General features: G+C 36.4%; 1 protein-coding gene across 4 annotated transcripts; it reads right to left on the bottom strand.

Moving 5' to 3' along the window:
* Nucleotides 1-17969: 17969 nt before the first annotated feature.
* On the bottom strand, nucleotides 17970-63389 carry SPATA7 (spermatogenesis associated 7). 4 transcript variants are annotated; one of them, XM_064375117.1, is made up of 12 exons: nucleotides 63313-63389; nucleotides 63010-63180; nucleotides 61288-61383; nucleotides 57206-57253; nucleotides 39526-39659; nucleotides 30452-30924; nucleotides 27508-27574; nucleotides 25174-25289; nucleotides 23397-23450; nucleotides 21353-21430; nucleotides 18831-18885; nucleotides 17970-18592 (listed from the first exon to the last, which is right to left on the bottom strand). In XM_064375117.1, the coding sequence occupies exons 3-12, from the start codon at nucleotides 61322-61324 to the stop codon at nucleotides 18008-18010; spliced, it is 1647 nt and encodes a 548-aa protein (XP_064231187.1). In that variant the 5' UTR covers nucleotides 61325-61383; nucleotides 63010-63180; nucleotides 63313-63389; the 3' UTR covers nucleotides 17970-18007. The 4 variants fall into 4 exon arrangements, with proteins under 4 accessions (XP_064231187.1, XP_064231189.1, XP_064231188.1 ...); XM_064375119.1 differs by lacking the exon at nucleotides 61288-61383; XM_064375118.1 differs by lacking the exon at nucleotides 63010-63180 and having other exon boundaries at nucleotides 63313-63387.
* Between the last annotated feature and the right edge of the window lie 520 nt (nucleotides 63390-63909).

Here is a 63909-nt window from a genome sequence, read left to right as displayed (position 1 = left end):
TTTTTTTAAAAAAGAACCTAAATTGAAGTGGGCTCTCTTTTGAGCTGAGGGATGGACATATTAAAAGTAGAGGAATAGCTGCATTAGAAATTTGCCTGGGAAAACATTTATCAAAAAATATGAGCTTTTCAAATTCCTGTAGATAAGCGCTCCATTTACCCTATTATCTAAAATTACTTATAGAAAAATGAGGAAGGCTGGTTGTGGTGGCTCACGCCTGTAATGCATGGTGGTGCATGTCTGTAATCCCAGCTACTTGAAAGGAAGGAGAATCTTGAACCTGGGAGGTGGAGGTTGCAGTGAGCTGATCCAGCCTGGGTGACAGAGCGGGACTTTGTCTCAAACAAAGCAAAACAAAACAAAAATGAGGAAAAACATCAGGAAATTCGGATCACAGTTTGCATGTTTTGGGGATAGTTGGGTAGAGGGGACTTTAGAAAACATTTGAATTCCTTGGATTGTTAAAATGGTGGCATAGTTTTCTGTGTTTTTCAGGTAGTTCCCAAATAAAATATATGCTCTAAAAGTTCACTTGCATGTTGACTTTTCGTAATATTTACCCATGCAAACAATACTCTTGGTGTTAACTCTCTTAGTTTGGGCCCCCCACAGCTTACTCAAACCATAGGGGCCCTGAAAGGTAAGCGGTGGTACAGAACCAAGGCACAACATGTGTTCTGTACTCCCAAGAAATAGGGCAACTTCTCTCCCTACTGCACCCTGCTGGTGAGATCAGAGAATAAATTCTCACTGCTCCTGCCAGGCAGTGGCAACCTGGACTCAGAAACCAACAGAAGTCAAACTAGTCAAGTGTTTTATGGGGAAACTTTACAGAAAGTATGCCAGCATTTGTTGCAGAAACTTGAGCTGTGCATGGGTAAGGAGCAGAATGGGGCTTATAACATGAGCAGGGATGCTACTAATGAAACTGTCTGAAGTGGGGCAGGGGGTGAAGGAGGGCGAATTGGCAAAACTTACCCCTTCCTTTCTTGTTGCCACTTATAGGTCCTCCTTAGCATTCCTGGCTTGAAAAGGGAAGTAAGGGACGGCTTGAGAAGGAAGTTGAAGGTCTTCAGCACCCAGCTAGGGAGCAGCAGTTCAAGGCAAATGTTATTATATAGAGGATATCCCTAGGTCACATACAAGTCAAATTAAGATCTGTCTGCAGACTGTATTTCCAAAAATGTTTACATTACTCATGTGTATTTTAAAAAATACTTAGTTTTCAAAAATCTAAAGAACATCTGAACATCTTCCAACATTTTATAGGTTACCAAAGGGATAGTAACCATATACTTTTGAGTTATGCTTTAATATTATAAATAAGTACAAACGGATGGAACCATTGCATTTGAACTTCCGTAGAACTTCGGTAACAGTATGGCTCGCATACTGTTCCAAATTTCTGAAAATTACTTATTAACTAGTAAGTGTTTTGATCATTATTCCTTAAAACTTCCATTAAATGACTTTGTGGTGTGTCAAATAAAAGGACTTTAAAATCTATAACACCCCTTGGCTCTGAATCAACAATGTGGTGTACCTGCACTGGCTATGGCAGGACACGAGTGCCACAATTTCAGTGTTAACAGACCTACAATTTTAACTGAACTGGTAGGTGGTTTTTAAAGTGTGTAAAAAGAATACATACTTAATTTCAGATGTCAAATTCAATACTATTGACATTTAAGTGTTCATGTGTATTTTAAATTCATTCTAAAAACTTGGTGAAATACTAATACTGAACTAGAGTTCCTTATTCACCCTAAAAGCAGATGTCCATTGCAAAGAAATTCAGAAGGTTGGATGATTATCTGGGTTAGACAGGATATGAGTCTGTCAGGCCTCAATTTATTGGGTAGGTGGATGAGACTAGTACAGATTTAATAACTAGTTTTCATTTCTGTCTGCTCATCAGCTGAGAAAAACGGAACAAATGAACGGGGAATATAAATGTATTCATTTCATAAGACACAGGCATTACAGGTCAGACTGCTACCATATGCTGATATAGTCCAAATTTTTTTATCCTGGAAGTTTATTAGAAATCACGTGAAATTAATAGACCATTGAATGAGACAAATATTTTGTTACAGTAATTAATATTAATTGAAATGTAATTTAATCTTAAGAGGAAAGTGTCCTGAAAGGATTTTGGTAAGGTTTTATAGTTTTACTGAAATAACATCAGTGCAACTGGTTCAGACCAACAGACAGCTTGAAAAAACTGAATATTCTCCAGAGATGACAAATTTATTTCTAGAACAGGTTTAGTAAAAATATAATAATACAGAATACTTAAACCCCTGTGAGTCAAACAAAAAGGTAAATGAAAAAAAAGTAAGAAAAAATACTATTTAGGCCGGGTGCGGTGGCTCACGCCTGTAATCCCAGCACTTTGGGAGGCCGAGGTGGGTGGATCACGAGGTCAAGAGATCGAGACCATCCTGGTCAACACAGTGAAACCCCGTCTCTACTAAAAATATAAAAAATTAGCTGGACATGGTGGCGCGTGGCTGTAATCCCAGCTACTCAGGAGGCTGAGGCAGGAGAATTGCCTGAACCCAGGAGGCGGAGGTTGCGGTGAGCCGAGATCATGCCATTGCACTCCAGCCTGGGTAACAAGAGCGAAACTCAGTCTCCAAAAAAAAAAAAAAGAAAAAATACTATTTAATTTTCAACCTCTTATTTTTCTTTGAGACAGGGTCTCACTGTCAGGCTGGAGTGTAGTGGCACAGTCACAGCTCACTGCAAATCCTTGAATGACAGGTGCACATCAGCATGCCCAGCTAATTAATTTTTCTTTGTAGAGATCTTTGTTTCTCAGGCTTGTCTCAAACTCCTGAGCTCAAAAGATCCTCCTGCCTCAGGATTACAGGCGTGAGCCACTGTGACCAGCCTACAACCACTTTTAGATTGGGAGAGCTCCAATGGGTTTTATTTGACTAGTTTGGTTTTTGTGGCACAACAGAGAAATTAAAGTAGTTGTGTAGGGATGATTCTTAATGTTTCTGAAAAATTTCTGTTAATATGATCAGTGTAGACCCTCTCTATATGAGATGTTTTAGAATTCTGTATTAAATGTAAGCAGCTTAATTTCTAGTAGAATTAAACTATTACCTATTTATCAGTATACTCGATTTCTAAACAACACATTGAAAATGGGAGAAAAATTTAAAAATTGTCAATGTATCAAGCCTTTAAAAAAAACAACTCAGATATATAGTCACACCTTACTCAAAAGACCGGCACTGGGATAATATATTTTTGCTTTTTAACTGTGTTCTCCAGTAATTTTTTTACATTCTAAAACATTTTTATCATGCCAATGTTAATGTTACATGTTAATTGAGTATTTTCTATGCAGTCACCACAATGTTTTAATCTATTGTGCTTAATAGAGGGAAATATTCTGATTTATAACAAAGCTCTTTAGTTCACATAAAGAACTGCACTATAATCAGAAATTCAATTTATATTTTTGTGTTGTACTATCTGGTTAAAAATGGAAGCAATCCAAACCCTAATCATAACACATTTAGCAAAGCATAGTTTTGAAATTTTGCTATTTAAATAAAAATTCCAAGAGAGGTCATTATGATTTAATATGTCTGACAAACCTAAAACCAAAATTTGGATAAAACTTGTATGAAATACATTTTCATAGAGCAAATTTAGAAATTCGCTCTGTAACTCAAGCAATGCACTGGGAATTAATTCTACCTTTTCAAAATGGCAGTATAAATAATTGTCTAATATTTTCTAGTTTAAAAACAAATTTTATGTGCTACTGTCTGATCGATAATGTAAAAATGTATAATCAGAAGAGCTTAATTCTTCTAAACTTATTGGTTTGTAAAGGTGTGTACATTTAATGGGCAAAAAGGCTTGAATGGCTAAATGTGATATATGTGAAATAAATGTATGATCTATTTTTGCCATAAAAAATAAATGTTTGAAGCAAGATATGATTTGTGTGTGAATATTATAGTGCAATTAAAGCAATTTTGCCTCTGTTTTTCCACTGTAGATCTTACTGCATAAAGGCATGTAATTAAATTAGTCCTATTTCCCCACTGGATTATTTTTAATAATGTACCAGACAAGAGATGTTTCTTTTAGTACATGCCAATCTGTCATCACACATCTCCACAGTAATCAATCACTTTAAGAGTTAGAATGTATCTTGCCAAGCTAGCCAGCTTCATTAATCAGGGTATTTGTGGGTCAATTAATACACTCGAATAAAGATTTGATACCAATTTCACAGTGGGCTGGCAGAGCTCCTCATGTGGCCATCCCTGTAGTAGAACATATGCTATTTGTTGTGTCCACTTTATTCATCTTCCAGTGGGGTTGCTTTTGGACCAGTAGCAGCAGGGTCTGGAATCTGTTAGAAATGCAAATTCTTGCGCCTTGCCCCAGATCTAAAACTTCTGAGTCAGAAGCTATGGGGATGGGGCCCAGAAAGCACTTTAGTTTTCCAGGTGATTTTGATGCACATTAAAGTTTGAGAATCATCATGCTTTAGTAATTAAAAATCGATGGACATTTAATATAGATCCTAATTTGGGACTCATTATATGGCCAAGCTATAACTAAAACAACCTAAAGTCTATTTAGGCTTTTTTTTTTTTTTTCTTTTTGAGATAGGGTCTTGCTCTGTCACCAAGGGTGGAGTGCAGTGGCCTGATCATAACCCACTGCAGCCTCCATCTCCTGGACTCAGGTGATTCTCTTGCCTTAGCCTCCCAGTTAGCTAGGACTACAGGTGCGCACCACCACTCCTGGCTAAGTTTTTGATTTTTTTTTTTTTTGGTAGAGATGGGGGTCTCACTCTGTAGACCAGGCTGGTCTTGAACTCTTGAGCTCAAGCGATCATCCCATTTTGGCCTCCCAAAGTGCTGGGATTATAGGCGAGCCACCACACCCAGCCAACTTAGGCCATTCTTTTTAGGTTAATGATATTTATAGTTGTGGTAGGTTGATTAGTGGCTCACCAGATAGGTCCATGTCCTAATTCCCTGAAGTTATACATTTTACATGGCAAAAGGGACTGTTCAGATGTGATTAAACTAAGCATTTTCAGTTGAGGGATTACCTGGATTATCCAGGTGGACACAAAGTAATGACCAAGGTCTTCAATAGAGAGATTTAAAGATGCTTCACAGTTGGCCTGGAATATGGAGGAAGATGCCACAAGTGAAGGAATGCAGGCAGCCTGTGCAAGCTGGTAAATGCAAGGAAACGGATTCTCTCCTAGAACCTCCAGGAGGAATGCAGCCCCAGCAATAGCTTGATTTTAGGACTTGAGTTCCAGAACTGTAAGACAATGAGTTAATGTTTGTGGTAACTTGTTACAGCAGTAACAGGAAACTAATAACAATGATACATTCTTTCTCTCGGGAGAAACTTGACAGTCTGCTGGGTTGGAAAAACTAGGTGAGTACGGAGGCCTCATGTCCAGAACGAGGTGTTTTTGCCCGAAAACTTATGAATATGAGTACAAAACAGAATGCACAAGGCAACAAGCTTCGCCTTGGTGCAAAAGTTTCCTTATTCCAGCCCAAAAAATCTTCCTCCCAGTCTTTAATATCGATTGGTTCCGTTAGGATACGCTATTCATTACTGGTTCGATCTGGCTACTGGGGAAAGTCACTCAGGGTGGCATCTTCTATCACTGAGGTATGACTCAGTTTAGCAGACTGATTTCTAATACTACACCAGCACATGAAGAGTGAATAGATGTTTCTACTTCAAATATAAATTATTTCCATTTTAATTTCTACAGACCTTAAGAATTAAACTAATTTTGGTAACAAAAAGAAATCTTTGGATCAGCTAGTCCAAGCTCTTTAAAACTAAAGCCCTTCATCCCTGTGAGGTCTGAGAAAACAAAAACATACCAAGGTTTAGGATAAAGTAATTCATTGACGACCATACAGCGAATCAGTTCACTTGGGAAAGTACAGTCTTGCCCACAAAAGCTGTTCTGATCTTTACTTATTGACTTTATTGAGAATATGTGACTTTTTAAAGACTTCTAATGATGATGTTAATTTATATATTACACCATTTAAAACGTGAGAAAATACATTTTCATGTAGCCTTACAGTCTGCTACATTCTTCTTTCTACACTGCAGAACTAGAATTTTCCAAGTATAAAGAGAAGAGGAAAATCTTGTTTTCCCTATAGCTTGTCTTAAGCTAAACCTCCCATTAAGTTCAAATTATCTTCCTCCATAAACAAATGCATTAATTGTCAAGCTGGGTATCCAAAGAGAAACAGGTTCTTCCTCTTGAGAATCTTACAGTCTAGGGACAAACTGGGCAAACAATATTATACAACTCACGTAATAAGACAGATTCCAGATCACAGAGCTGGGGTATGAGGGACAAATATTAGGGCAATCACTCAAGGATTCACAGGAGGTGTTTATATTTGGTCTGTGCTATAAATGAAGACTCCAGGGTGCCAAAGAGGGGAAATGATACTCTGAGCAGATACATGGAGAGGACCTCTATGTGTGAAGAACAAGCGAGTAGGTGTGATTGACACAGGGAGCTTGGGAGAGGATGGCAAGAGATGAACTGGGAAGGAAAACGTAACATAGAAAATGCAAAAGGGCCTGAACTTTATTGTGTTAGCAAGTGCAAACTCTCAAAGGTGTTTTAAAGAAGACAGTGGCATGGTTTGTTTAAAAACAGTAGCAGCAATGGTATACTGGAGGGAAGACAGTGGATAGGAGGCAGGACTGACTTGCAGCTTCCACTCAGATGGGACCCACATTGTGAACCTTTGCTCCAAGAACTACCACAGGAGCAAACCAGGAAAGCCAAGAGGATTCAGCAGAGAGAAGGAGGTGAATTGCCGATGCAGGCTCTGTGGGACAGCCAAGAAACTCTAAAGACAAAGGACATAATCTCTTGGGAGCTCTACAGCCCCGCTCACAGGGTGATTCTCCCTATAATACCACAGCTGATGCACTCTTGAAAGCGCCACCTCCTGGCTGGAGGCCAACCAACACAAAACTAGTGCCCTTAACAAAAATACAACCAAGGACCCTCATAGGGTCCACTTCACTCTCCTGCTGCCTCCACCTGGGCAGGTGCTGGTATCCATGACTGAAAGACCTGAAGATGAATCACATCTCAGGACTCTTTGCAGAACTCCCCAGTACTAGCCTAGAGTCTGGTAGCTTTCCTGGGTGACTAGATCCAGAAGAGAAATAACAATCACTGCAGTTTGGCTCTTAGGAAACCCCACCCCTAGGGGAAAGGGGAGAGTACTGCATCAAAGAGCATCCTGTGGGTCAAAAGAATCTGAACACAGCCCTTGAGTCCCAGATCTTCACTCTGACACAGTCTACCCAAATGAGGAGGAGCCAGAAAAACAATTCTGGTAATATGACAAAACAAGGCTTTTAACACCCCCAAAAGATCACACTAGCTCACCAGCAATGGATCCAAACCAAGACAAAATCTCTGAATTGCCAGAAAAAGAATTCAGAAGGTTGACTATTAAGTCAATCAAGGAGACACCAGAGAATGGTGAAGTCTAACTTAAAGAAATAAAAAATGATATAGGGTCAGGTGTAGTGGCTCACACCTATAATCCCAACACTTTGGGAGGCTGATGCAGGTGGATCGCTTGAAGCCAGGAGATAGAGACTAGCCTGGCCAACATGGCAAAACTCTGTCTCTACTAAAAATGTAAAAATTAGCTGGGCGTGGTGGTGGGCACCTATAATTTCAGCTACTGGGGAGGCTAAGGCACAAGAATTGCTTGAACCCAGAGGGAGCAGTTGCAGTGAGCCCTGATTGTGCTACTGTACTCCAGCCTGGGTGACAGAGCAAGACTCTCTCTCAATGAAAAAAGGAAAAAAGATATAGGATACAAATGGCAAAATGTCCAGTGAAATAGCATAAGTAAAAAACAATCACAGCTGGGCACCGTGTGGCTCATGCCTGCAATCCTAGCAGTTTGGGAGGCCAAGGCACGTGTATCACCTGAGGTTAAAACCAGCCTAGCCAACATTGTGAACCCTGTCTCTACTAAAAATACAAAAATTAGCTGGGTGTGGTGGCAGGTGCCTGTAATCCCAGCTACTCAGGAGGCTGAGACAGGAGAATCACTTGAACCCAGGAGGCAGAGGTTGCAGGTAGCCAACACTGTGTCATTGCACTCCAGCCTGGGCAACAAGAGTGAAACGTCATCTCAAAACAAAACAAAACAAAACACACAACTTCTAGAAATGAAGAACACATTTAGAGAAATGCAAAATGCACCGGAAAGTCTCAGCAATAGAATTGAACAAGTGGAAGAAAGAAACCTCATAGCTCAAAGACAAGGCTTTCAAATTAACCCAATCTGACAAAGACAAAGAAAACAGAATTTAAGAAAATGATCAAAACCTCCAAGAAGTTTGGGATTATGTTAAATAGCCAAACCTAAGAATAACTGGTGTTCCTGAGGAAGAACAGAAATCTAAAAGTTTAGAAAACACATTTGAGGGAATAATTGAAGAAAACTTCCTTGGCCTTGCTAGAGATCTAGACATCTAAATACAAAAAGTTTGAAGAACACCTGGGAAATTCAGCGCAAAAAGATCATTGCCTAGGCACATAGTCATCAGGTTACCTAAGTCAAGAAAAATGAAAGACAATCTTAAGAGCTATGAGGCAAAAGCTTCAGGTAACCAAAAAAAAAAAAAAAAAAACTTATCAGATTAACAGCAGATTTCTCAGCAGAAACCCTACAAGCTCGAAGGGATTGGGGTCCTATCTTTAGCTTCCTTAAACAAAACAATTATTAGCCAAGAATTTTGTATCCAGCAAAACTAAGCTTCGAAGGAAAGATACAGTCTTTTTCAGGAAAACAAACACTGAGAGAATTTACCATTATCAAGTCAGTACTACAAGAACTGCTAAAAGGGGCTCTAAATCTTAAATCTTTAAAATCACCAAAACAGAATATCCCTAAAGCATAAATCTCACAGGACCTACGAAACAAAAACACAATGAAAAAAAAAACAAAGGTATTCAGGTAACAAATAGTACGATGAATAGAATAGTACCTTATTCTAGTCTACATATCAATACTGACATTGAATGTAAATGGCCTAAATGCTCCACTTAAAAGATACAAAATGGCAGAATGGGTAATAATTCATTAACCAAGTATCTTCTATCTTCAAGAGACTCACCTGACACATAAAGACTCACATAAACTTAAGTAAAGGGGTAGAACGGTAAAAGGGTAGAATAGCTACTCCTGCTTGCTTTTGGTGTCCATTTGTGTGGAATGTCTTGAATGGAATAACTAGAAAACCTAGAGATGGATAAATTCCTGGAAATATACAACCTTCCTAGATTAACCCAGGGAGAAATAAAAACTCTGAACAGACCAGTAACAGCAGTAAGATTGAAATGATAATTAAAAAATTACCAACAAAATACCAATGGGATATTTGTTACCAATGGAATATCTTTCTATGCAAATAGACACCAAGAGTAAGCAGGAGTAGCTATTCTTCTATCACACAAAGGAAACTTTAAGGCAACAGCAGTTAAAAATGACAAAGAGGGGCATTATATAATAATAAAAGGACTAGTCCAGCAGGAAAATATCACAATCCTAAATGTATATATATGCACCTCACACTGGAGCTCCCAAATCTATAAAACAATTACTACTAGACCTAAGAAATGAGAAAAGATGGCAACACAGTAATAGTGAAGGGACTTCAATACTCCACTGACAGCAGTAGACAGGTCATCCAGACGGAAAATCAACAAAGAAACAATGAACTTAAACTATACCCTAGAACAAATGGACTTAACAGATATTTATGGAATATTCTACTCCACAATTGCAAACATTCTATTAATCATCACAAGAAACATTCTCCAAGATAGACTATATATGATAGGCCACAAAACAAATCTCAACACATTTAAAAAAATAAAAATCTTATCAAGTACTATCACAGACCACAGTAAGTACTATCACAGACCACAGTATAATAAAATTAGAAATCAACTCCAAAAGGAACCCTCAAAGCCATGCCAATAAATGGAAATTAAATAACCTGCTCCTGAATGATCACTGGGTCAACAATGAAATCAAGAGGAAAATTAAAAAATTCTTTGAACTGAATGATAATAGTGACACAACCTATCAAAACTTCTGAAATATAACAGAGGCAGAACTAAGACAAAAGTTCATAGCCTTAAATGCCTACATCAAAAAGTTAGAAATCACAAGCATTTCTATACACCAACAACAGACAAACAGCCAAATCAAAAGTGAACTCCCATTCACAATTGCTACAAAGAGAATAAAATACCTAGGAATACAACTAACAGAGGATGTAAAGGACCTCTTCAAGGAGAACTACAAACCACTGCTTAATGAAACAGGAGAGGACACAAACAGATGGAAAAACATCCCATGCTCATGGTTAGGAAGAATCAACATCGTGAAAATGGCCATACTGCCCAAAGTAATTTATAGATTCAATGCAATCCCCATCAAGCTACCAATGACCTTCTTCACAGAACTGGAAAAAACCACTTCAAACTTCATACGGAACCAAAAGAGAGCCCGCATAGCCAAAACAATCCTAAGCAAAAAGTACAAAGCTGGAGGCATCACACTGCCTAACTTCAAACTATACTACAAGGCCACAGTAATCAAAACAGCATGGTACTGGGACCAAAACAGAGATATAGACCAATGGAACAGAACAAAGGCCTCAGAAGCAACACCACACATCTACAACCATCTGATCTTTGACAAATCTCACAAAAGCAATGGGGAAAGGATTCTCTGTTTAATAAATGGTGTTGGGAAAACTGGCTAGCACGTGCAGAAAGCAGAAACTGGACCCCTTCCTGACACCTTACACTAAAATTAACTCCAGATGGATTAAAGATCTAAACATAAGACCTAACACCATAAAAACCCTAGAAGAAAACCTAGGCAAAACCATTCAGGACACAGGCATAGGCAAGGACTTCAGGGCTAAAACACCAAAAGCAATGGCAACAAAAGCCAAAATAGACAAATGGGATCTAATTAAACAGCAGAGCTTCTATACAGCAAAGGAAATAATCATAAGAGTGAATCGGCAACCAACAGAATGGGAAAAAATTTTTGCAATCTACCCATCTGACAAAGGGCTAATATCTAGAATCTACAAAGAACTAAAACAGATTTACAAGAAAAAAAAAACCCATTCAAAAGTGGGTGAAGGATATGAACAGATACTTTATAAAAGAAGACATATATGAGGCCAATAATGAATATGAAAAAATTGCTCATCATATGAAAAAATGCTCATCATCACTGGTCATTAGAGAAATGCAAATCAAAGCCACATTGAGATACCATCTCACACCAGTTAGAATGGTGATCATTAAAAAACCTGGAGACAACAGATGCTGAAGAGGATGTGGAGAAATAGGAACACTTTTACACTGTTGGTGGGAGTGTAAATTAGTTCAACCATTGTGGAAGACAGTGTGGTGATTCCTCAAGGACCTAGAAATAGAAATACCATTTGACCCAGCAATCCCATTACTGGGTCTATACCCAAAGAATTATAAATTGTTCTATAACAAAGACACATGCACATACATGTTCATTGTGTCACTGTTTACAATAGCAAAGACTTGGAACCAACCCAAATGTCCATCATCGATAGACTGGATAAAGAAACTGTGGCACATATACACCATGGAATACTATGCAGCCATAAAAAATGATAAGTTCATGTCCTTCATAGGGACATGGATGAATCTGGAAACCATCATTCTCAGCAAACTGACACAAGAACAGAAAACCAAAAACCGTATGTTATCACTTATAGGCGGGTGTTGAACAATTAGAACATGTGGACACAGGGAGGGGAGCATCACACACTGTGGTCAGTAAGCGGGGACTAGGGGAGGGACAGTGGGAGTGGGGAGGGTGGGGAAGGATAATGAAGGGTGAAATACCAGATACAGGTGATGGGGGTGGTGAAGGCAACAAACCACCTTGCCATGTGTGTACCTATGTAATAATCCTGCATGATTTGCACATGTGCCCTAGAACCTAAAGTACAATTAAAAAAAAGTCTGACAGAGCACAAATAGACAATCTAAGGTCACACCTCAAGGAGCTAGAAAAACAAGAACCAACCACACCCAAACCCAGCAGAAGTAAAGAAATAACCAAGATCAGAGCAGAATTAAATGAAATTGATATCAAAGAAAACCACAATATAAAAGATAAATGAAACAAAAAGCTGGTTCTTTGAAAATATAAATAAAATTGATACACCATTAGTGAGATTAACCAAGAAAAGGAGAGGATTCAAAGAAGCCCAATTAGAAACAAATGGAACATATTACAACCTATATCACGGAAATAAAAAGATAATGTTTTAGACTTTTCAAGACTACTTTGAACAGCTTTACATGCATAAACTAGAAAACCTAGAGGAGATGGATAAATTCCTGGAAATATACAACTCTCTTAGATTAAGCAGGAAGAAACAAAAACTCTGAAAGGACCAATAACAAGCCATGAGATTGAAATGGTAATTTAAAAATTACCAAAAAAAAAAAAAAAAGTCCAGGACCAGATGAATTCACAGCTGAATTCTATCAGATATTCAAAGAAGAATTGGTACCGATCCTATTGACATTATTCCAAAAGGTAAAGAGAGAATCCTCCTAAATCATTCTATGAAGCCAGTATCACCCTAATATCAAAACCAGGAAAGGATATATTATATTAAAATAAGAAAACTACAGACCAACATCCCTGATGAACACAGATGCCGAAATCCTCAACAAAATCCTAGCTAACTGAATGCAATAGCATATCAAAAAGATAATCCATCATGATCAAGTGGGTTTCATACCAGGACTGCGGGGATGGTTTATTGTCAACAAGTCAATAAATACGATATACCACATAAACAGAATTAAAAACAAAAATCACATGATCATCTGAATAGACCAGAAAAAGCATTTGACAAAATCCAGTAACCCTTTATGACTAAAACCCTCAGCAAAATCAGCATAGAACAGACATACCTTAAGGCAACGAAAGCCATTTAAGACAAACCCACAGCTAACATCATACTGAATGGGGAAAAGTTGAAAGCATCCCCTCTGAGAAATGGAACAAGACAAGGATGCCAACTTTCACCACTTCTATTCAATACACTACTGGAAGTCCTAGCCAGAGCAATCAGACAAGAGAAAAAAGGGCATCCAAAGTGGTAAAGAAGAAGTCAAACTGTTGCTGTTTGCTGATGACAATTCCTAGAAAATACCTGTTTTCTATACCTAGAAAACCCCAAGACTCATCCAAAAAGCTCCTAGATCGATAAATTCGGCAAAATTTCAGGAAACAAAAGTAATGTATGCAAATCAGTAGCACTGCTATACATCAACAGTGATCAAGTTGAGAATCAAATCAAGAACTCAGCCCCTTTTATAATAGCTGCAAAAAACAAACAAACAAACAAACAAACTTAGAAATATACTTAACCAAGGAGGTGGAAGACCTCTACAAGGAAAACTAAAAAACACTGCTGAAAGAAATCACAGATGACACAAACAAATGGAAATACCACGCTAATGGATAGATACAATCAATATTGTGAAAATGACAATAGTGCCAAAAGCAATCTACAAATTTAATGCAATTCCCATCAAAATACCCCCATCATTCTTCACAGAACTAGAAAAAAAATCCTAAAATTCATATAATACCAAAAGACAGCCCACATAGCTAAAGCAAGACTAAACAAAAAGAACAAATCTGGAGGCATCACACTACCTGACTTCAAACTATACTATAAGGCCACAGTGACCAAAATAGCATGGTGCTGGTATAAAAATTGGCATATAGGCCAGATGCGGTGGCTCCTGCCTGTAATTCCAGCACTTTGGGAGGCTGAGGTGGGTGGATCACCTGAGGTCAAGAGTTTGAGACCAGCCTGGCCAACATGGTGAAACCCCATCTCTACTAAAAATACAAAAATTAGCTGGATATGGTGGTGAGCTACTTGGGAGGCTGAGGTAGGAGAATCACTTGAATTCCAGAGAGGGAGGTTGCAGTGAGCTGAGATCACACCACTGCGCTCCAGCCTGGATGACAGAGTGAGACTCCATCTCAAAAAAAGAAAAAAAAAAAGCATATAGACCAAAGGAATAGAATAGAGAACCCAGAAATAAAGTCGAAGACTTGACTTGCAGTGAACTAATCTTCAACAAAGCTATTCAACAAATGGTGCTGGTACAATTGGCAAGCCACATGTAGAATGAAACTTGATCCTCATCTCTCACCTTACAGAAAAATCAACTCAAGATGGATTGAAGACTTAAATCTTAAGAGCTGAAACCACAAAAATTCTAGAAGATAACATCCAAAAAAACTTTCTAGACACTAGCTTAGGCAAAGTATTCATAACCAAGATCCCAAAAGCAAATGCAACAAAAACAAAGATAAATAGATGAGACTTAATTAAATGAAAAAGCTTCTGTACAGCAAAAGAAATAATTGGTAAACAAACAACCCACAGAGTGGGAGAAAATCTTTGCAATCTATATATCTGACAAAGGACTAATATCCAGAATCTATAAGGAACTCAAACAAATCAGCAAGAAAAACAAACAATCCCATCAACAATGGGCTAAGGACATGAACAGACAATTCGTAAAAGAAGATACATAAATGGCCAACAAACATATGAAAAAATGCTCATCATCACTAATGATCAGCGACATGCAAATCAAAACCACAATGTGATATCACCTTACTCTTCCAAGAATGGCCATAATCAAAAAATCAAAAAATAGTAGATATTGGTGTGGATGTGGAGAAAAGGGAACACTTTTACACTGTTAGTAGGAATGTAAACTAATGCAACTACTATGGAAAACAGTGTGGAGATTCCTTAAATAACTAAGGGTAGATCTACCATTTGATCCAGCAATCCCACTCCTGAGTACCTAAAGGAAAAGAAGTCATTACACAAAAAAGATACTTGCACATGCATGTTTATAGCAGCACAATTCACAATTGTAAAAATATGGAACCAGCCCAAATGCTTACCCATCAATAAGTGAGTAAATGTGGTGTGTGTATGTATGTATGTGTGTGTGTGTGTGTGTATATATGTATACAACTAAATACTACTCAGCCATAAAAAGGAATGAAATAATGGTATTTGCCACAACCTAGATGGAATTGGAGACCATTATTCTAAGTGAAGTAACCCAGGAATGGAAAACCAAACATCTTATGTTCTCATTCATAAGTAGGGGTTAAGCTATGACGATGCAAAGGCATAATAATAATACAATGGACTTTGGAGACTCAGGGAAAGGGTAGGAGGGGAGTGAGGGATAAAAGACTACACGTTGGGTACAGTGTACACTGCTCAAGTGCTGGGTGCACGAAAATCTCAGAAGTTACCACTGAAGAATTTATTCATGTAACTAAACATCGCCTGTTCCCAAAAACCTACTGAAATAAAAAATAAATAGCAAAAAAAAAAAAAAAAAAAAAAAAAAAAAAAATAGTAGTAGCAGCCTGTATTTAATTCTCATGCAAGCTCATTTAATTCTTGTACTTGATGATAAAGGCTCTATAATTACCTCCACACTCAGGCTCAGTAACCCAGCTCAAACTCACAGCTCAAAAGGAATCAAATCCATGCAACCTGGCTTAGAAGGCACACTCGCATTCATCATGCCTCTCAGCCTCAGTTGATGGGCTGTGTGAGAAGGAAGAGGGAAATATATAAACTAAGATGTTGCTTGATGCTATAACAAGATGTCTTACAAGTAAAAAAAAAAAAAAAAAAAAAGATGCTGCTTGAAGAGTTTAAGTGCTGTTTCCCAAACTTACCACTCATATCCTACTTTCATATTATAATACTTTTGCCACATTCAAGAAACATTTTTAATATTTCTTTAAATCAACTCATCTTTTAAAACCTAAAGGGGAAATAAAGGATAACAACAGATTGTCCTAAAAGGTATCCAAGTTAGAATGGGTCATGGCTCCAGAGACAAGAAGCTGTACCCAGAGTTATAGGATGGAGACATGCCCTGTGGACATATCAAATAAGGCAGGTCTGGGGTGTGGACCAAAGTGTGGAGAACAGCAGCCAGGAGATAGTTTCTGAGAACGTCTCCAGAAAGACAGAGGTAGCTCCAGCCAATAAAGGAAAATTTGGGCCAGGCCAGTAGGTCTGAAGTAGTTACATGGGAATGGGATGAGGAGGGTTGTGGAAGAGTGAGGCTGGGACTGAAAACAGGAACCCCGGGGCTGAGGAATGGTAGGACCCAAGAAGCAAATAGAGGGGTAAAGGCTGATAGATGGGGAGACCCAGGCTGGGAACCAAGAATAGAGTTGAGGTTATTTCAGGAGGTTTAAGAGGACTGCAAGAGGGGAGAGATGGTGTTGCTTAGAGGGTTAAAGGGAAGAAGTCCAGAAGTGAGAGTTGAGGGGCAGGTGGGCCAAGGAAGGGTTGCAGCAGGATGAGTTGGGGATTCTGACAGTGGCAGGGGCGGGGGGCGGTGGGGAGAAGTGGGTCAGATGCTCAGTCCCACCATATTGTGCTTTGCAGGTTGTGCCTGAGTCTGAATCCTGAAGACAGTGGTGATGGTCAGCATCCCATGAATAAGATGGACCTGTCATCCATATACCACTAAAAATCAACTCTCAGATCTCTAGAGGTATGTACCACCCTTTGGGAAACACTGCTACGGCCAAAGGATAATAAAAGCCCAAGTTAAAGAACAGGGTACTTGGAAGTCATTGTTAACTTTTTAGAAGGATATTTGGGTTGTATTTTTTAAAATATAAAATTAAAATATAGCTTACAAACACAAAATGGGCTGTTTTTATCCTCCACAGTATCTAAGCATGAAACTTTGTGCATAATGGGCACACAAATATTCAATTAAATTATTGTAAATAATTGAAAAGATATAATTAGAGATGAATCTTCTGGGCCATGTTCTAATAGTTAGGGTCTCATTCATGAGCTACAAAGGTAGGGGAGGGCTTCAGACAGGTCTGATGGAATGTTTGTGCTCTTAAGAAGAGACAATATCTCAGCTAGCTGACAGATTTCCCTGGGTCACTGACAACTGGAAGGTCCTCGAGGCTTTAGATATTGCAAGAAAGTGAGAAAAAAGAAATTAAAGACATTGCAGACAAGGACCAATGCTTCAAGACCCACACCAGATCATAGACCATTTCCCATAGCCTACAAAAGCATTTTATGTCTGGGTAAAATATGTTCCTCTGAAAATATGGGTAAAATATGTTTCCTCTGATAAGCAATTTTAGAAATTGTGGCCAGCAGATCCTCAGATGACCCCAGTGATTCCTGTGATCTGGCATTCACACCCTTGTATATATCCCCAACCCTTAAGTGTGGGCAAGACCTGTGACTGGCTTCTAACCAAAAGAACATGGCAAAGGTGATAGAAAGTCACTATTGTCATTATGTTACATTACATAAGACTCCATCTTGTTAGCAGAATCTCTCTGGTTTTCCTGATACCCTTAAAAAAAAAGCAAGCAGGCATATTGTAACTTCTCTAAGGAAAGGGCCAAGTGGCAAAGAACTATAGGCAACCTCTAGCCATTGTCCAGCAAGACAACGAAGCCCTCAAATCTATAGCTGCAAGGAAAATAATTCTGCCAACAAGCCACTAGTTGAGAACACAGCCCAACCACTGCCTTGATTGTGGGGTAGCCTTGTGAGACCCAGAGCAGAGGACCCAACTAAACTGTGCTTAGACTCCTGATCCACAGAAACTGTGGGATAAATAATAAATGTGTGGCACATTAGGCTGCTAAGTTTCTGGTAACTTATTACTGCAGCACAGAAACCTAATACAGAAATCTTAATACATACATTTAAAAAAAGGAAGAAAAGTAATATTGAGTTACTGGCCATTTGAGGTGTTTATTAGTGAAGATTAAACATCCAAAGGGCAGTCCTCAATGCTCATTTCCATGATTTTAAGAGCTGATAATTCCATGTCATGATTATTGTCACCTTTGACACTGGAGAACTGAACAGACTGGGAGAGTGATGTGTTAAGACAGCATAATCCATTTGAACTCTCAACCTTTTCAGTGTCACTATCACCTTCAATGATATTCACAGAAGTTTGCTGATCCGTTAAACTGTCTGAAATACTTGGATTATTTTCATCCAAAGTTGCAGGTTCAAGACGCGTTTCGTCATTCATCTGTTGAATTGTAACCCCTTCTGAATCCTTCGATTTATAAATAGGCATGAAAAATTCAGTTGGTGAAGAGAATATTTCACTCTCATCCTTTGGTACAGACAAGAACATATCCAAAGCCTTTTGGTATTCTTGACGTTCCTGCAGAATTGTTACTTCACTTTCATTTTTGAATTTTTTTGGTTTTGAATTCCCAGCCTTTTCAAAATCAAATAAATCCAACCTATCAATACCATTTTGCTTTACCAAGTTTTTCTCCGACGTGCAGCCTAAGTCTACCTTCAGGACATGCAGCAGGTGGCGCATTTTTTCCTAGCATTAAGAAAAGATTAGAATAATTACATTAATTAAGTCAAATTAAATTTTGACTGCAATGTTGCAAATCTCACAGGATTAATACTTTCCCTTTCACTTCTCTCACCACCACCCTCAAAAAAATTCAAGGGAAAAAAAAGCACTTGCTTTTAAGGTATTGTTTGAGGGTATGAAAAAGCTGTAAAATTATTTCTATATTAGATTTTTTCTAATGAAGTTATAAGGAAAGACAAACCTCTTCCAAATGTTTATTTTGTTTTATATGTCGCTCGAACAGTCGTTCTAAAAACCTACAAATGATAAACAAAAATGTTAATGTCTCAAAATCAGAAAATCATCTAAATATAAAATAGCCATGTATTACTGAAACTACTAAAGGTTGAAAAATATTTTTTAGATTATTCTTTTTCTCTGTAAATCTGAAGACTAATCCTTTCCCGGTTCTTTCACTATGCATTTGCTTCATGTTAAATGTTTCTGAAAGACTGTATGCTACTTTTATTTATTTGAATAAAATTCTGCTTTCTCTCACCCCACCTCCAAAAAGCTGTTTTTCTCTCACAGACATATGCAAACACCAAAAGCCTCTCCTCCCCTCTCCATCTTTACACACACACACACACACACACACACACACACACCCCTACCCCCAAAGCCAAACCCTAAAGCAAAGCCTCTTACAGAGATATTTTATAATGCTTCCTAAATTATACTTTAAAAAATTCCTATAATGAAAAGTATAAAACACCAATGAACAAAATGGAAAATGACACCAAAAAAAGGGAAAAATATTCCATGTTCATGGATTGGAAGAATTAATATCATTAAACTGACCATACTACCCAAAGCAATCTACAGAGTCAATGCAATCCCTATCAAAAGACCAGTGACATTCTTCACAGATACAGAAAAAAAAATCCTAAAATGTATATGAAATCACAAAAGACCTAGAACAGCCAAAGTTATCCTAAGTAAAAAGAACAAAACTGGAGGAATCATATTACCTGACTTCAAATTATACTACAGAGCTATAGTAACCAAAACAGTATGGTCAGGCATAAAACCAGACCAATGGAACAGAATAGAAAACTCAGAAACAAATCCACAAACCTACAGTGAACTCATTTTTGCCAAAGTTGCCAAGAACATATACTTGGGAAAAGGTAGTTTCTTCACTAAATGATACTGGGAAAACTGAATACCCATATGCAAAAGAATGAAACTAGACCCCTATCTCTCACCACATACAAAAATCAAATCAAAATGGATTAAAGACTTAAATGTAAGTCCTCAAACTATGAAACTACTACAAGAAAACACTGTGGGAAAGTCTCTAGGACACTGGTTTGGCAAAAACTTCTTGAGCAATATCCCACAAGCATAGGCAACCAAAGCAGACATGGACAAATGGGATCACATCAAGTTAACAAATTTCTGTACAGCAAAGGATATAACTAACAAAGTGAAGAGACAACCCACAGAATGGGAGAAAATATTTGCAAACTACCCCTCTGACAAGGAATTAATAACCAGAATATATAAGGAGCTCAAACAACTATTTACTATTAGCTTTATAGGACAAAATCTAATAATCTGATAAAAATGGACAAAATTTTTAAAAAATTAAAAAACTCCCACTAATGGTAAATCCACATAACTTAAAAGTTATCACCTATAAAGTTCCATTAAGTACTACTGTGCTAGCCATAACAATCATTTTACCTCTAATTCTGACCAATGTAGGGAGAAAAAGATAGTATAAAAACCATTTTAAAGATGAGAAAGTCACATCTCTAAGATGATAATTTCCTCTCCCCTGAGGTCAAAAGCCATTAGGAGAATTTAACCCAGATGTGTTTGGCTCCACAGAATTTATTCATTCTAAAATACCATGCTCACCTCTCTATCACAGAAATGTATCAACAGTTTCTTAAAAAATGACTAATTTCTTTTGTTATCATTTGTTAGCATCAGTGAAGTTATGAGCCAACCTTAGGCTTAGTAGTTCTGAATTATTTCACAATTTTTTTTTAGAACCCAAGAAATCTGTATTCTACTTTAAACAGTTATCATTAACATTTTAGAATGTTCACTACTAAGCATTTTTTCTTCTCATTTGTATTTCTTTACCAAATTGGAATTAAACAATACATACTATTTGGGTATACATTTTTTCTTTTTCTTTTTTTTGAGACAGAGTCTCACTCTGTTGCCCAGGCTGGAGTGCAGTGGCGAGATCTTGGCTCACTGTAACCTCTGCCTCCCAAATTCAAGACACACAGTTTCCTTAAGCTATGCAATAGCTAATCTGGTTTTGCAAACTTTCCATTTCACTGACAGTGTGCAAATCTAACTCTTAATTTCTCATTTTACTAGATCTAATACTAGTAACAGTTGTACCAAAAATGCTGATTTTGATTTTCATTGACAGTTTCAAATAGTAAAATGGGATTACGGAGCTTTGCAAATAAGTGGTAAAGATCTTCTTTTACTAGTTACTTATAACCAAGGGATATAATATTAAAATGAGTAAAATGTCTATTCTATAATTCTCCCAAGCGGTGAACTTCCCCTAATGTATGAATTAAACATTCTTTACAACTTGCTATCAATTATAATAATATGTTTCCAAGAAAGCAATATATTTTTTCATTTCCTAATATGGGAAAATAACTTTAAACTTTTAACATCATGTGAAGAAATATGAAGAATATTTAATGTAGACCTTAATTCCATAACACAGTTAAAAAAACTAACCTGTCTGAAAATAAACCAAGTTTCAAAATTTCATCTGTTACATCTTCAATGAAACTCAGATACAGTAGTTCTTCTTCACTGCAAAGGAAAGGCAATATATAGCATAAAAATTATTGCTTACTCTGAAAACTTTAAGAAACACTAGTACCTAATTAGAAATATCTATCTCTACCATTACCAATGTACTTCTATCTTATATTACTAAGGGGAATATTATAAAACAAACATATCTACCTTCTCAAATTATGCAAAGATAAATGTTTACTAAAGATGATGACCTAATAGAGTAAAATTTCACAGATATCTGCAACATCCATAGCAGTAAAAATAAAAAGTTTTTAAAAATAAAAAAAACAAAAAGAGAGCAATGAAAGGCAAGAGGCAATCAAATGCAATCCGCTGGGAGCAAGCACTCCCAAGGAGTGTTTTAAATTTCCTCTGGCTCCTGACCAGGTCCAGCAGCAGAGGTGCAAGCCCCTCTGCAAAGCACTTGCAAGGAGGAAAAGGAAAGTTGTCCAGAGAAGCGAGAGCTTCAACTAAGAAGTCCTCTCCTAGTTCTAGGCCAGCATCTTGTTTTAAGGTTGAGAAATGTACAAACAGAAAAATTTATTTTTTCTCTCAAAATGTTCAGAGAAGAAAAATTCTCACAGGAAAATTTATGAACATAAATATTGTGGTAATTTTTAACTACTTGTACGTACTTCTCTATTATAACTATATTTTAGTAGCTACTACAAGAAAATTAGGATAGGATTGTACATTTGATTTTAATTAGCTAAAATTAGTGAATTTATACAAAATGTAAGTAGCAAGCAACTAAATTAATGAATAAGCAAATATAAGGGAAGAGATAATAAGCAAATCAAATAATAGATTTAAATGTTTAATAAAAAGTTTCAAACTGATTCAGTGTCTTGCTTGCTTAAAAACAGCACATTCAGCTGCATCAGATATGAATGTGAAGGACATGTATAACTATATAACACTCCTTGTATATTTCAATAAATCTTTCTAAATTAGCTTTTAAAAAAAACAGCACATTTGAAAATAAATAAAATTTTATAAAGTATTTTCCCTAAAAAAGTAACTTAATTAAAACAACATTAAAATCTACAAGTAAAATGTCTGCAAAAAACTGCTGAGGTTAGAACCCTCTGGAAAGAGTATCTCGAGCTACTAAAAGTCTGCATTTCTCTAAAACTCTTCTTTATTATTTTTACTTATACAATAAATAAGAATTACAGATACTAATTATTTAAAAGTATCAGGTATTAGGGACAAATTTCAACTGGAGATAAAAAAATGAAGTGGTTGATAATTATTCCAGAAAGTTACTATTTCTCAAATAAATTTGAGAAAATTATTTGGGTTTAGCATGTATTATACGTTTGCTATCCCAAAGCTGGTTGTAAGAAAGATTAGTGTTCAGAGATGAATGGATAAAGAAAATATATATATACACCATGAAATACTATTCAGCCATAAAAACAAATAAAATATCATTTGTGGCAACATGGATGGAACTGGAGGACACTGTGTTAAGTGAAATAAGCCAGCAACAGAAAGTTAAACACCACATGTTCTCACTCATATGTGGAAGCTAAAAACAGTTGATTTCATAGAAGTAGAAAGTAGAACAGAAGGTACTGGAGGCTGGGAAGGGTAGAGAGGATCAAGGGACAAGGTGAGATTTGTTAAAAGGTACAAAATTACTGCTAGATAGGAGGAGCAAGTTCTAGTGTTCTATACCACTATAGGATGACTACTACAGTTAACAATAGTTTCACATAGCTAGAAGAAGGAAACAATGTTTCCAACACAAAGAAAGAAAATGTTTGAGATGATGGATATGCTAATTCAACTGTTCTAATCACTGTACAGTATATGTATCAAATGTACTCCACGAATATGTACATTTATTACTTGCCAGTTTTTTTAAAAAAGAGAGATTATTGTTCAATCCGGACTTATTTAATAATGGTTTCTATGATTCTTAACTCTTGATTTCCACTATGCAAAATGAAGAGGTAAAAAAAGGTCTTACTCAGAGTAGATTTTACTAGTTGACGGGAGCTTCAGGGAATACTGACTTATTGCCCTAGAAAGAGGAAGTCAAAGTAGTTGAGCAAAACAATGGTTGGCACACAATAAGTACTCAATAATATTGTATATTAGTACAGATTGAATATCCCTTATCTGAGATGCTTGGAACCAGAATTATTTCAGATTTTGGATTTTGGAATATTTCCATTATATACTTACTAGTTGAGCATCTCAAATCCAAAAATCTGAAATCCAAAATGCTCCAGTGAGCATTTCCTTTGGGTACCATGTCAGATTTTAAAGTATTTTGAATTATAGATTTTCAAATTTGGGATGTCCTACCTGTAATAACATGTTTTAGCAATTTTTAATGCATGCTCATATCCATATCTAATTTAATCTTCTAAACAACCCAGTCAGGTATGTTGGCTATGCATTATTTTTCCCATTTACTGATGAGTTCATTAAGGGTCAGAAAGGCTAATAATTAACTTTCCAAGGTTAATGTTAGTAAGTAGCAAAGACAGGCTTTTAAACTACTTTTCCAGTTATAAATTCACAATTATATCTACGGCACATAAATTCAAAACTATACTATGGCAAAATGCCGTTTTAAAGAGAATTGTGAACTTATAACTAGAAAAAAAGACAATTTGACTAAGGTTAATGTATAAATAATGCTTCTGGATACATTACTAAGAAAAAATGTTTAAAGATGGTCATCATGATAAATTTTGTTATTATTCAGTAATATTACCAATAGTTAATTCAAAGCTTTTTATTCAGGTATATTCAATTATAACATTTTGCTTTACTTCTTTTAGAAAGTATTAGAAAAGATAAACATTCCTTTCCTTAAGCCACTCTTTTTATTCAATGAAGACTGGCTCAAAAACAGCTTATATTAATAAATAGTTTTATGTACTGAAGCACCAGAAATTTCAAAGATAGGGAAGTTAACAATGAACTCTCTATGGCCTTAGCAGGTAAGATCTGTAGCAAAGGCATGAGGGAGAAGCTGGAGCCTGAGGGGACTGTATGTACTTTACTAGTGGTCTGCTACATAACACCTTACTCTTGCCCTCTTTTTAATCTCTACTCCTTCCTTTCTTCTATCCCTGCCCCTGATTTCCTAACCATTCTCTGACACTGGAAATATATTTGATAGCTGAAACTATCAAGGCATCTTTTAGGTTTTCTACTACCTGCTAATTAACATATAATATTCCTTAATTAGCACGATGAGCAGTTTTTAAAGAGTGTCTCCATTGCAGTGAGCCAAGACTGCACCACTATACTCCAGCCTGGACAACAGAGACAGACTCTGTCTCAAATAAATAAATAAATACATAGTGTCTTCACATAGCACAGATAGGTCAAGCACCAGCATATGATGAATATTTAAAAGCACAAATTATGACTCCTCAAATGGTAAAGCTCTTCAGTACTATTTGTGTCATGTAAACTGATTAGCATCACTGCCAGAAGACTTGTCTTGGGGAAAATCATTTTTTTAATGAATAGTGATGACAAATAATACCAGTTGGTATGCCTTTTTCCTTTACTAAGGAATTAGCAAAATTAACTCATTTAAACTTTTACTGAGCACTTAACTTTGTAAATTTCCTTGGTAAAACTAAAATTGTTATTGAATTACATAACACCAAAATAGATTGGAGCATGTGATCAAATAGTACTTATGCTACAAATACTATATATCTGTTATACAAGAAGGCAATTAAAGACAGTTGAAATTATTTCTCTTGTAAACTGTTTACCGTGGTGAAGAATGCTGAAGAGCATCATCCTTAATCCCATCCCACGTTAAGTCATGCCCTTGTAAAGGTAAAGGGATTATTTTTTCTTTGGTATCATATGTCATACAATTAGATGCCTGGGGATGCAATAAAAAATATTTTTGCTTAAAAACACATTATGAAAGCAGAAATATAGCAAATTTTAAGTGAGCAGAGATATCCAGTAGATAAAAATTATACAACAAAGAATATTTTAGAATAATTTTTCTATCAGTTCAGAACTTTTTTCTTAAAGATAAAATGACTTATTTATTGTATTTTAATGACATTTAAATGACATTAAGAAATTGCCACAAACAAACATATAAAGGGAAATTGAAGCAAATTTTCAACTTTTAAATAAATTTGAAGGGAAAAAAATCCCATCAATCAGAAATTCAAACAGCTCATCTGTTTTAAATGCCAACATGTCAAATATGCAGAAGCAGTGGTAGCACTAGGAGCATGGACAATAATATTAACAAACAAACAAAAATAATGGCAGCTTACTTTTTTTTTTTTTTTTTAGTATGGAGTCTCTCTGTCACCAGGCTGGAGTGCAGTGGCGCGTTCTCGGCTCACTGCAACCTTCGACTCCCTGGTTCAAGTGATTCTCCTGCCTCAGCCTCCTGAGTAGCTGAGATTACAGGCAGGCACCACCATGCCCAGCTAATTTTTTGTATTTTTAGTAAAGATGAGGTTTCACCATGTTGGCCAGGATGGTCTTGATCTCCCGACCTTGTGATCCACCCGCCTCGCCCTCCCAAAGTGCTGGGGTTACAGGTGTGAGCCACGGCACCCGGCTTGTTTTTGTTTTTTTGAGATGGAGTCTTGCTCTGTTGCCAGATTGGAGTGCAGTGGTGTGATCTTGGCTGACAGCAACCTCCGCCTCCAGGGTTCAAGCGATTCCCTTGCCTCAGCCTCCCAAGTAGCTGGGACTACAGGCGCATGCCACCACGCCCGGATAATTTTTTTTTTTTGTATTTTAGTAGAGACGGGGTTTCACCATGTTGATGATCTTGATCTCCTGACCTCATGATCCACCCGCCTCGGCCTCCCAAAGTGCTGGGATTACAGGTGTAAGCCACCACGCCCGGCCATGGCACCACACCCGGCCAAGTCTTACTTTTTATAGACTCCTTCCTATGCACCGTGAACTGTGCCAAGCATTTACTCGCATCATTAGATTTAATCTTTACAATAACAATTTAGGAATGGTTTTAAAGGTACTGTTAAAATGTGGATCTATTGCAGTTAATATTCTACTGGCTTCTTCAAGTCAGGTACTGATGGCAACTGACTATGGAATATGGGGACACCCATTTTCTTGCAGGATTATTTTCGTATTCATTTAGTTATCTGCAGAGCTAACTCTTTCCAAAAATTTTAAGCTAGCAATAGCTATCATTGATTAAGCGCTTACCAGGCTAGGCACTTTACCTACATCATTTACTGCTCCTAATAATCCTGAAAGTTAAGTACAGTTTTTCTAGATGAGGAAATTCAGCTCTCAGAGGATAAGTGATTTATCCTAGGGCCTTAAGTGGCAGGGCCCTATGTCAAACAGCTATTAATGGCTGAGATGGAAAACTACCACCCTCTATCCAATTTTAGAAGGCAAGGGGGAAGTTGAGTATGATTAAATTTTATTCTTCTATCTCTGGATCTGTGTTTGACATTTTAATAGACAAACCATTTTTATAAACAATAAATTTAAGCCAGGACACAAGTGTAAGACTGATACTGCAAAAATAAAAATTCCATTTGTTTCAAAATTAGACTCAAAGTTGCAATATTTTAAAAGAAATGATGCTCAGAATTCAAAATATAAACCCTGTAATAAAGAGCTTTATGGTCTAGAAAAAGTAAAGGCAAACATAAGAGAATAATATCTACCTATTCCTATAAAATGTATAATTTCCAATCATATAATCTGTGGCAATTTGTTACAAAAAAAGATACAAAAACTCAACTTCTGCACTACTTTGCTGGCTCCTCTAGTAATCCAGGTCTGCATCTTTGGAAATAACACTTAAGGTATTTTACTGATCCTTCCATCTGTCCCACCAGCCAACCAACCATCCAGGAAAGATGCTAGCAACAAATGACTTCCCAGATTTGGCAGGATCCACCTGGCTATTCAGAGAGTTATAACCATTTATAAGTAGGCAGACCTTCTGTATAATGGCTGTATCACGTATGGTAAGTGTCACCAAGAGATGGTTATTCACAGTCTAAATAGCAGTACATATTCTATTTACAGTAAAACATCTGTAATTCAAATGTAGCAATACAACAATATTTCATACTTATTACCTGCTTTATGTTCATTTCTGAATCTGTCACATTTTTGGCCTCAGCTGCCCCCAACTCAGATTTAAAGCTGTAATAATTTAAAATAAATAATTGTTAATCCTTCAAAATATAAGCACTGTGGTAACAAGGTTTACTGGCTAGAAAAACCCAAACATAAAAGAATGAGATCCATCTATTCTTATAAAATACCTAATTTTGAATTATTTGATTTCATTTGATTAAATATCTGCAGACTCATCTGATATTGCCGTATCTCTTACCTATATCCAAAGAAAAAAATACTAGTCTTAAATTGTTTTTACTTTCTAAAACAACTAAACCCTAGGATCAGATAAATTGTTTATGTAAGAATAGAAAAACAATCACAGTCACAAATCTGCTGTAACTCAAAACTTGACAAGATTCGTTTTTTTCTTTAGTCATTTGGCAAACTTTTATTCAACATTCATCTTGTGCCAGGCACTATTGTATCTGAAAACATTATTGAGGCAAATTACACTTAATTTCCAGAAATTATCCCAATTTAAAATTATTCTTGGCAGGTGTTGCTATGAAGACTGGCTTGAATATCTGCAGGGAATGGAGCAGAGGGGTAGATGGATAAAGGGTTGGTTTCTTCCCCTCTATAGCCCATTGTTTTGCCACTTTTAACATGAATCAATATGCCTATTTATACAAACGCTGTCTGATGACATATTTTAAGAATTCTCATGATTGTATATTTATAAGACCCTATCATCTCAGCCCAAAATCTCCTTAAACTGATAAGCAACTTCAGCAAAGTCTCAGGATACAAAATCAATGTGCAGAAATCACAAGCATTCCTATACACCAATAACAGACTAACAGAGAGCCAAATCATGAGCAAACTCCCATTCACAATTGCTACAAAGAGAGTAAAATACCTAGGAATACAACTAACAAAGGATGTAAAGGATCTCTTCAAGAACTACAAACCACTCCTCAAGGAAATAGGAGAGGACACAAACAAATGGAGAAACATTCCATGCTCATGGTTAGGAAGAATCAATATCGTGAAAATGGCCATACTGCCCAAAGTAATTTATAGATTCAATGCAATCCCCATCAAGCTACCAATGACCTTCTTCACAGAACTGGAAAAAAACCACTTCAAACTTCATATGGAACCAAAAGAGAGCCCGCATAGCCAAGACAATCCTAAGCAAAAAGAACAAAGCTGGAGGCATCATGCTACCTGATTTCAAACTATACTACAAAGCTATAGTAATCAAAACAGCATGGTACTGGTACCAAAATAGAGACATAGACCAATGGAACAGACAGAGGCCTTGGTGGCAACGCTACACATCTACAACCATCTGATTTTGACAAACCTCACAAAAACCAGCAATGGGGAAAGGATTCCCTGTTTAATAAATGGTGTTGGGAAAACTGGCTAGCAGTGTGTAGAAAGCAGAAACTGGACCCCTTCCTGACACCTTACACTGAAATTAATTCCAGATGGATTAAAGACTTAAACATAAGACCTAACACCATAAACACCCTAGAAGAAAACCTAGGCAAAACCATTCGGGACATAGGCATAGGCAAGGACTTCATGACTAAAACACCAAAAGCATTGGCAACAAAAGCCAAAATAGACAAAAGTGACCTAATTAAACTCCAGAGCTTCTGTACAGCACAAGAAACAATCATCAGAGTGAACCAGCAACCAACAGAATGGGAAAAAATTTTTGCAATCTACCCATCTGACAAAGGGCTAATATCCAGAATCCACAAAGAACTAAAACAGATTTACAAGAAAAAAACAAACAAACCCATCCAAAAGTGAGGGAAGGATATATGAACAGACACTTTTCAAAAGAAGACATATCGAGGCAACAAACATGAAAAAATGCTCATCATCACTGACTATTAGAGAAATGCAAATCAAAACCACATTGAGATACCACCTCATCCCAGTTAGAATGGCGATCATTAAAAAATCTGGAGACAACAGAAGCTGGAGAGGATGTGGAGAAATAGGAACACTTTTACACTGTTGATGGGAGTGTAAACTAGTTCAACCATTGTGGAAGACAGTGTGGTGCTTCCTCAAGGACCTGGAAATAGAAATTCCATTTGACCCAGCAATCCCATTACTGGGTATATATCCAAAGGATTATAAATCATTCTATTATAAAGACACAAGCACACGTATGTTCATAGCAGCACTGTTTACAATAGCAAAGACCTGGAACCAACCCAAATGCCCACTGATGATAGACTGGACAGGGAAAATGTGGCACATATACACCATGGAATATTATGCAGCCATAAAATACAATGAGTTAGTATCCTTTGTAGGGACATGGATGAACCTGGAAACCAACATTCTCAGCAAACTGACACAAGAACAGAAAATCAAACACCACGTGTTCTCACTCATAGGCAGATGCTGAACAATGAGAACACATGGACACAGGGAGGGAAGCATCACACACTGGGGTCTGTCGGGGGGAGCAAGGGAGGTACAGCAGGGGAGGGGTGGTCAGGGAGGGATAACATGGGGAGAAATGCCAGATGTAGGTGACGGGGGGATGGAGGCAGCAAACCATATTGCCATGTGTGTACCTATGCAACAACCCTGCATGATCTACACATGTACCCCAAAACCTGAAGCACAATTAAAAAAAAAAAAGAATTCTCTGGAAGTATATTTAAAAACATACATAATTCTTGAACCATGCTTGAAATAAAATATGTAATTCATACTTATAAGAAGCTTGATCAGTTTAATAGCTATTTTTCAGTTATTTTGATAGTCCTAGTGATACACCGAAAAGGAAAAGTCACAATCATCTCATTCCAATCAAAGGGCACTATCAGATCTTAAGGCTGGCAGAAGAAAACAGGAATATTAATTCATTAATTTTCATTTAATTTCCTGAAGGATTTACTATTGATTGTTGATATATCATACCTTAATTCAGTCTGGGTTTCAGCTTCTATCCGTTGATCTGTAAAATCCTTTTTTCTTTTGGCAGGTGTATAATAGCGATACTGTGACAGGAAAGATTTTGCTTCTGTTTTTAAAGTGCGGGGAGTGAATGGCAATTGTTTGTTAGAAAAGAGTTCAGAATGTTTATCCAAAAGATCCCCACTGGGTGCCTTTGAAATGACTAACTGAAACCGGTGGGAATTTGGGAATGTGCTCCTGGGCCTTCTGCCATACAGGGTTCCAGAGCCTGGTTTTCGGGGCCCAGAGCCTGCATAATCCACGCTGGACGGGGAGGAACTGGAGTTCTTCTCAGGACCATTTGTGATGACTTTATCAGATTTATTTAGACTTAGGTGTAGTCTCTCTGAAGAGGGTACTAGTGACCTTGCTAAGGATGAAAATCCATTCATTTCTTCTTTTAACACATCATCCTCAATTTGCAGTTCACCTGAAGGCTGAGAACATTTGATATGACAGTCATCAACTGCATTACAAATTCATGTAATTGGGGACCTTGAGATTATACATTAAAAAATGATAGCTTCAAGGGTTTACAAAATTAACTGATATGTTACTGAAGATGTTAGTATCTTATTTGAAGTTTTAGTCAAGTATTTGAATTAGCATATTAAAATAAAATTCTAAATATAAGTCTAGTAGAGCAATCAATTTCCTTTCTGAAACTAAAAAAAAAAAAAAGATGAATATTTGAGATCTTAAACTTGCACATTAAGATCTACTGGGAGATTTCAGTTTTATCTGAGTTTCCACACAAATTGTGAGTGCCAATACCCTTCTCAACCACTGTCAGTGGCATCATCCTCACCGTCCCGTCTTGTCATTATTGGAGGCTGCAGTGTAAGCCACCCCTCTGTGATGTCCAGGTTTTAAAGAAACGAAAAGGAACTTCTCCTCATAATGTATGGAGCCCTGATTTAGGTAACTGATAATTTAAATATAATTAATAAATATTTAGTTCATAAAAATTTCATATACATTTCTCAACTTTTCATTGGGGTGGGGGTAAAACTTTGAAAAGGGAGGCATTTTGACCTGCTCCATTTCTTTTTGGTTTAACTTCAGGAAAACCATTTCTGCTGGTTATCTGTAAAGTCTAAAAGCACAGATAATATTTTATTCTTTTATAAACTTTTATAAAATGTCTAAGAAGCTTTGCCTATGACTTCAGTCTTTATGGACACATCTGCATATCCTCTGCAAAACTCTGAGGAACTTTCATTAGGTAGAGGGCAAATTACATGGAAGTTACAGAAATTGAGGTAAAAATCACTAGGGTTTAGTCAGCTATATCTGTCTTATAACCTCGTTGGGAGGAATAACAAGGGGAAGATGGATGAGCTGAGTAAGGAAAAAGCCAAGTGCTTCCTGTGTGCAAGGTACTGCTCTTGAAATTGAATAGAAGAAGAAGAATAAGAACTTCTATCACTGCTATTAATATGTATGGTGTGTTTATTATGTGCAAGGTACTGTACTAGTTAATTTTCATGTATAGCTCATTTAATCCTAACATCAACTTCTGCATGGTAGTACAGTTATTACCCTATTTTGTAGATAAAAATACTGCTCTGAGGTGCATAATCTCACAGATTTGAACCGAGGCAGAGCCCATGTTCTTTACTACTTCAAAATATTATTTTAAAACTTATTTAAAAATTATATGATTTTAGATTTTTTACAGCATTAAAAATCTTAAACTGATTTAAACTATTTTTCTGGGACCAAATAAGTCAGGTAACCTAAAGTGCTGAATTATTAAAGCAAAGAAATTGCAGATAAGTGGATATTGTGCTACTACTACATAAAATATGTCAAATCGCCTTTCCTTTCCAACTCCTTTATAACTTTAGTCCAAATACAAGACAAAATTACTCAAATTAAGTAGGTATGCTAGCATTAAATTTTGAGTCCCTAGGGTACTATTGGTAAACGACTTTAAGACATTAGTTTTTACAAGTAGTTCTAAATGATACTCACACTACAGCTTATGTACCAGAAGAGTTTCATTCCCAAAGAAATTTCTTAGCCTAAAAATATCCCATAGGGCAATTAATTAATAAGCACAAGAATTATTTACACTTAGAAGAACAGCACAAACTGAGATCAGAGGAAGGAAAAAGAAATGCACAAGGTATTACGATTGCCTGTAAAGAAATTTTATCAGTAATGGTTATTTAATAAACAAAATGAAACACCAAAGAAAGTCTTTTAAAGGGGTACAAGTATATGTTAATCCATCTCTCTGAAATGGGATGGAAAAATTGCTTCTGAACTTACTGAAAGCATGAAACTTTTCTCATTTTTGTGTCTTATAATCTCTACCTTCTATCCTATTTTTTCTTTCCTTGGAAACCAGTAGACCACAGTATAAAATCCACTGTACCAATCTGCATCTTAAGATTATATAGTTGTTTCCTTTAGCTATGACTATCAGAAAGCTTGGATAAAGACATTTGCGCAGAATATATGTACACACTGGTAGAATTCCAAAACATAAATAGCAAATCACTGTAAAGTTCTGAAATCAGAAAAGTGTTCATCAATTATATGCCAGTAGAGCAAAAAGTTGATGGTACCCTGAACACTTACTTTCTTACATCATTCTTAGTCTTGTGAGGTTTGTTGTACACTGTTTCTGTGATTTCAGGATTTATGTAAAGTAATAACCATACCCCATAGTTGATATACTCATCATGCTTTCATGTCAAGAATTTTACAACACAGAACTCAGTACTAAATCAATCTTTGTTTAGGATGTTAGAAGACATAATGCACAATAATTTTCTAATTATCAGAGTTTTAAACAGTTGAAGAGCCAATTCAATTGCAGAATTGGATGGGTATGAATTATTTTAAAATCTGACTTTTGTTTTCAAAAAAGTTTCAAATTATATTTTATGAAAGAAAATAGCTCTTGATTTTCACTATTTTATACTGTTTTTAAAAAGTTTCCTAGATTTTTTTTTTTTAATCTCACTTTGTTGCCCAGGCTGGAATGCAGTGGCCTGATCATGGCTCACTGTAGCCTCAACCTCCTGGGCTCAATCAATCTGCCCGCCTCAGGCTCCTGAGTAGCTGGGAACACCATCATGCCTGGCTTTTTTTTGGCAGGGGGGTGGGTATTTTTTTTGTAGAGACGGAGTTTTGCCATGTTACCAAGGCTGGTCTGAGCCTCCTGGGCTCAAGTGATCTGCCTGCCTCAGTCTCCCAAAGTGTTGGGATCACAGGGGTGAGCCACTGCTCCCGATCTCTTTTCTAAATTTATTCAGAAATACAGATCATACCCACATATTCACTTAATCTTAAAAGCACACAGTAAGTGCTATGCCAGTGAAGCAAGTGAGTAGTATGGGAGCACTGACCAAGTAGTGAATGACTCGGAGTTACAGGGTGAAATCTGGAAGGACTTAGGAGGGTTCTGAGGATGATAGCATGTGAGTTAGAGTATGAGAGAAGAAAAGTGGCACGAGATATGGGCAATTATCATAAAAGGTTTTTGATATATGACCTTTATATATGTACATAAAGGGCTAATACACTCAGAGGTTAAAGCCAGCATTTTAACTACAGCAACCTTTTCAGTGAATACAAATTATAACCATAACAGGTATCTGTTAACTATAAATACCCATTCAATTATCAAAATATACTGCCCAAAATAAGGCTTTTAAGACAATCTGAGTGTATCTAAAATATTTATTATCAAAAATGTAGGCAAAGTGCAAGTTACTATGAATTCTAAATGGAGTCAATAAAAATATAGATAAAAAATAAATTAACAACTTTATGGAGGCAAAAGTTATAGGGTTATACTTGGTATTGGAAAAATGAAAACATCTAACATTTACAGAAATATATTAAAAATATATAACATGTAAATAATATCTATTTATATTTTTACTTTATTATAGATATATAAAACACATTAAAAAGATGTATTAACATATATGATTTGTATTTTCAAGAAGCCCCATTCTTATCTCAAAATATAATTAGTAATTTACACTCATGCTGAATAACAGAAACATATTTAAAATTTTCAGTTAAAAAGTACAATCACTAAAAATGAAAAGACACCTGTGAGTCAAACATTGAGGAACATATTCCCAGATAGTAAAGTATAATACAGAGCAGATAACAGATTTATTCTAAAGGAAGCAGCTCTACTCCTGGTCCTTTTATCTACATAATAGCCCTGGGGCTCTCAATCATGTTCACTGCTTCCCCTGATGACTCCCAAATCTATTTTCAGCCCAGACCTCTTTGCTGACATAGATCCTTATATCCAAATGTCTATTAAATATACTAGATGTTCCAGAAGCACCTCAAATCAAACATAGCCAAACAATAAACTCCTATGTTTTATTACCTCCAGCCCCAAAGAAAACCTGCACTTCATCCTCCTATATTTCTGTGAATGCTATATTGCTATCCTCCCAGTTGTCCAAGCCAGAAACTTAGGAATCTTTTTAACTCCTGCCTCTTGCTCTTCGCATCATCCACTCAGTCACCAAGTCCTGGAGATTCTACTTTCTTTTCTTTCTTTTTTTTTTTTTTTTTGAGATGAAGTTTTACTCCATTGCCAGGATCGAGTGCAGTGGCATGATCTTGGATCACTGCAATCTCCGCCTCCTGGGTTCAAGTGATTCTCCTGCCTCAGCCTCCCAAGCAAAAATAAAAACAGGTGTACACCACCATAGCCAGCTAATTTTTGTAGTTAGTAAGGACAAGGTTTCACCATGTTGGCCAGGATAGTCTCAATCTCCCGACCTTGTGATCTGCCCACCTCGGCCTCCCAGGCATGAGCCACCGCACCTGGCCTCTACTTTCTAAATATCTCTTAAATGTACTCCTTATGCTCTCTCCGCTGTCTTAGAATCATGTCTTAATTACTGCTTCCCAGATTACTGCAATTGCCTCATAATTAGTCTGTCCTCCACTGTTGTCAGTGTAAAGTGTCAGTATGATGACATCAACTAAAAACTGGTCTATGGCTCCTAGCATTTCTGAAGAGAAAACATCCAGACTTCTTGTTACGGCATTGGTATTTGGTAAGCAGAGCAGTGAATCTGGCTTTTGCCCAACAGTCCATAGTTTTGTTCTAAACCACATAATGGGTGCTGGGGGCAGAAAACAAAGCTCTATGAGATCATGCTTGAGAATCTGGGATGCTCTCAATGGCTACTCTTCAACTAGATGACTTGTAAGGAAACTTCCCCATCCTGAACCCTGGCACTGAGCTGAAGTAGACTGCTGGCCTTCTTATACCAATTCAAACAAACTCAAAAAGGAGACAATGGGGAAATCTAAATATTAGATATTTGTTATTAAAGAACTGTTAATAATTTTTAAGGCATAATAGTATTGTTGTGGTTTTAAAAGTCTATCTTTTAGATATACACTCAAATATTTATGAATAAAATTATACAGTATCTGGGGTTTGCATTAAAATAACCTAGGAAAGTGAATAGACATATAGATGAAATAACACTGGCTCTGAGCAGATCATCGTTACAACCTAGGTGATGTGAACATGTGGGTTTAATATACTATACTTTTGTAGATGCTAAGGTTTTCAAAATTAAAAACTTCAAGAAATGAAAACACCACACATAAGAATAAAACAAACTTACATTTCAGCTGAGAGATAGAGATGGAAAGAACACAGCTCTCACCATCACAAGAAGAAAAAAGCTGAACAATCTGCACATTAATGATTTTTGTTGAACTAATGAAAGAACTGAGGTCACAGAGCAAACAAATAACCTGAAATGTGGAGACAGATAAGTATCTGAGCACTTGCTTACCTGGGAAAGATGCCATGGAATGCCTTGTAAGTTGATAAGATATGCTAAAATTTTTGTTAATTTCCTAAAGACTGACTGTGGACTAGTGATGAGTGTGTGCTGCCCCCTGAGGTTTAGGGAGTTTGTACCTCTTGCAGGCTTTTCCTTCAGGAAACCTACCAGGAGCTTACAGGGAAGAGCAGAGAGAATCCCTTTCCCACCTTCTCTTGGTGTGGCTTGAGGGAGGGAAATAGCAGTCACTGAGGAAAATCTTAGTGTGAATGAGAAAAAATCCAGACTTATTTTCTCATTCTCTTTTACGGAACAGAAGATTTTGTCACTTAATCTGCAGGGGGAAAAGATCCCTTCACTTTTGCCACATAACAGAATCACAAAAGTGACATCCTATCATATTTGCCATATTCTACTGGGTGGAAGCAAGTTACAGCTCCTATCTGTACTGAAGAGGATGGGATTATTTAAGAGTGTGGGTCACTGTGAGGGTGTTGTCTTCAAATTTTGTCTACCATATTGAGTCAAATAGAAAGTATGAAATCAGAAGGCAAAAATAAAAACATATTAAATGCCCCATTAAAAAGACAATGATTATCAGATTGAATAATCTGACCCACCGAACACTAAACCTAAAACATTAAGATTGGGAAGTGATATTTAAAAAAAAAAGAAAAAAAACTATTAAGACTAAAAAATGGAAAATAATATACCAAGTAAATACTAGTCAAAATAAAACTAATTTAATTATGTCACTATCAGAAAATATTAACAGAAAAAGCATTAAGGTAAAGAAATTCAAAGCACAGTGGTAACAGGTTCAGTTCACCAAGAAACTAGCTCTTGCAGGCTTTTCTAAATCTGTATTACGTATCACTAATATCTCTAAATCTGTTTTATGTAATAACATGCATTCAAAATATATAAATCAAAAATTAATAGTACCACAGAGAAATAGCTAAATACATAATTATGTGGAAGATTTCTTTCAATAATTGATAGATTAATCAGACAAAAATAACAAGATATAAAAGATCTGAACGTCTGGAAAATACAAAGTTTAATGACTGTACTATATATTAAATACTACATGCAAAAACCATAGAATATATTTTATTTTCAAACACATTATGACATTTTAAAAATTGTCCACCTACTGGGACATAAAACAAGTGCTCAATAAATTTCAAAAAATGGATATAATATAGCTGTTTCCTAATCACAATACAATTAAGCTAGAAATCTATAACAAACAGATACTAAGGAAAAAAATAAAGAGATTAAGAAACAGTTCTAAATGATTTCTGGGTTAAAGAAAAAATATTATAATGAAAATTGCAGGCTGGGCCGGGCGCGGTGGCTCACGCCTGTAATCCCAGCACTTTGGGAGGCCAAGGTGGGTGGGATCACTTGAGGTCAGGAGTTTGAGACCAGCCTGGCTAACATGGTGAAACCCAACTCTACTAAAAACACAAAAATTAGCTGGGCGTGGTGGCAGGCACCTGTAGTCCCAGCTACTCTGGAGGCTGAGGCAGAGAATTGCTTCAACTCAGGAGGTGGAGGTTGCAGTGAGCTGAAATTGCACCACTGCATGCCAGCCTGAGCAACAGAGCAAGACTCTATCTCAAAAAACAAAACAAAAAAACAAACAAAAAGGAAATTGTAAAATACTTTGAATTGAAACATCATAAAACTACTATGTATCAAAACTTGTGGGAAGCAGCTAAAGCTGCACTTGGTGGCAAAATCTGTAGCCTTAAAAATGCTTACACTAGCAAAGAAGTAAGGCTGAGAAGAAATTAAATAAAATTAGAGATAGTACAGCAAAATAAACCCAGAGAAAGTCAAAGAGGGAAATAAAGATAAAAGCAGATATTGACAAAACAGAAAACAAAGTACAATAGAGAAGATTAACACAAATAGAAGTGTGTCCTTTAAAAAAACTGACTCAATCTCTGAGAATGATGGAGAAGAATGAAGGCACAAATAAACTACCTTAGTAATAACAAGGGGAAATAATACATACTCAGGAGAGATTAAGAGAACAGTATGAACAATTCTCTGCCAAAAATTTACATAAAACGAACAACTTCCTACATAAATCTAACATTTAAATCATTCTATAATGACTACAAAAATTGAATCAGTAGTCAAAAACCTTCTCATAAAAAAAAAAACACAAAAAAAACTTTAGGCCTAGACAATTTTAATGTTGAGTTCCATTGAATTTAAGGAACAAATAATCCCAAACGTACACAAGCTACTCTACAGAAAGAAGAAATAGTACCAAGTTTATTTTATAAGGTTAGCATAACCAGACATAGGGAGTAGAAAAAAAAAATGACAGGCCAGTATCAATAATAGACAGATGCCAAAATCCTAAACAAAACATTAGTAATGAAATTTAGCAATGAATAAAAAAGGCAATGTACCATGATTAAGTTCTGTATACAACAGGAATGCCAAGATGGTTTAATATTAAAGTCAACTGTTATAATTCATTACATTAACAGATTAAAGGAGGCTCAGTATGGTGGCTAACACTTGTAATCCCAGCACTTTTTGGGAGGCCAAGGTGGGTGGAGCACTTTAAGTCAGGAGTTCAAAACCAACCTGGTCAACATGGAGAGACCCCATCTCTACTAAAAATACAAAAATTAGCTGGGAGTCACGGTGGGCGCCTGTAATCCCAGCTACTTGGGAGACTAAGGCAGGAGAATTGCTTCAACCCAGGAAGTGGAGATTTCAGTGAGCCAAGATCACGAAACTGCACTCCAACCTGGGCAACATTGTGAGACTCTGTGTATGAATATATGATGTGTGTGTGTATGTATGGTGTGTGTGTATATGTATGTGTGTGTATATATATATATAAAAATATATATATGTAAAATACATTGCTAGACTCTGTATATATCACAATAAAACCTGTAACTGTGATCTGCAAACTATAACCTTCAGGCCAAATCTGATCCAATGTCTTCAGTTAATAAAGTTTTAGCAGAACACAGCTACACCCATTTATTTATATATTGTCTATGCCCACCTTCCAATGGTAGAGTAGTTGTGACAGAGACTGTATAGCCTGAAAAGCCTTTGAAAATATTAACTATCTGGATCTTTATAGGAAAAGTTTGCTGACCCTAAACTACAGTAAACATGTTGCCAGAAAGTCAGATTGTACCACTAATGAAGTGCCTTAGAAACATTTGCTTTTAAAAAGTAAAAATACTACCTTACCTTTTTTAGGGTGTGAAAAAGTGACTTGGAATTATTTTTAGAATTGGCTTGCACTGCAGTTTTAGTTAATTTGAACTCTTTTTCACATCGCGCTAATTCCTTTTTGAGTTTCTCTCTTCGTTGTTGGTCTGCATCTAAAAGGAAAAACAAATCTTTCAAAATATGGAACAAAATAGAGAAATTAGTTTTTTGGTTTTGTTAGAGTAATAAATGGAACATTTTTCTTGTTAAATGTTATGATATGTAAATAAAAATCCATATACTTTCCTATATAGAGTTACTAACACATTTCAAAAATTATTTATTTCGAATGTACCTCTAGAAATTAACTAATACATTTAATTTATAAATATTCTAAATAAATTAACTATTTAAATAATACAAATAATGTAGTGAGATTTGTGTAGTTACAAAAAAAAAATGCCAACAAGATATGACTAACTGGCCAAGCCTAAGGGCATAATAAAGTATTTCTTAGCAGTTATTCACAGAGATATGAAGGTTACAAATGCTTAATCATGTTATTTGTGACTATGTAATCACCAAATACATAAAAGAGCATTTGAATTAGTCTGCAGACTTATTCTCCAAATGAAATATTGTTAATACCATCATATTCCATTAAAATATTAAATTTATATGACTTCAAAAAGTATACATTTTAAAAACATTAGTGTGATCAGAGCACCTGACTTCTGTTTCTCTTGTGGAAATACAAACAAAAAAGCGATTTCACGCTTGAGGGTGCTTTAAGTCAGGCACCGACTAAAGATTAAAAATAGTGAAATGGAAGCTAGCCAAATTTCAGAATTAAGTAGAAGGTTGACTATCAGTAAAATGACTTGTCTTTTCATACAAAATGTAAAATCTATTGGAGTTAATTCCAACTTAGTGGACAAGATCAAGTCTAAAATCACCTTTATTTAAATCAGAACTTATAAAAATGTCTAAAAGCTTAAAAAACTAAGGTAATTTATATGTATATATAACTTTAGTAATAACTACTGAACAAAATTATAAGCATGCTAAAGTAAATAGGTTGAGTTGTCATTAAAAATGACTGAAATATTACTTTAAGGCTATTCTATCTTCAAATAGCTGCTTAATGAATGTATTAGCTAAATTATAGTAAATAATAATGCTTGTGGAGTGAATTAAATAGCACCTTCTCAGTTGGATTATCTTACTCATAGGTAAAATAGGTGGATTATTAAAAAAAGTCCTCAGACGCTATCATTATAAAAATGTTCTTTCGTATTGTCAAAAGCTTCTTCACACCATCTACAAAAATCAACTCCAAATGAGTCACATTCCTAAATTTAAGAGCTGAAACTATAAAACTCTTAAATTAGACAATCAAAATTTAAAATGCTAGCTGGGCATGATGGCTCATGCCTATAATCCCAGCACTTTGGGAGACTGAGGCTGGAGGATCACTTGAGGTCAGGAGTTTGAAACCAGCCTGGTCAACATGGTAAAACCCTATTACTACAAAAAAAAAAAAAAAAAAAAAAAAGAAAACTAGCAGGACGGCTGGGTGCGGTGGCTCACGTCTGTAATCCTAGCACTTTGGGAGGCCGAGGTGAGTGGATCACCTGAGGTCAGGAGTTCAAGACCAGCCTGGCCATCATGGTGAAACCCCATCTTTAAAAACAAAAAACAACAACAACAACAAAAATTAGCCGGGCATGGTAGAGCACACTTGTAATCCCAGCTACTTAGGAGGCTGAGGCAGGAGAATCGCTCGAACCCAGGAGGTGGAGGTTTCAGTGAGCTGAGATTGAGGCACTGCACTACAGCCTGGGCAACAAGAATGAGACTCTGTCTCAAAAAAAAAAAAAAATTAAAAACATTTACACTTTTTCAAAAGCCACACATGTAAGAAAAAGGCAAGTCGCATATGTGGAAAATATATTTTCAAATCATGTATCTAATAAATAACTTCTTCCATCTTGCAAGATGGAAGGCTTTGAGGGATGAGTGCCTATGGTTGCATTTTGCTGCAACTGCACTGCTCATCAGGAATCCTAGGCTCTGTTTAAGTTCAAGCACTGCCTCTGCCTGATCTCCAGACAGTTCCCCCTTCAATTCAAATAGCTATGGGGGTCGTGGGTTCTCTTGTAGCTAGGATCCCAGAGTTCCTTTAGTCACCCCTTCCTTAAACCAGGAGCTAGTTCTGTCTCTCAGAATACAAAAATAACTTACAAATCAATAATAATAAGACAACCCAATTTAAAAATGCGCAAAAGATTTAAATAGACATTTCACCAAAGATATATAAATGGCCAATATGCACATGAAAGAAAATGCTCTACATCATTAGTTATGAGAGAAATGCAAATTAAAACCACAGTGAGATATCACTTCAATCTCACTAGAATACCTATAGTTAAAAAGGGTCAATAACAAGTGTTAGCAAGGATATACAGAAACTGAAACCCTAATACATTGGAGGTAAAATGTAAATTGGAACAGCCACTTTAGGAAATGGTTTGACAGTTTCTTAAAAAGTTAAACATAATATTACAATATGACCCAGCAATTCCACTCCTAGGTATATACCCAAGAGAAATGAAAACATATGTCCACACAAAAGACTTGTATATGGAAGTTTGAAGCAGCAGTATTTATAATGGCCAGAAAAATACAGGCAAGACAAATGTTCATCAATTGACTAACAGACAAAATATGGCATTTTCATGTAACAATTCTATTTAGCAATGAAAAGAAATGAAGTACTGATACAGGCAACAACATGGACAAATCTCTCAAATCCATTAAGCAAAATGAAAAGTCTAATGCAAAAGGCCATATAAATGATTCAATTTATGTGAAATGTTCAAAAAAGGCAGATTTGTATAGAAAGAAAGTAGGATACAACAAAGATGGCTGTCTAGATGCAGGTGAGAAATGCCTCTCCCACCAAGATGAACTAAACTATCGAGTAAACCATCATACTTTGAACAAACTGTTGAAGAGGAAACACTGCAAATTGATAAAGAGGTGATGCAGAGATCATGGTTGAAGAGGGAAGAAGCTGGGAAATCTGCAGAGTCGCTGAGAGACAGAACTAGCTCCTGGTTTAAGGAAGGGGTGAGTAAAGGAACTCTGGGATCCTAGCTACAAGAGAACCCACGAACCCCATAGCTACTTGAATTGAAGGGGGAACTGTCTGGAGATCAGGCAGAGGCAGTGCTTGAACTTAAACAGAGCCTAGGATTCCTGATGAGCAGCGCAGTTGCAGCAAAATGCAACCATAGGCACTCATCCCTCAAAGCCTTCCATCTTGCTCTGAGTGACTGTAGCTCCTGCTTTCTGCCAGACTGGGAGAAAGCAGGGCTGCCTTTCCTGGGGTACTGGGACCATCTGATCTGCATGCCCCTGTTGTTTTTACTAGCCCCTCCCAAGGACCTGTCTGGTTGCACCCACAGCAGGGTGTCCATAGGAGAGCCTTCACTGTCCCACTTGTGTTTTACTGGTGGCCTGGGAGTTTGGCTCCCCTAGCACAGCTGCTGCTTTACCCTGAAAGGCTAGAGAAAAAAATCATGGGCTGAGCCCAGTCCCAACCCCGAGGACTCAACCACACCGCCCAGGGGTATCAAGCTGAGATCTGTGACCTGAGCTTGAGCAGGGCCAGAGCCCTCATGCTCAGAACACTGAGAAAAACGTGGCGCAGGTTCATCATGTGATGGCATGGCAGTTGGGTATCCCTTCCTCCAGAAGACAGATCTGGGAAGGGTACAGTCTGTTAGCCAGCTATAGCCTCTTCCTTAGGGGTCCTATGGTAGAGAACAACTGGAACAGCCCAGTGATCTGGGTGCAGAAGACTTGGGACAAGCCTAGCTGGTCAGGCCTGCTCCTGGGGCAGATGCTGAATGCTGGAAAGAGACCGACCAGGTCAAGAGACCAAGAGCTAGGCAGGCCCCACAGCCAACTGCTAGGCTAAAAAGCTCAAGCTGTGCATGGCACATCAGATGCACACCTGTGGTATCACTGCCCTGAACTGGGGATCCTCCACCCATAACCCACTGCATCACCAAACCACAGCAGACAAATCCCAAAACATGCTCTGACTCTGCAAACTCAGAGGACCAACTAGTGTCCAGGAAGTTGCGAGTCTCCTGGTGACCTAACCTTCAGCTTGAACTGCCTCTAAGGGAGGGGGCAGTGCAGCTCACCAAAGCCCCCTGTTGGAACTAATGAAATGCAGGTGTGGTTCCAGTAATTGCAGGGGGCGGGGCTCCACCAAAGCCTGAGAACACCAAAGCCTGGTGAGGGAGTCATCTCTCTGCCCATCTTCCCTCCTCAGAACACTGTTGCTTATATACTGAAATACAAAACAGGTGCATGGCTGAGAGACTGTTGGACCTTACTTTTAAGTGCCATCTACTGGATCACAGCCTGAATTACAACAACAAACAAAAATAAATTTCTTCAACACAAGATGCCTGTGAAATCCAAAGCAGGAAACTAAGGAACCCATACAGAGCCTTAGCACTCTGAAATCACCCAGAAATGAAGCCAATCAACTATACACAACATACACCACAGTCAAACTCTCAAGGGGAAGAAAAGAATATGGAAACAAAAAGCCCTATCCAAAAGACAGTGAATTGAAAAAAAATAAAGAAAAGAAGCACCAGCCCCTTCAGATGAGAAGGTATTAGCACAAGATCTTCAGCAATTCAAAAAGTCAAAAGTCAAGAGTGTTTCTTTACCTCCAAAAGATCACACTGGCTCTCCACCAGTGAATCCTAACGAGATTGAAATGCCTAAAATAGCAGACATAACTTCAGAATCAAGTTGGTAAGGAAGCTCAACAAGATCCAAGAGAAAACTAAAATCCAATCCAAGGAAGCAAGAAAAATCCAAGAATTGAAAGACAACATAGCCATATTAAGAAAGAACAAAAATGAATTTCTAGAACTGAAAAATTCACTACAGGAATTTCAAACTACAATTGAAAGCCTTATTAACAGACTAGACCAAGCTGATGAAAGAATTTCAGAGTATGAAGACCAGTCTTTTGAATCAAGTCAGACAAAAATAAAGGAAAAAGAATTCAAAAAGTGAAAAAAGCTTCTGAGAAATATAGACCAAACCTATGACTCACTGACATACCTGAGAGAGAAGACAGAATAAACATCTTGGAAAACATATTACAGGATATAATCCATGAAAATTTCCCCAATCTCTCCAGACAGGTCAACATACAAATTCAAGAAATTCAGAGAACCATTGTGAAATACTATACAAAATGACCATCCCCAAGACAAAGAGTCACCAGACTTTCCAAGATTAACATGAAAGAAAAAATCTTAAAGACAGCTAGAGAAAAAGGAAACCCAATAACAGGCTAACAGTGGACCATTCAGCAGAAACGTTACAATTAAGAAGAGATTGGAGGCCTATTTTTAACCTTCTTAAAGAAAAGAAAAAAAATGCTAGCCCAACATTTTATATTCTGACAAACTAAACTTCACAAACAAAGATGAAATAAAGTCTTTCCTGACCAGCAAACGCTAAAGGAATTTGTTATCCCCCGACCTAGTGTGTTAGGCCATTCTTGTATTGCTATTAGAAACACCCAAGACTGGGTGATTTATAAGGAAAGAGGTTTAATTGGCTCATGAGTCTGCAGGCTGTACAGGAAGCATAATGCCAGTATCTGTTTCTGGGGAGGCCACAGGAAGCTTTTGCTCATGGTGGAAGGTGAAGAGGGAGCTTGCATCTCACATGGCAAGAATCAGAGTGGAAGGCTTTTAAACAACCAGATCCTGCAAGAACCCACTCACTATCACAGGACAGCATCAAGGGGGTAGTGCTAAACCATTCATGAGAAATCCACAGACATGATCCAATTACCTCCCATCAGGTGCCACCTCCAACAGTGGGGGTTACATTTCAATGTGACATATGGGTGGAGATGAATATCCAAACTATATCACCTGGTCTACAAGAAATGCTCAAGGAAGTTCTAAACATACACAAGTAAGGATGATACTCACTACCATAAAAGTATACATAAAAACAGAGGTTCACAGATCCTATAAAGTAATTGCACAATCAAGACTACAAAGCAACCAGCTAACACCACCACCACAAGATCAAACATCACATATTAACTTTGAATGTAAGTGGTCTAAATGTGCCCACTTAAAAGGCACAGAGTAGCAAGTGTCATTAAAAACAAAACAAGATCCAACCTTCTACTATCTTCAAGAGGCCCATCACACATGTAATGACACCTAGACATATATGCACCCAACACTGAAGCACCTAGATTAATAAAACAAGTACTTCTAAACCTATGAAAAGATTTAGATAGCCACAAATTAATAGTGGGGGACTTCAACACCCCACCGGTAGTGTTACATACCTTTGAGGCATAAAACTAACAAAGAAATTCTGGATTTAAATTTGACACTTGACCAATTGGACCTAAAAGACATCTACAGAAGAATACTCCACCCAACAACCACAGAATTAACATTTTCTCATCTGCATGTGGAACATACTCTAAGATCAACCACATGCTTGATGATAAAGCAAGTTTCAATGAATTTTAAAAAACTGAAACCACATCAAGCATATTTTTGGAAGCATATTTATGCTTCCACCTCAGTGGAAAAGAAGTAGAAATCGATACCAAGAGGATTCCTCAAAACCACAGAATTTTACATGTAAATTAAACCAACTTGTTCCTGAATGACTTTTGGGCAAACAACAAAAAGTGAAATAAAAAAAACTCTTTGAAATAAATAAAAACAGAAACACAACATACCAAAATTACTGGAATGCAGCAAAAACAGTGTTAACAGGCAAGTTTACAGTGCTAAATGCCCACAAGAAGAAGACAGAAAGATCTCAAATTAACAATCTAACATTGTAACTAGAGGAAGTGGAATAACAAGAAGTAATCCCAAAGCTAGTAGTAGAAAACTATTATCTAAAAGCAGAAATAACTGAAATTGAGATTCCAAAATCCATATAAATGTTAAATGAAACAAAAACTTGTTTTTTTTGAAAGAATAAAGACTGTTAGCAAGATTATCAAAGAAAAAATACACAATCCAAATAAGCACAACCAGATATGACAAAGGCAACATTACAACATATCCCACAGAAATAGAAAAGATCCTTAGACACTATTATGAATATTTCTATGCATAGAAACTAGGAAATCTAGAGGAAATGGATAAATTCCTGGAAACATACAATTTCCCAATATTGTATCAGGAAGAAATGGAAACCCTGAAGAGATCAATAACGAGTTCCAAAATTGAACCAGTAATATAATTTTAAAAACCTACCAACCATAAAAAGCCCTGGACCAGTAAAAGTCACAGCCAAATTCTACCAGACATACCAATAGTTGGTATTAATCCTACTGAAACTGTTCCAAAAAATTGAGGAAGGACTCCTCCCTAACTCATTCTATGAGACCCATCCTATGAAAAGAATAAACAAAGCCTCTAAGAAATATGGTACTATGTGAAAAGACCAAACCTACGTTTGATTGGTGTACCTCAAAGTGACGGGGAGAATAGAATCAAGTTGGAAAGCTCTCTTCAGGATATTATCCAGGAGAACTTCCCCAACCTAGCAAGACACGTCAACATTCAAATTCAGGAAATACAGAGAACACCACAAAGTCCTTGAGAAGAGCAACCCAAAGACACATAATCATCAGATTCACCAAGACTGAAATGAAGGAAAAAATGTTAAGGGCAGCCAGAGAGAAAGGTTGGGTTATCCACAAAAGGAAGCCCATCAGACTAACAACAGATCTCTCTGCAGAAACTCTACAAGCCAGAAGAGAGTGGGAGCTAACATTCAACATTCTTAAAAAAAAGAATTTTCAGCCCAGAATTTCATATCCAGCCAAACTAAACTTCATAAGCAAAGGAGAAATAAAATCCTTTACAGACAAGAAAATGATGAGAGATTTTGTCACCATGAGGCCTGCCTTACAAGAGCTCCTGAAGGAAGCACTAAAGGTAGAAAGGAACAACCAGTACCAGCCACTGCAAAAACATACCAAATTGTCAAGACCTTTGATACTATGAAGAAACTGCATCAACTAACGGGCAAAATAACCAGCTGGCATCATAATTGCAGAATCAAATTCACATATAACAGTATTAACCTTAAATGTAAATGGGCTAAATGCCCCAATTAAAAGACACAGATTGGCAAATTGGATAAAGAGTTAAGACTCATCAGTGTGCCGTATTCTGGAGACCCATCTCATGTGCAAAGTAACACATAGGCTCAAAATAAAGGGATGGCAGGATATTTACCAAGCAAATGGAAAGCAAAAAAAAAAAAAAAAAAAAAAAAAGCAGGTGTTACAATCCTAGTCTCTGATAAAACAGACTTTAACCAACAAAAAACAAAAAAGACAAAGGGCATTATATAATGGTAAAGGGATCAATGCAACAAAAAGAGCTAACTATCCTAAATATTTATACACCCAATACTTAAACACCCAGATTCATAAAGCAAGTTCTTATAGAGACCTACAAAGAGACTTAGACTGCCACACAATAATAGCAGGAGACTTTAACACCCCACTGTCAATATTGGACAGATCAACAAGACAGAAAATTAACAATGATATTCAGGACTTGAACTCAGCTCTGGACCAAGGAGACCAAAGAGACATCTACAGAACTCTCCACCCCAAATCAACAGAATATACATTCTTCTCAGCACTACATTGCACTTATTCTAAAATTGACCACATAATTGGAGGTAAAACACTCCTCACCAAATGCAAAAGAATAGAAATCATAACAGTCTCTAGGACCACAGTGCAGTCAAATTAGAACTCAGGATTAAGAAATTCACTCAAAACCACAGAACTACATAGAAACTGAACAACCTGCTCCTGATAGACTACTGGGTAAATAACGAAATTAAGGCAGAAATAAATATGTTACTTAAAACCAATGAGAACAAAGACACAACGTACCAGAATCTCTGGGACACAGCTAAAGCAGTGTTTAGAGGGAAAATTATAGCACTAAATACCCACAGGAGAAAGTGGGAAAGATCTAAAATCGACACCCTAACATCACAATTAAAAGAACTAGAGAAGCAAAAGCAAATTCAAAAGCTAGTAGAAGAAATAACCAGGATAAAAGCAGAACTAAAGGAGACAGACACGAAAAATCCTTCAAAAAATCAATGAATCCAGGAGCTGTTTTTTGAAAAGATTAACAAAATAGATAGACCACTAGCCAGACTAATGAAGAAAAGAGAGAAGAACAGACACAATACAAAATGATAAAGGGGATATCATCACTGATCCCACAGAAATGCAAACTACCATCAGAGAATACTATAAACACCTCTACGCAAATAAACTAGAAAACCTAGAAGGACTGAATAAATTTCTAGACACATACACCCTCCCAAGGCTAAGAAATTGAATCCTTAAATAGACCAATAATGAGTTCTGAAATTGAGGCAGTAATTAATAGCTTATCAACCTAAAAAAGCCCACGACCAGATGGATTCACAGCTGAATTCTACCAGAGGTACAAACAGAACCAATGACAAAAATCACATGATTATCTCAAAAGATGCAGAGAAGGCCTTTGATAAAATTCAGCACCCCTTCATGAAGCTAAAAACTCTTCATAAACTAGGTACTGATGGAATGTACCTAAAAATAGTAAGAGCTATTTATGACAAACCCACAGCCAATATTATACTGAATGGGCAAAAGCTGGAAGTATTCCCTTTGAAAACTGGCACAAGACAAGGATGTCCTCTCTCATCACTCCTATTCAACACAGTATTGGAAGTTCTGCCCAGGGCAGTTCAGGCAAGAGAAAGAAAGAAAGAGTATTCAAATGGGAAAAGAGGAAGTCAAATTGTCTCTGTTTGCAGATGATATGATTGTATATTTAGAAAACCCCATCATCTCAGCCCAAAATCTCCTTAAGCTGATAAGCAACTTCAGCAAAGTCTCAGGATACAAACTCAATGTGCAAAAATCACAGGCATTCCTATACATCTACAATAGACAAACAGACCCAAATCATGAGTGAACTCCCATTCACAATTGCTACAAAAAGAATAAAATACCTAGGAATACAACTTCAAGGGATGTGAAAGACTTCTTAAAAGAGAACTATAAACCGCTGCTCAAGGAAATAAGAGAGGACATAAACAAATGGAAAAACATTCCATGCTCATGGATAATAAGAATCGACATCATGAAAATGGCCATAGTGGCCCAAATTAATTTATAGATTCAATGCTATCCCCATCAAGCTACCACTGACTTTCTTCACAGAATTAGAAAAAAAAGAAACTACTTTAAATTTCATATGGAACCAAAACAGAGCTCATGTAGCCAAGACAATCCTAAGCAAAAAGAACAAAGCTGGAGGCATCACGTTACCTGACTTCAAACTACACTACAAGACTACAGTAATCAAAACAGCATGGTACTGGTAACAAAACAGATATACAGACCAATGGAACAGAACAGAGGCCTCAGAAATACCACCACACATCTACAACCATCTGATCTTTGACAAACCTGACAAAAACAAGCAACGGGGAAAGGATTCCCTATTTAATAAATGGTGCTCAGAGAACTGGCTAGCCATATGCAGAAAACTGAAACTGGACCCCTTCCTTACACCTTATACAAAAATTAACTCAAGATGGATTAAAGACTTAAACATAAGACCTAAAACCATAAAAACTCTTGAAGAAAACCTAGGCAATTTCAGGACATAGGCATGGGCAAAGACTTCATGACTAAAACACCTAAACCAATGGCAACAAGAGCCAAAATTGACAAATGTAATCTAATTAAACTAAAGAGCTTCTGCACAGCAGAAGAAACTATCATCAGAGTGAATAGGCAAGCTACAGAATGGGAGAAAATTTTTGCAATGTATGCATCTGACGAAGGGCTAATATCTAGAATCTACAAGGAACTTTGATAAATTTACAAGAAGAAAACAACCCACCCCATCAAAATGTGGGTAAAGGATATGAACAGACACTTCTCAAAAGAAGCCATGTATATGGCCAACAAACATATGAAAAAAAGCTCATCATCACTGGTCATTAGAGAAATGCGAATCAAAAACACAATGAGATACCATCTCATACCAGTTAGAATGAGATCATTAAAAGGTCAGGAAACATCAGATGCTGGAAAGGATGTGGAGAAACAGGAAAGCTTTTATACTTTTGGTGTGAGTGTAAATTAGTTCAACCATTGTGGAAGACAGTGTGGCAATTCCTCAAGGATCTAGAACCAGATACAATTTGATCCAGCAATCCCATTACTGGGTATATACTCAAAGGATTAGAAATCATTCTACTACAAAGACACATGCACATGCATGTTTATTGCAGCACTGTTCACAATGGCAAAGACTTGGAACCAATTCAAATGCCCAGTAATGATAGACTGGATAAAGAAAATGTGGCACATATACACCACCGAATACTATGCAGCCATAAAAAAGGATGAGTTCATGTCCTTTGTACGGACATGGATGAGGCTGGAAACCATCATTCTCAGCAAATTAACACCGGAACAGAAAACCAAACACCGCATATTCTCACTCATAAGTGGGAGTTGAACAATGAAAACACATGGACACAGGGAAGGGAACACCACACACCAGGGCATGTTAGGGGTGGGGAGCTAGGGGATGGGTTGATGGGTGCAGCAAACCACCATGGCACATGTAAACCTCTGTAACAAACCTGCACTTTCTGCACATGTATCCTAGAACTTAAAGTATAATAATAATCATAATAATACCTGGATACTTTTTAGTCAATATTTTTCTTCTCTAAGGAAACTATATACAAATGCAATTGTGGAAACTAATTACAAATAGATTAAAGATCATTTTGATTTGTAAATATGCTTAATAGAATTTCTTCTTTTTCCAATAATAAAAGACAGAATGAAAAGAAAAGGAGATTAGTGGTTGCCTGAGGCTAGGGATAGGAATTTGCAGCATGGCTACAAATGGGTTGCTATTGGTTTTGGTGTTTTAGTCATGAAGTCTTTGCCCATGCCTATGTCCTGAAATTGCCTAGGTTTTCTCCAAGAGTTTTTATGGTTTTAGGTCTTATGTTTAAGTCTTTAATCCATCTTCATAAAATGATGAAAATGTTCTAAAAATGGTTTGTGGTTGCACAATTCTGTTAATTTAGTAAAAATCAGTGAATCTTATAGTATGTAAATTGTTTTTCAATAAAACTTCTATAAAAATTAAATTATTTAAATAATTCAACAAACTATATTCCAGTTTAGGTACTATGAAGATTGAAATGATCAAGTCAGTAGCCTGGTAAGACAGAAAGGTACAGCGTAGCTTACAAAAACAGAGATGACTGCAATCCAGAGATTTCTTTTTTTATGTGTCTAGAAAGCCCGTTCCTAAGTTAAATTCATTATAATGAAAAATTACATAATGAACTTTATAATTTTTATACAATTATATAAAATGCAAACATATAAAAATTATATAATGTAAAATATAATGAAGAATGAGTATTAATTACATTTAATTTGAGATTACAATATTTGCAATTACTCTAAGCCATCACAATTTGGTTTATACAGCAAAAAAGGAAAAACTCCTGCCTTAACTGACTAAAAGCAGAAAATACCACGGATAAATAAGCACTAGCTAAATCTAAATTTTAAAAACAAAACATGGAAGCAATTCTTTAAATATCCCCTATATGCTGTCAAATTCCAAATTTTTAGCTCTATTCTGGAACTGTCTCATGAATTCCAGACTTGCACTCCAACTGCCTCCTTGGGGTTGCCAAATGGCTATGTAATAGGCATTTACTTCAAAGTTAATGACCAACACTGAACTACTGATTTGCTTTCTCCTCTCAAGCTTTTCCTATGAAATCATAACTCCATCCTTTTGGCTGACAGTTTCTATGTCTTGGAAGTCATTTTTACTCACTCCTCTTTTTTCTCTCCCACTATATCTACATCCAATCTATCAGTAAATACTATTGACACACATTTGAAATGTTTCCAGGATCCAACTATTTCAATCTCTCTCTATACTGCAACCACTCTGGTCCAAGTCACCATTATTTCTCATTTGGATTATTTATTGTCTTCTAACTAGTCATTCTGCTTCTGTAATTCCCTCTTACAGACTATTCTCAACTATGAAGCTAAAGGGGATGCTTTTAAAAGTAAAAGTGAATGAAGACCCACCAATGGCTTGCAATTTCATTCAGAGTGAGGGCCAAAGTCTTTGCAATGGTCACTGCCTTTTATCATCTGCATCCCTCTGTCCCATCTCAGTGACTTCATCTATTACTCTTCAGCTGGCTTATTTCATACCAACTATACAACCCTCCTTGCTGTTTTTTGATAACACCAGTCATGACACCATTTCGAGGCTTTTATACTTGCTGTGACCTCTGTCTGGACTGCTTTTTCCCCAGGAAGCCACATGCCTCTTCCTGCAGAAAATCCTAAAGGGAACCCAAGCCATATGAAGTTCTCCTTTAAAGGAAAGCAATTATCTCAATATTTAATAAAGCAGCATATATTAAAGTAATTTATGCACCACCATTACACGGTTATGTTATTATCAGCGAGACTTATGTTTTCATATTGCTGGTCAATATGTTTTTGTTTCAACTTGAAGAAATCCTTTGAGCAATTCTTGTAAGTCAGATCTAGTAGTGATGAACTCCCTCAGTTTTTTTTAGCTTGAAAAAGACTTTATCTTTTTCATTTAAAAAAGTAGTTTTCCTAAGTGAAATATTCTTGGCAGTTTCTTTTTCTTTCAGAATTTTGACTATATCATCACTTCTCTTGGCTTGCAAGGTTGCTGTGAGAAATTACCTGATAGTTTTGCATAGGATTCCATATTTGTGATAAGTTGCTTTTCTCTTGCTATGTTCAAAATTCTTCCTTTGTCTTTGATTTTTGACAATTTAATTACAATGTGTCTTGGAATAGACCTCTTTATGTTCAATTTATCTGGGATCCTTTGGACTTTTTGAATCTAATCTATTTCATTCCCTAGATTTGGGAAGTTTCCCAGTCATTATTTCTTTAAATAAACTTTCTGCCAGTCTCCCCTTCTGAAACTCCCACAGTATGCATGGTTTGCTGATGATGTACCCTAGATCCCTAGGCTTTTTTTTTGTTTTTTCACTCTTTTTCAACTGTTTTTCTCCTGACTGAATTATTTCCAATTACCTGTCTTAAAGTTTCCCGATTATTCTACCCTATCGAGTCTGTAGTTAAAACCCTCTACTATAGTTTTCATTTCATTAATTGTATCCTTCAGCTTTAGAATTTGCTTCTTTAAAAATTTTCTTTCTTGAACTTCTCGTTTTGTTCATGTATTGTTTCCTTGTTCTCTTTGAGTTGTCTATCTGTGTTCTCTTGCCAAACTTCTTCAAAACAATTGTTTTGAATTTTTATCAGGCAATTCATAGATCTCTATATCTTGGGGTTTGTTACTAGAAATGTATTGTGCTCCTTTGGTAGTGTCATGTTTCCTGTATTTTTATGTGTTCCATGTAGACATGCATTGCTGTCTATGCATTTGAAGAAGTACTCACCTCTTCTAGACTTTGCATACTGGCTTCAATAGGGAAATTATCCATCATAATTGTGGATAATTATGATGTGGTGGGTATGAGCCCACCAGCTCAATGGGGTGTGCATCTGTATCAATTCTGGAGATATGCAGGGGGGCTGGGTATGTGTGATGGTGCCAGGTCTGGGATGGGAATGTGAAGGGTAAATTTGGATTTTAAACCCAAAAGGTTGGTTGAGTAAAAGGATTAATATATATATTCAGGCTTTTTTCTTTTTAAAGGGGGGGATAATTTTATTTTATATATCTACTTTTTTAGAAGATTATTACCAGTATGAAAATTTTGCAAAGCTTTTCTAATTAAAGTTGACACACAGTTAAAGAGGATTATTTGCTCTCACAACAATTAGGTAAAATCATCTTAATTCAAATGGTCCAGATATTTAAAGCATATAAATGCTGAAGCAGTTTTGTGCTATAAAAAAGTTACTATTAAAAATTATTAATTAAAAATCTGGAAGGGTCCTTAGAAATCATCTAATTACCTTCCATTTCACAAAAAAGGGCGGTCAGAGGTAAAATGACTTGCCCATATAACTTGTATGTAATGACCAAACTGGTCTTTAAATATATGTACTAAGAAGTCTCTACTCTTGCCTAACATGACTTTTTTCCTCCTTTAAAATTATTTGAATCTAATTTTTCTTCAAAAATATAACAACCTACACGAAGGTCTGTGGCAAACATAAAAAGAATAGAAGGGGGCGAATACAAAGTGTCAAGCACAAGGCCTGAGAAACACATTGCGTTTGTAGCTATGAACTATAGCTGGTAGTTACTGTCTCCTCTACATTCTATCTCTTCAACTAAAAAGATATACAAGAAGAGATGAGTTAACCAATTCTGCTGTTTGTGATCTTTACTAGATTGCACCTAAAAGGTATTTCCCTACCTATATTTTTATTCATTTATCATTTAGCATGAACTAACCTTGGGTTGATATTTACTTTTTAATGTAGAAATCCCCTCAAGCTCTATATAAATTCAAATATTAACTTAGAAAACTTAAGAAACTTAGAAAAACATTGAAATTAAAATTTATACCACTGATTTTTATATGATTAATAAGACAATCATAGGCTGTGACAGCTATGTTTTTTGCCTATTTTAAAAATATATATTTCTTAATTGAAATCAAACAAAGGCTTCAAATGATATTCTTCAGAAATTTTTACATAAGGTTTTCAAATTTTTGGTCTGATGATTTGCTTAGTAAATATTTCTAAAAATGAAGATACTTGGTCAAAGGGTAAATATATAAGGATTGTATATATCCTACATCAATATTATGGCTTTCTTTCACTTTTTTTTTTTTTTTTTTTGAGACAGGTTCTCACTCTGTCACCTAGGCTGGAGTGCAGTGGCATGATCATGGCTTACTGCAGCCTTGACCTCCCTGGCTCAAAGTAATCCTTCCACCTTAGCCTCCTCAGTAGCTGGGACCAGAGTTGCACGCCACCACATCCAGCTAATTTTTGTATTTTTTGAAGAGATAGGGTTTCACCATGTTGCTTAGACAACTCTCAATTCCTGGGCTCAAGTGATCCACCTGCCTCTGTCTCCAAAATGCTGGGATTACATTTGTGAGCCACTGTGCCTGGGTATTTTTGGGTAATTTTTAAGTTAGAAATGCTTTTTCAAAAGACAACATGTCAACATCTTTTAGCATGGCTACCATTTAAAAAAAAAAGGAAGTGTTGGGGAGCACGTGGAGAAATTTGAATACCTGAGCATCATTGGTCATAATGTAAAATGGTATACCTGCTATAGAAAACAACATGGTTGCTGAGTGCAGTGGCTCACGCCTGTAATCCCAGCACTTTGGGGAACTGAGGCAGGTGGATCACTTGAGCTCAGGAGTTTGAGATAAGCTTGGGCAACATGGTGAAACACTGTCTCTAAATAAAAAGACAATCACAGGCTGTGACAAAATTAGCTGGCTGTGGTGGTGTGCACCTGTAGTCCCACCTACTTGGCAGGCTGTTGGGAGGCTGAGGTGGGAGGATTGCTTGAGCCCAGGAGGCAAAGGTTGCAGTGAGGTGAGATCACTCCACTACACTTTAGCTAGGGCAATAAAATGAGACCCTGTCTCAAAAAAAAAAAAAAAAAAAAAAAAAAAGGTTCTGGCGTAGTGGCTCACGCCTGTAATCCCAGCACTTTGGGAGGACGAGTCAGGTGGATCACGAAGTCAGGAGTTCAGGACCATCCTGGCCAACATGGTGAAACCATGTCTCTACTAAAAATACAAAAATTGGCCAAGCATAGTGGTGGGCGCCTGTAATCCCAGCTACTCGGGAGGCTGAGGCAGGAGAATTGCTTGAACCCAGGAGGCGGAGGTTGCAGTGAGCCGAGTTTGCACCATTGCACTCCAGCATGGGCAAGAACAGCAAAACTCCATCTCAAAAAAAGACAGGACAGGACAGGACAGGACAGGACAAGACAAGACTAGACTTCTGGATATATGCCCAAAATCTTTAAAAGGAAGGTCTTGAAGAGATATTTATATACTCATGTCCATAGCAGTATTATTTATTCACAGCAGCCAAAAGGCAAATGCAACCCAAGTGACCAAAAACTGATGAATGCATAAATGTGGTATATACACACAATGGAATATTATTCAGCCTTAAAAATGGAGATTCTGACTCATTACAATGTGGATGAACCTTGAGGACATTATGCTAGGTGAAATAAGCCAGTCACAAAATAATAAATACTATATGATTCCATGTATATAAGATACCTAAAATAGAGTCATAGAGATAGTAAGTACAATGATGACAGTAGTCAAATTCATAGAGACAGAAGTTGGTTTCCAGGGCCTATGGAAGGAAATTATTGTTTATATGGCACAGGAGTTTCAGTTTTGCAGGATAAATAGAGTTCTGGAGACAGTGGTTATCACTGTACCACAAGATTAATGTACTTAATATTGAACTGGAAACTTAAAAATGGTTAAGACAGTAAATTTTATGTTAGATATATTTTACCCTAATTTTTTTTCAAAAAGGCAATAATGTAAAAAAATTACTTACACTTTACACTGGTACTCATGCTTATTGGAATTGAGCAGTCTACTGCAGCTGGAAGAGAAAACTTAGTAGTTTAATAATATTCTCAGTATTTATAAATGACAAATACCAAATGTGGAAATCACAAAATGTTTCAGACCTTGCAGTTGTTTTTGCATTGTATTTCTAGCGATGGAAAATATCCCTGATTAAAAATATACTGTTGAGATTAATAACTCATTCAATACTGCAGAAGAAAGTATGAGTGAACTTGAAAATACAGCAATATAAACTATTCAAAATGTAACAGACTTAACATTCTTATGATGTAGTCTCAAAACAAGCTTGGGAGAAAAAAAGCAAATCAAGACTTTGTGGTGTAATTCTACAATAATTAAAGCAGCGTGGTATGGGCTTAAAGACAGACATACAGATCAACAGAACCAAAGAGTTAAGTCCAGAAACAGACCCACATATATGGTCAACTGACTTTCAAAAAGTACTAAACAATTAAATAGAGAAAAGATAACCTCTTCAACAAATGGTACTGGGAAATTTGGATATGAAGAGGCAAAAAACAAAACAAACAAAAACCCCCAAAACCCTTATATCATACCACATACAAAAACTAACTCAAAATGGATTGCAAACTTAAATGTAAGGGTTAAAACTATAAAACTTCTAGAAGAAAACATATTAAGAAAATCTTAGTGCCCTAAGGTTAGGCGAAGATTTCTTGAAAAGGTTATAAAAACAACCATAGGCCGGGCGCGGTGGCTCAAGCCTGTAATCCCAGCACTTTGGGAGGCCGAGGCGGGTGGATCACGAGGTCAAGAGATCGAGACCATCCTGGTCAACATGGTGAAACCCCGTCTCTACTAATACAAAAAATTAGCTGGGCACGGTGGCGCGTGCCTGTAATCCCAGCTACTCAGGAGGCTGAGGCAGGAGAATTGCCTGAACACAGGAGGCGGAGATTGCGGTGAGCCGAGATCGCGCCATTGCGCTCCAGCCTGGGTATCAAGAGCGAAACTCCGTCTCAAAAAAAAAAAAAAAAAAAAAAAAAAAAAACAACCATAAAAAACTAAATTATTACATGATTCTCACATCACAAAATATTTTTCTTTTTTTAGCCATTTAATAATATAAACATCATAGAATATAAACTAAAATTTAAAAATTTTAGCTCTTCAAATGAGAAAATCATAAAAATTTAAAAGACAGTAAAAAATTGGTGAAATTCAAATAAGGTCTGTAGTTAATGGGATTGCATCAATATTGATTTCCTGGTTTTTATAGCTATACTATGGTTTTTAAGATTTTTAACATTAGCGGACGCAGGGAAAGGGTATATGGTAACTGTCTATACCAATTTTTTTTTGGAGATGGAGTCTCATTCTGTTGCCAGGCTGGAGTGCAGTGGCACAATCTCGGCTCACTACAACCTCCACCTCCTGGGTTCAAGGGATTCCCCTGCCTCAGCCTCCGGAGAGCTGGGACTACAGGCACACACCACCATGCCTGGGTAATTTTTTGTATTTTTAGTAGAGACAGGGTTTCACTATGTAGGCCAGAATGGCCTTGATCTCCTGACCTCATGATCCACCCATCTCAGCCTCCCAAAGTGCTGGGATTACAAGTGTGAGCCGCCACGTCCAGCCTCTCTATACCATTTTTATTTTTATGTTTTGTTTATTATTTATTTTTTACTTTTTTTTTTGAGACAGAGTCTTACTTCCTCACCCAGACCAGGGAGCAGTGGTGCAATCTCGGCTCAACGCAGCCTCTGCCTCCTGTGTTCAAGCAATTCTCCTGCCTCAGCCTCCTGAGTAGCTGGGATTACAGGTGCCTGCTGTTATGTCCAGCTAATTTTTTGTATTTTTAGTAGAGATGGGGTTTCACCATGTTGGCCAGGCTGGTCTCAAACTTCTGACCTCGTGATTCCCCACCTCAGCCTTCCAAAGTGCTGGGATTACAGGCGTGAGCCACCATGCCTGGCCTATATCTTTTTTTTTTGTTTGTCTTTGTTGTTGTTTTTTGTTTTCTTTTTATTTTTATTCTGGAAGAATTTTTAGACTTACATAATCAAATGTTTACGTAAGTCTAAAAATTCTTCCAGAATACAAATTTTACAAAGAAAATGAAAACACCAGCTACAGATTTGGAAAAACTATATCTGATACAAAATCTGTATATAAAGAAACTCTCACAACTTAATACTAAAGAGATAAACAACCCACTTATAATAATGGGTAAAAGATTTCAATAGGCATTTCACCAAAGAAGATATACAGATGGAAAATAAAAAGTTAACATCATTAGAAATCAGGGAAATGCAAACTAAAACTATGAAGTTGTACTATTTCATATTCACTAGAATGGTTAAAAAAGGACTGTCAACACAGAGGGTTGGTAAGGGTGCAGAAGTAATAGAAATGTAAAATGGAACATTCACTCTGGAAAACTGTAGTTTCTTATAAAATTACACTTATACTTAATATATTACCTCACAGTTCTACTCCTGACATATAAATTTGCCCGAGTGAAATGTAAACACTTGCCAAAATTGTATGTGAATGTTTACAGCGGCTTTACTCCTTTTGAAGTAGCCAAAAGAGAGTTAAAACAATCCAAATGTTTAACGACTGGTGAATCATAAACAAATTGCGGTTTATTCATTAAATGAAATACTCCTTAATAGTACAAAAGGATAAATGGTGGTACATAGAACAGCATACATTAGTCTCAAGATTGTTAAGCTACCTGAAAAAAGCCAGACCTAAAACAATACATGATTCCATTTCTATGGACTTACAGAAAAGGTAAAAATATAGTGAGAGAGAGCAGATCAGTGGTTGCCAGGGATTTGTCAGGAGCGGAGTGACTACAAAGGACTAGGGGGAAGTCTTTGAGGTAATGGACTTTTTCTATACCAAAGGTCGGCAAATTTTTTCTACAAAGAGCCAAGAAGTAAATGCTTCAGGCTTTGCAGGGTGATATAGTCTGTCACAACTGGTCAACTCTGCTTTTTAGTGTAAAAGCTGCCAAAGACAACGTGAACATGATTATGTTTGTCTATGGATAACTAAGTTTGAATTTCATATCACAAAACATTGTTTTTTTGATTTTTTGCTACCATTTAAAAATATGAACACTATTCTTAGTTCATGGGCTGTACACAAACAGGTGGTAGGAGGGTTTGGCCTGAAAGATGTAGTTAGCTGATTCCTGTTTTACAGCATAATTGTAGTAGTATTTATATAAATTACAAATACTTTTATAATTATATTTTTTCAAAATATTTATAAAATATTTTGTCAGCTTTATTGAGATAAAACTTACATTATAAAATATCTTATAATCAATGCATTTTATAATGTAAGTTTTATCTCAATAAAGCTGACAAAACAAGGAAAAATTAAACAGAAAAACAGCATCTTCTTTGTGCAACTTCCATAGACGTTTAAATAAAAAAGGCAGACTGTTTAAACAAAAAAAGCAGACTATAAATTTTTACATTAAAAGTAATATCTAGCTTTTACCGTGGCTCATGCCTATAATCCCAGCACTTTGGGAGGCTGAGATGGGCGGACCATGAGGTCAGGAGTTCAATTCCAGCCTGGCTAGCATGGTGAAACCCCGTCTCTACTAAAAATACAAAAAATTAGCTGGGCATGGTGGCATATGCCTATAATCCAGCTACTCGGGAGACAGAGGCAGGAGAACAGCTTGAACCTGGGAGGCATAAGTTGCAGTGAGCCGAGATCTCACTGCTGCACTTTAGCCTGGGCGACAGGTCAGGACTCTGTAAAAAAAATAAAATAAAAAAATAAAATAAAAAAAAAAGCAATATCTAACAAAATATTATTAGCATTAGAGATAAAATGAAATATAAAATGAAAAAAACAGGTGTTATATAGATTTCAAATATAGTTAAAAAAATGAGTATGAATTTGCTAAGTATAGTCAATGGTTTGTATCACATTAAATCAAACAAATACAAATCCTCATATAATGTATTCATTTTTGCTATAGATATATTTTAATGAGAAGTGAAGCTGGAGGTTTAAATTGAGTACAGAGAGTTCACATTTGCACATTTTTACCTTTGGCTGAAAGGATTTTATTATAGTGAACAGCCATGTGATTCTTGACCAGCTGGAGAGTGCTTAGTCTGAGAGAAGAGGAGTCAGTGCAAAAAGCTAAAAATTAAAACATAATCATTATATATTTAAAACTAATATAAAAATCATGAGATAAACAGGTTACTGATTAACTCATTCTTATAAAATGTTCTGAAATTCAACCAGAGATATTGATATGACATTGTGATGTGAAGCTTTAATCTTGCACTGATAATGCTGATGAGCTATTGACCATCTGGGTTCAAACCTTCCTGAGAATACAATTTTACAAGCCTGAGAGTTTGGGGAAGAGATTCTAGAATACAATCTATTATTATATTTACGAAATGATTTCTTTCTGACAGCTCTCAACCTTGTAACTAAGGTTGTTTAGCTGCTTGCTTAATTAGTTACCACTGTTAATACTTAAACAATCCATGGAGCTTTAGAAATTCAATGAATACCAAATCCCAAAACCCTATATATAAAACTTCCATTCTGATAAGCACATTTCTAACTTAAACCTGAAAACAAGATCTACATATCAGTTTACTACGTTCTTTTTGAAGTACTAAAACCATCTTATAACAAGTGTAATCACACAGAAGTTCCATAACATTAAACTCCTTGATCCTCATTCAAACTGTTTAAGAGAAATCTTATAAATAGTTAAGCACTTACACACAAGCATAAAATGAAAACGTAGGCAAAACTTTTTTAAACATAAAAAACAGTTTTGGAGAAGTAATATATGCAATGTGGCTAAAAAAATTCAACAGCTAAAATGGCATATGGAGATTGAAAAATAAGTGACTTCTCTACCCTGACCTTTAGTCTCCCTTCCCAGAAATACACTGTTACTATTTAAATGCATCTTTCCAGGGAAACTCTGCATAATATAAGCCTATGCAATAATTATGAGCTTATGCTACTACTAAAAACATTTACTGAATGGATGCCATTTACCACGCATTGTTCTAAACTCTTTATATGTATAAACTTATCTAGTCACTATTATTATCATTTAATAGAAGTGAAAACTGAGTCACAGAGATGGGTTACATCTTCAGGGTTACACTGCTGATAAAGGATGCAGCTTCCATGTGACCCATAGAAGCAGCCTCATACTTACAGCCACCATACCTATACCAGCTCTATACATATATTCTTTAAAAAAAAGTTAGCAAACTTTACATATTGTTCTTTATCCTGATTTCTATGTATGTATATTTTAAATCTAGTTTCAACTTTTTATTTAAAATTTATTTTTTAAAGTTTATGATTATGCACATACATATGTATGTATCACATTGTAATACAAAGAAATAAATGAGGCAACTGAAAATGAGATCTTTCCACCACATTTGGAAGTTAACAGTATCAAAGATTTTTCATGTAAATAAGAAAAATAGGATTTTCAATTATTTTGCCTGAAATAAGACTTTCAATTATTTCAAGTATAAGTCTAAAGACATAGACTTATACTTCTAAGCTATAATTACCAAAAATTTATTTTAAAACCTATCTTAAAATTTCATCTTGAAAGCTTTAAAATACAAAAATATCACGGCACCTAGAAATCCAGCTGGATAAACAGGCCCATAGGCCTTTGCTCCTATTATATAAAATGTATTATTCAAGTGCTCTTTTTCTCTGCACAGCTTTTCCTTTTCAGCGCTTGTATCTTTAATACCTGCTACTTACCATTTTAACAAGGCAAGCATGCCTTAAATCTGGGTAGTTTTCTGGCAAAAGTAGAGCTGGGCTGCTGCAGCAGCTGGGAACAGGAGACAGCCAAGTCCACATCCAGGGCACAATAATAGTTTGAAATCACAGACTTCAAAATTCTCTAATCTCAAGAACTCCTACATTTCACTAAAATTAATAATACGAAGTTCAAATATTTGTCAAATGAAATAATTTTTCCATCATGTCATATAATTTGCAAGCGAAGAAAACGCTCAGACAATCTTTTAACAAAGCTACCATTTTAAGTACCTCACTTACCATTACTTTTGGTGCTCAAGTGTCCTTTAAATAGGCATGGTGGACCATATCTGGGAAGGACAGATGTTGTTCTGACTTTTAACAACAACAGCAAAAAATAATAAATTAGGATAAATGAAACACAACTTTTACAAAAACAACAACATTCAATTTTTTAAAATAATAAATTTATCGCAAAATGATTTCTCTCCCCAAAAAGTAACTGTGCTTTTAGTGGTAATCTCCGTAACAGGACATCTGAGTTATAGTACTAAATGTAATTTAATATGCAAAATATAAATGCTATATCCCCCAAACAGAGATGTTTTAAGAGGGTAAGATGGCTAGTTTGCTATCAGATGGGCTGTTAAAAGCTGTAACAGGTAGGACACATACAAAGTCTAGAAGATACACGGATGACTAAATTAAATACAGAAAAACAGGTATTGAGATAGGAGAACTAAAATCTAGGACAAGAGAACAGAACTTATCAGAATAGATTAAAACAGAAAAATAAACTGAGGTCAGAATATCTAATAAGTTCTATGTCACAGGTCAGAGAGCAGAAAGGAATAAAAATATTTAGGACAATACAAGTCAAGGTGATGCCATCTGAGC

This window comes from Aotus nancymaae, unplaced genomic scaffold, assembly GCF_030222135.1.
Source record: "Aotus nancymaae isolate 86718 unplaced genomic scaffold, 86718_ANA_hifiasm-v0.15.2.pri h1tg000011l, whole genome shotgun sequence".
Classification (NCBI taxonomy): domain Eukaryota; kingdom Metazoa; phylum Chordata; class Mammalia; order Primates; family Aotidae; genus Aotus; species Aotus nancymaae.
Note: the sequence above shows the minus strand (reverse complement) of the source record. Positions and strands in the feature narration are given on the sequence as shown.

Bases quoted from the DNA above. Each gene is read 5' to 3' on its own strand.
- SPATA7 (XM_064375117.1), bottom strand. From the start codon at position 61,324: ATGGCTGTTCACTATAATAAAATCCTTTCAGCCAAAG. The intron at 39,660-57,205 runs GTAAGTAATTTT...TTTTCCTTTTAG, and splicing joins CATGAGTACCAGTGTAAAGT to ATGCAGACCAACAACGAAGA. The intron at 21,431-23,396 runs GTAAGACCTTTT...TTTCCTTTGCAG, and splicing joins ACTAGTAAAATCTACTCTGA to TGAAGAAGAACTACTGTATC.